The 72089-nt window shown below is 44.6% G+C and overlaps 1 protein-coding gene across 2 annotated transcripts; it reads right to left on the bottom strand.

Annotated features, from left to right (window-relative positions):
* Nucleotides 1-13860: 13860 nt before the first annotated feature.
* Nucleotides 13861-70672, bottom strand: RPP40 (ribonuclease P/MRP subunit p40). Of its 2 annotated transcripts, XR_012230673.1 has the most exons (9): nt 70360-70672; nt 64998-65142; nt 48025-48093; nt 45866-45961; nt 45653-45778; nt 33175-33367; nt 31723-31857; nt 22590-22764; nt 14097-14233 (listed from the first exon to the last, which is right to left on the bottom strand). XR_012230673.1 is itself a non-coding variant. In XM_073567416.1 (8 exons), the coding sequence occupies exons 1-8, from the start codon at nt 70474-70476 to the stop codon at nt 14035-14037; spliced, it is 1080 nt and encodes a 359-aa protein (XP_073423517.1). In that variant the 5' UTR covers nt 70477-70669; the 3' UTR covers nt 13861-14034. The 2 variants fall into 2 exon arrangements, 1 of the variants encoding a protein (XP_073423517.1); XM_073567416.1 differs by lacking the exon at nt 22590-22764 and having other exon boundaries at nt 13861-14233; nt 70360-70669.
* Nucleotides 70673-72089: the final 1417 nt, after the last annotated feature.

The following is a 72089-nucleotide window of genomic DNA, read 5'->3' as shown; positions in this document are numbered from 1 at the left end:
TTCCTTCCCACATTGTTCTAGTTTAAAGCTCTCCTGATGAGTGTAGCAAGGCGACTTCCAAATACATGTCTTCCAGTCTTCGTAAGGTGCACCCCATCTCTAGCAAGTAGTCCATCGTATAGATAATTCACTTCGTGGTCCAGAAATCCAAATCCTTGCTGACGGCACCATCGACGTAGCCAGTTGTTCACCTGCAGAATCTTTTTCCACCTCCTTGTTCCATGGCCATCCACTGGGAGGATGGAAGAGAAGACCACCTGCGCTCCCAGTTGTTTCACTTTCTTGCCTAAGTTTTCAAAGTCATTGCAGATGGTTTCCAGGTTGTTTCTTGCTGTGTCATTTGTCCCCACATGTATTAGCAGGAATGGGTAGTCGTCTGTAGGTCTGAAGAGTCCTGATATCCTGTCAGACACATCTTTAATTTTTGCACCTGGAAGACAGCACATTTCTCTTGAAGTTAGTGGTCTTCAGATAGTGGCCTCAGTTCCTCTCAACAGGGAATCCCCCATGACCACCACTCTCCGTTTCTTCTTCACAACATTTTTCTTTCTCCATCCAGGAGGATTCTGAAGGCGTACAAGGTTGCTGTTTGTGGGCAAAGTCTTATCCTGATGTATTTCTTCATCGTTCCCCTGGGTGAGAGCCCAGTACTGGTTCCTGAGCAGTATGGGTGCTAACTGCCTCCCGATCCTCCTGCTTCTCTGGGTCACATGCTTCCATTCCTGTTTCTACAGGCGCACTTCGAATTTCTTCTCTTTCTGTAACATGAGGAGATAATTCTGCTCTGTCTAAGAACTCTTCACCTTCCTTAATGATCTTCAACGTAGCTAACCTCTCCGAGATTTTGCAACTTATCCTCCAACAGGAACACAAGCTTGCATTTGTGACATGTGAAGTTTGGCTTTTCCACTGGCAAGTCTGTGAACATGTAGCGAGAAATGCAGCTCACCAAATGGCTCCTGGCCTCTTCCATATTGGTATTGTTAAACCTCTGATGGATTTGACCAAAAAGGGCGCTGATGTGGTGAATTGGTTTCCAGAGGCAGTCTCAGCTTTTCAGGAGCTTAAGAAGAGATTCACTTTTGCTCCAGTTCTACGGCAACCTGATGTTTCACTCACATTTCAGGTGGAAATAGATGCTTCTGAGATTGGTGAAGGAGCCGTTTTGTCTCAAAGAGATCCGGTAACCTCTAAGATGAATCCCTGTGCCTTCTTTTCTCGAAAATTTTCTCCATCTGAACGTAACTATGACGTGGAGAATCAGGAATTATTGGCCATGAAGTGGGCATTTGAAGAGTGTAGACATTGGTTGGAGAGAGCTAGACATCAAGTTGTGGTCCTCACCGATCACAAGAATTTGATTTATCTTGAATCAGCCAAGCGCTTGAATCCTAGACAGGTTAGGTGAGCCTTGTTTTTCATGCGTTTTAATTTTGTGGTCTCCTTTCTTCCGGGCACTAAGAATGTTAAGGCGGACGCCCTTTCTAGGAGTTTCTTTGCGGATTTTCTTGATGTGACCAAGTCTACTACCATTCTAAATGAGGGTGTATTACTTTCCACCATCTCTCCTGATTTGAGACGTGCCCTGGAGGAATTTCAGGAGGATAAACCTGAACGATGCCCTATGGGAAAATTGTATGTCCCTGACCAGTGGAGGAAAAGAGTAATGTCTGAAATTCATTGCTCCGCGTTGGCTGTGTCATGATCCAGTGTTGGATCTGGCGGTATTAAATTGCACTGGGTGAACTTTTTTTACTTTGGAAAGTTCCAAGGTGTCTTGACTGTCCCCGGTGGTGGTTAGCAGTATTGCACTTTAGGTTTTTGTGCACTTAATTAGGGATCAGGTGTTACACCCTATAAAGGTGTGCTAGAGGTGTGCAATCACTGCCTGTGATATTGTGAGTTTGTGTCCACTCTGTTTTTGGAGAGCCTGGATGAAGGATGGAGCTGGTGAGGAGTCCTGCGCAGCTTAGCCAGGGGGGACGTGTTGCAGCTATGGTGTCTGGACGAAGGGCTGGCATGGCGTGGTGGGGTCGCAGTGATGGTGTCAGCGGGAAGTGTCTGCATGGGCTGGTGGAGTGGCGACTATGGAGAGTGGCACTCACCATGTGGGACTTGGCCGCTGAGCTGGACTCAAGCATGCTCGACTTCGTGTCAGCAGCTGAACTCGTCCTTGGGACTCTGGTTCTAAGCAGCTGCAACTGGTGTTGGACTCTGCTCCAAGGTTGCACTAAGGTGAAGGATCCTGTGATGGATCCGGGTGGAGGAGAAGATGCACTCAGGTGGAGGGCTCTGTTGCTAGGAGCGCACGCAACAGAGCAAAGCTAAGTGGTGTTTCCCCTGTATTGTCTCTTTCCTCATGTGTGTTATTAGTGCAGTGGTGGGATTAGTCTCCGCACCGACCCATTCCCTAGTGAGGGTTTAGGGTCAGGGTGAGCAAGGGCGTTAAGGTACGCGTGCGGCGCCCGGTGCGAAACCGGCATAGGGAATGTTAGGAGTGCAGGGACACTGGCTCAGGGGAGCTCAGGAGGTCTCCAATTCCCTTTTCCCTATAGCAGGGCCCACCATTGTTAATGTTTCCCAGGTCCCCCTTATTTAAATTCGCCATACTGGAGGCGGGGTTTCCAGAATGTTTATTAACGTGTAATACCTAAATTCGCCAGGTGGAGGCGGCGTATCCACCTGCACGTATTATTATTTAAATGCGCCCCACTGGAGGCGGTGTATCCAGGGTCACGTGTGTCACATGGGTTCGCCTTGCGGAAACATCTGCGTCCTGACACACGTGACCATGACAGGCTGGTCATCCAGGTATCTTTGGTACCAGAGATTTGGTGAGTTGGTCTTTTTGGTGGCCTGCCTTATCTCGTGATGTCAGGAATTTTGTGCAGTCTGTGGGACTTGTTCTCGGTCTAAGCCCTGTTCCTGTGCTAGTGGTTTGTTGATGCCCCTGCCGGAGCCCAGAAGGCCATGGACCCATATCTCAATCGATTTTATCTCTGATCTCCCTGTCTCTCAGAGAATGACTGTTATTTGGGTGATCTGTGATAGATTTTCTAAGATGGTTCATCTTGTACCACTCCCAAAGTTGCCATCTTCTTCTGAGTTGGTGCCCTTGTTTTTACAACAAGTGGTTCATTTGCATGGGATTCCTGAGAACATTGTGTCGGACAGAGGAGTCCAGTTTGTTTCCAGATTTTGGAGAGCTTTTTGTTCCAAACTGGAAATTCAATTGACTTTCTCCTCTGCATTTCATCCTCAGACCAATGGGCAGACTGAGAGAAAAAAAAAAACAGACTTTGGAGTCCTATATGAGATGTTTTATATCTGCTGATCAGGATGATTGGGTCTCATTTTTGCCCTTGGCCGAATTCGCGCTAAGCAATAGGGCTAGTTCTTCCACTTTGATGTCTCCTTTCTTTTGTAACTTTGGGTTTCATCCTCGATTTTCTTTGGGGCAGGTGGAAGCTTCTGCCTGCCCAGGTGTGGATTCTGTGATACAGAGAATGCAGATATGGGACCAAGCAGTGGATAAGTTGTCCCACTCTCAGGAAAAGGCCCAATGGTTTTCCAATCGGCATAGGACCATTGTTCTCCGGTTTAAAGTGGGTGACATGGTTTGGTTGTCCTCAAAAAATATTCCCATGAAGGCTGCATCTCCAAAATTCAAGCCAAGGTTTATTGGACCTTATAAGATTTTGGAAATCCTTAACCCCGCTTCGTTCCGTTTGGCTCTTCCAGTTACGTTTAAGATTCATAACGTTTTTCATAAATCTTTGTTGAAAAGGTTTGTGGAGCCAGTAGTTCCCATGGCGGCACCCCCTGACCCTGTACTGGTTAAGGGTAATTTGAAGTATGAGGTAGAGAAGATATTAGATTCTTGTCTGGTTAGACGAAGACTTCAGTACTTGGTCAAGTGGAAGGGTTATGACCAGGAGGATAATTCTTGGGTCTCTGCTTCTGACATCCCCATGCCAAGAGATTGGTTGGTGTCTTTCACCGGGCCCATCCTGATCAGCCTGGTGGCGTGGATGAGGGTTCGGTGACCCCTCCTCAAGGGGGGGGTACTGTTGTGAATTCCCTTGCTCGGACTTCTGAGCCGAAGCTCCCTATGCTGGTTACTGGAAGTAGTGGAGCTGGACAGGTTGATGGAAGTTTCCCACTTGACGATGATAATTGGGAACCTGGGATTACTGGCTGGGAGCATATAATTGAGCTGGCTGCTCTTGGTGGTTGCTGGTGATTTCCTCCTTGTGCATTTGGAGTTCTTTTGTCTCCTGCCTGATCTGCATGGTTCAGTTAAGTGATTCTTTTGCTAATCCTTTGCATCTAATCTGGTTGTGCCTTTTTTTTGCTTTATGCTTTGTTGCTAGGGTTCAGCGTACTCCCTGATGGGGAAGCACTGGGCCCCACTCCATATGTTACAGCTTGTGTCAGTTTGTTCAGTCCTGTTATGTTAGTATCTTTTGCTTTGCTCCTAGATCATACCAGAGTGCTGATCAAGCGGGGGTGAGGTCGTTTGGCCTCAGGTTTTTTGTATATCAGGTGTTTTGGATTTATTTAGGGTGCGTGATTGCAGATAGTATCTTTTCTGTCCTGTCCTGTCTAGACAGCTTGGGCCCCATCGTTTGCTCAGTCTGTTCTTTGCCTGTGTTTGTGTCTCATCGACAATATATGTTTGGGGGCTGTCTATTCCTTTGGGGATCTGCTCTGGGGCAGTTTAGATTTCACCTTTCTGGCTTTAGGCTTAGTTAGTTCTCCGGCTGTGCCGAAGCATCTAGGGCATGGTAGGAATGCTCCACGGCTAATGATAGTTGTGTTGATAGGATCAGGGGTCTGCAATCTGCTTTGTTACCAACCTCTCTGGTTTTCTGGTGGCTTAGCTTGTTCCTGCCATCCTCCTCGGTGACCCATTCATAACACCCCACCTTTTAAAGTCCAGAAGGAATGACTTTAGAAGTGGGGCATGAATATTCTCCCTGGGCTCCCACTATATCTCTTCAGGCACAAATCCCTTCCAATCCACTAGAAAAAGTTTTATCTCTCCTTTTCTTCATGGCCAGGATGCTCTAGACTTCAAGAGAGCCACACCTTATCCTCAGGCCAAAAGCATGGTGGGTCCCAGCTTAACTTGTCAGTATGCTTCTTCATTCGTTAGAACTTTTCTTTGGTGTCCTCCCAGATCTTGGATAAATACTTAGTGAGAGCATGGAATGCCACTGTGCCCGCTATTAAAGAGCAATGAATAGTCACCGCTCTCCATGCACATAGTCCCAGCGTAGAGAGAAGCGAGTATACTGGTAGCTGTTCTCAGCTTATAAGCAGCGCATGATGTCCCTGCTTACAAGATACTTATACGGTGGAAATTACTATCGCCCATTATTGCCTCTCTTACAGGCCCTAGGCTTAGTTTTCTAATTTATCTGTACAAGAATGGATACGGTGTCTTGTGCGACTGCAGTAATAGCACAATCCCTTAGCTCGACGGATCTCATGTCTAGATTTGATAGAATGTGATTTAAGCTGCAGAGGGAATCCGGTTTCCTTTATCGCTCTGTTTGGCTCCGCAGCTGCATGTGTGGCGGCTGTGTGAGTCATGACATATGCATGGCGAGCCCAATAACAGGCTAGCCATTCATGTGGCATGACCGTCACACAGCTGCGACACATGTAGTTGCGAAGCCGAACAGCTTATCAGCCGGAGCGATCCAGGAAGCTGGGTTCTCTTTGCAGCTTATTCGGTAAGCGCTATAGCTTGCCGAATAAGCCCTGACTCGATCAAATTCGCTCAACTTTACTCGTGTTGTTGCTCAGCCAGATTAATGTGGTCAACCTGCGTGGGTTCAGGAGAGACTTACCACTGAATGCTGAGAAATGAGTGGCCTCTGGAAGGACAGTGGCAGACAAAGCAGTTTTCTCTCACACGTCATCTGTCTGGTGCGCTCTTGGATCCTGAGAGGATGCGGCTGAAGTGATACAGCCTGGTGCAAAGACCTTGCAGAATTCCCCCAAGAAGGCCTGCAGAACCGAGGCCACAGGATCCCATTTCTGTCATAAGGGATGGAGCCATGCAAGGGCCTCTTCTCCTAAGTGGGACATAAGAAAAGCCACTTTGGCCTGATCAGAAGGAAACTGGTGAGCCAGCAGTTCTAAGTGCAGTGAGCACCGATTGATGAACCCACAGCATTGCTTGGGATCTTCATCATTGTGGTAGAGTAGACAGATGGGTACCAGCTTCAGGTACCTGGATTGGTGGCAGAGTGGACACTGCTAATGTTGCTGCAATTTGGCCTGGAGAGGATGAAGCAACTGACGTCAGAGTGTCTACACGGGTGTTCACTGTCCACAAATAGGATAGGATTTTATCCTGATCTATTTGGCCTGTTATCTCCAGGAATAACAGAGAGGAGTATTGGGATCATGGGGGTTCATGACCTGAGCAAACTGTCACGCTAGTGGATGTGGACCCATTCAACCTTGAAACTGAGAGAGCCTGGTAAATGACCACTTGATTCATCAATACAGCCCCTGATGGTATGGTTAGACTTAAGCCACAGGTGGTTGCCAGGTACCACTCCAGGACAGACCCTGGAACCGTAGTGGCTGACCTCAGGGAATAGGGATGCAGGGGCGGACTCCGAGTCTAAGGCTGGACTGGATACTGATGCTAGTTCCAACAGAGCACATTTGGGGCCAAGTACTGGTATTGATAGGACAGGCAACGGGTTTAGGAACTAGTTCAGACTAGACAGGTTCAGGAATAGACAGAACTGTCACAGGTACTGAAACGCAGGACGAGTGCAATGGGCACCTGACAACAGACTTGTGGGTTGGAAAACACTAAAGACATTAATGTTGCGCAGGCAGCATCCAACAGGTGAAGGTGTCTTAAGCACTAGGTGCCTCCCAGCCATCAGGTGCATGCACGCTGTTTCTTTAACCCCTTTCTGACATTGGGCGTAATACGCCAATGTCAGACTCTCCTTGTTTGGGTCGGGCTCCGGGGCTGAGCCCGCACCTTTCCGGCACATGTCAGCTGATCTAGACAGCTAGCTGACATGTGGCTGCAACAGCTATGGGTGGAATTGTGATCCATCCGCGGCTGTTAGCTAGCTAAATGCCGCTGTCAATCTCTGACAACGGCATTTAACTTGCGCTTTCGGCAAGGGTGCTGGAAATCACGCCCATCAGTGCCCCCGTCACGTGATCGCAGGTCACTGATGGGTTGGCATGACAACCAGATGTCTCCAGCAGACCTCTATGGTTGTCACTGCTGGATTGCTCTATGCGCCATCTAGTGGTCGGCGCTCATAGCAAGTGAGCAATTCTGCTACATACAGGCGATCTGATCATCGCCTGTATAGCATAGCCGATCCGATTATGGCAGCTTCTAGTCTCCCATGGAGACTATAGAACCATGCCAAAAGTAAAAACAAAAGATTTAAAAAGTATAAAAAAATAAAAAAGGTTCAAATCACCCCCTTTTGCCCCATTCAAAATTTAAAAAAAATTAAAAAAAAAAATCAAACACCTATTTGGCACCGCTGCATTCAGAATCACCAGATCAATATAAAAAAATAATTAACCCGATAGTTAAATTGCATGAGGAAAAAAAAAGTCAAAACACCAGAATTACATTTTTTGGTTGCCGCAACACTGCATTAAAATGCAATAACAGCGATCAAAAGATTGTATCTGCACCAAAATAGTATCACTAAAAACGTCAGCTCGGCATGCAAAAAGAAGCCCACACCCAACCCGAGATCAAGAAAAATGGAGATGCTACGGGTATTGGAAAATAGTGTAATTTTTTCTTATTTTTTTAACAAACTTTGGAATTTTTTCACCACTTAAATAAAAAAGAACCTAGACATGTTTGGTGTCTATGAACGCGTAATGACCTGGAGAATCATAAAGGCTGGTCAGTTTTAGCATTTTGTGAATGAACATAGTAAAAAAAAAAAATTTTTGTCAGCGTCTCTGCCGGGGAGGGAGAAGCAGCGTGCAGGGACACCAGTGTTACACTCTACACACAGGTCTCATCACTATCCGAGGAACAAAATAGTGGAGGGTATCAAACAAAAATACGGGGGTAGGTGAAATGGCAAAAGATGGCATCCTTGGTCAGATTTGAATCTGGGACTTTATCAGAATAATGTTAAGCACCGAGTCACCATGCTGCCCCAGGTACAAATTCACCACCAGCAAAAAGTTAGAGTTCTTGATTCTCACTTCAAAGGCCTAATCACAATGGATCTTCAAATGTAGAAATATGAATGAGATTAAGATACACTTGCGCCTTCTGATAGTAATATAGCAATACTACTCCTATATTACAGTAGCTTCATGTAAATAAGAGATCCTGTGCAAAAACAACCTAGCTAGAGACAAGCAAGAAAGGCAAAACCACACTAACACATACTCTGTGTAAATAAATGAGTGATAAAATACACATAACACTGCCCAAAGCAAAACTAATTGTGTATAGAGTGGAGATCTGCTCTTACCTATGGTTAAAAGTGGCTTCTTTCCATGTGAGGGTAATAAGACGCTGATATCCAATGAATGGAGGTAGGTGATCGAGGAGTCAACGATGTGGCATAAGTAATTCATTACTAAAATGTGTAGATTCCCAACTTCAACACCGTTCAGATATTAGAAAAGATTGATTTGGACTCTGAATATGTGTTACATTGGAAAACAAGTCCCTATGTACAGTTATTGATGGTTTTAACCCCTTCACGACCAATGATGCCACATAGGCGTCATGAAAACTGGAACCAATCTGACCAGTGACGCCTATGTGGCGTCATGACTTTAAAGCCCCCCTGCGGGTCGGGTGATAGGTCACTGAAAGGTCACCCGACCCGCAGATACAGGGGGCTTTGTACTTCACCACTTGGGGCGTGGCTTCGCCCCCACGTGGCTACGATCGTTCTGATTGGCTGTTAAAAGTGAAACAGCCAATCATAGCGATAGTAATATTTCATCAATGAAAATTGATGAAATATTACAATCCAGCCATGTCCGACGCTGCTGTAGCATCGGACATGGCTGGTGACACCGATCCGACCCCCCCACCGGTTAACGGAGTTACGGTTAGGATTGGAAATAGGGTTAGGGTAGGAATTAGGGTTGGAATTAGGGTTAGAGTTGGAAATAGGGTTAGGGTTGGAATTAGTTAGAATTAGGGTTAGGGTTGGAATTAGGGTTAGGGTTGGAATTAGTGTTAGGGTGGAATAAGGGTTAGGGTGGAATAAGGGTTAGGGTGGAATAAGGGTTAGGGTGGAATAAGGGTTAGGGTGGAATAAGGGTTAGGGTGGAATAAGGGTTAGGGTTGGAAATAGGGTTAGGGTTGGAATTAGTTAGAATTAGGGTTAGGGTTGGAATTAGGGTTAGGCTTGTGGTTAGGGTTGGGATTAGGGTTAGGGGTGTGTTGGGGTTATGGTTATGGTTGGGATTAGGGTTAGGGATGTGTTGGGGTTAGGGCTGTGGTTAGGGGTGTGTTGGGGTTAGGGTTGAAGTTAGAATTGAGGGTTTTCCACTGTTTAGGCACATCAGCGGGTCTCCAAATGCGACATGGTGCAACCATTGATTCCAGCCAATTTTGCGTTCAAAAAGTCAAACGGTGCTCCCTTCCTTCCAAGCCCCGACGTGTGCCCAAACAGTGGGTTACCCCAACATATGGGGTATCAGCATACTCAGGAAAAATTGCACAACTTTGGGGGTCTAGTTTCTCCTGGTACCCTTGGGAAAATAAAAAATTGGGGGCTAAAAAATTATTTTTGTGGAAGTTTTTATTTTTTTTATTTTCACGTCTCTGCGTTATAAACTTCTGTGAAGCACTTGGGGGTTCAAAGTGCTCACCAGGCATCTAGATAAGTTCCTTGGGAGGTCTAGTTTCCAAAATGGGGTCACTTGTGGGGGGTTTCTATTGTTTAGGCACATCAGGGGCTCTGCAAACGTAACGACAACCGCTGACCATTCCATCAATGTCTGCATTTCAAAACGTCACCACTTCCATTCCGAGCCCTTTCGTGTGCCCAAACAATGGTTCCCCACATATATGGGGTACCAGCGTACTCAGGACAAATTGGACAACAACTTTTGGGGTCCAATTTATCCTGGTACCCTTGTGAAAAAAAAATTGCTGGCTAAAAATCATTTTTTTCGAGGAAAAAAAATTTTTTATTTTCATGGCTCTGCGTTATAAACTTCTGTGAAGCACTTGGGGGTTCAAGGTGCTCACCACACATCTAGATAAGTTCCTTGCAGGGTTTAGTTTCCAAAATGGGGTAACTTATGGGGGGGTTCCACAGTTTAGGTACATCAGGGGCTCTGCAAATGTAACATGATGCCCTCAGACCAGTCCATCAAAGTCAGCATTTCATAATGTCACTACTTCCCTTCCGAGCCCCGACGTGTATCCAAACAGTGGTCCCCACCCACATATGGGGTACCAGCGTACTCAGGACAAACTGGACAACAACTTTTGGGGTCCAATTTATCCTGGTACCCTTGTGAAAATAAAAAATTGCGCACTAAAAAATAATTTTTTGAGGAAAACATTTTTTTTTAATTTTCACGGCTCTGCGTTATAAACTTTTGTGAAGCACTTGGGGGTTCAAAGTGCTCACTATGCATCTAGATAAGTTCCTTAGGGGGTCTAGTTTCCAAAATGGGGTCATTTGTGGGGGAGCTTCAATGTTTAGGTACACAGGGGCTCTCCAAACACGACATGGTGTCCGCTAACGATTAGAAGTAATTTGTATTTCAAAAAGTCAAATGGCGCTCCTTCCCTTCTGAGCCCTGCCGTGCGCCCAAACAGTGGTTCCCCCCCACATATGGGGTACCAGCATACTCAGGACAAACTGGACAACAACTTTTGTGGTCCAATTTCTCCTGTTAGCCTTGTGAAAATTAAAAATAGCGTGCTAAAAAATCATTTTTGAGGAAAAACAAATATTTTTTATTTTCATTGCTCTGTGTTATAAACTTTTGTGAAGCACTTGGGGGTTCAAAGTGCTCACTACACATCTAGATAAGTTCCATAAGGGGTCTAGTTTCCAAAATGGGGTCACTTGTGGGGGAGCTCCAATGTTTAGGTGCACAGGGGCTCTCCAAACGCGACACGGTGTCCGATAACGATTGGAGCTCATTTTCCATTCAAAAAGTCAAACGGTGCTCCTTCCCTTCCGGACCCTGCCATACGCTCAAACAGTGGTTTATGACCACATATGAGATATCGGTGTACTCAGGAGTAATTGCGCAACAAATTCTAGGATCCATTTTATCCTGTTGCCCATGTGAAAATGAAAAAACTGAGGCTAAAAGAAAATTTTTGTTGGAAAAATTAAAATGTCCATTTTTTCTTTCCACGTTGCTTTAGTTCCTGTGAAACACCTGAAGGGTTAATAATCTTCTTGAATGTAGTTTTGAGTAGCTTGAGGGGTGCAGTTTTTAGAATGGTGTCACTTTTGGGTATTTTCTGCCATATAGACTCCTCAAAGTGACTTCAAATGTGAGGTGGTCCCTAAAAAAAATGGTTTTGTAAAAATGAGAAATCGCTGGTCAACTTTTAACCCTTATAACTTCCTAACAAAAAAATATTTTGTTTCCAAAATTGTGCTGATGTAAAGTAGACATGTGGAAAATGTTATTTAGTAACTATTTTGTGTCATATAACTCTGGTTTAACAGAATAAAAATTCAAAATTTGAAAATTGCGAAATTTTCGCCAAATTTCTGATTTTTTTCACAAATAAACGCAAAAATTATCGACCTAAATTTACCACTAACATGAAGCCCAATATGTCATGAAAAAACATTCTCAGAATCGCTAGGATCCATTGAAGCGTTCCTTAGTTATCATCTCATAAAGGGACACTGGTCAGAATTGCAAAAAAATGGCCTGGTCATTAAGGTCAAAATAGGCTTGGCCATGAATGGGTTAAGGGTTGTAAAGCAGCACATTGCGTTAAGAAAAAAAGATGCAAAACTGTAATGCAAATGAGATGCAAATCATTTTCAGAATTTAATGTAACTCATTCATTTTGGAATACAACTACTTTATAGATAAAACTGATGATCATATACAAATATGGATGAAAAATATACGGTACTCCAGCATGTAGTAAGAGAGGTGCTATAGTATTCCAGTCCTTAGTAACTAGTACGAGTAAAGCTCAGCACTCAGAAGGATATGTGATGAAAATGTGATTTTATTGTTACTTGGACCTTCAACAGATAGGTGCTGTGTGAACAAAGGAATAATAGTCTAAATTACAATCATAGCATATAATATACCACATCACCTCTCTATTATGTCCGTTGTATATTCGAAAATTTCCTTTATATATGAACTGTTATTTAAATTTAGTTTTATAAATCTGATTTCATTTTATCCTCATATGTTAGACTATTATTCCTTTATTCACACAGCGCTCATCTGATGAAGGTCTGAGTAGGACCGAAACGTTATAATTTAATGGACTGCTTGGGATAACAATAAAATTTCTCAAGTTTTCACATATTCTTCTGAGTGCCAAGTTTTACTTGTACTATGTACAAAGATGGGGCATGATTCTGGGGACCTGGTTTGCTCCAAGTTCCACCAATCTATGTAGGAGAAAGCCACTATCTACAGAAACAGCGGACTGTGAGATTCAGGACATTCTCTTTATATGGAAACACACTCAAGATTTCCTAACACTGTTTCTTAATAAGATTAATAATAATTATTCCTTGCTACAGTTTCCTCCAACAGTGAGTAAAGTATCAATTTTTTTAACCTTACTATTCTCATTAAAAATTATTAATTTCCGAAAACTTTTCGTAATTAGTTAGTGGCCTCAAATAGCTTTCAGTACTAGTGGCCACTTACCAACCTGGCTATAGAACATTACAAAGGTCAATTAATTTGACTCTGCCTTGATTGCGGACTATAGATCCAAAACAACATTCCTAAAAAAAAAATAATAATCATTTAATTAATCGTGGCTATAGAGAGGCTAGTATAGCTTTGATTGAAAAGATAGTCAATAAAACAAAAGAACAATTGTCACCTCTCCCCTTGCAAGAAAAAATTCACCAAGTACCAATTGTCACTCAGTTTTCAAGTCAATGTTCTTTTTAAGAAAACTCTTGGCAAGTACTGGCTGATTTTAAAACAGGACAAAATTATTGGTGATCATTTCCCACACAAACCTAAATTTGTCTTTCAAAAAGGCAAAACTATGGATCAAATGATAGCACACACCATCATGGGGAGTAACAGAAGAAAGAAGACCTGTGAATATGAAGAAAACGACAAAAATGACCAAAGGGGGCTTTTCCTTTTTTTTGGAATTGCCCAGCGTGTAGACAAATGAATCCAAACCATATACCCATCAAAATTTTTTCTAAAAGTGATGGGTCACAACCTTTCGTAATTAAAGACACTTATGTGCCGCACAAAGGTCCAGTGATGTCACATTCCGGATCCAGAAAAATTTGCGTAGTTACTAGGAAAGCCACTGGCTGGGGCTTCCCGATTTTATACCGTATTGTAGGAACAGTTTACTTACGTCACACCATTGTCTCGTCCATCACCTACCTCCATTCTTTGGATATCAGCATCCTATAACCCAGCCCTATCCACACGAAAGGAGAAAATTTTCCTTTAACCATAGGTAAACCCAGATCTCCACTCTCTACACATCAGTTTTACTTTTGGCAGTCTTATGTGTCTATTACGACTGATTCATATACACACAGTATATTTTACAGTTAGAGCAGTTATCCATTCCTTGCTCTGTAGATCTCCAAATGTACTGTAACAAGTTTGTACATTCTCACAGAAAAGAGATTAAAAACTAAAATGGAAACAGCTGAGAAAGTTTTCTTTTATTTGCAACGAAACACAAATTGTGCGAGGACAGCTTTGAAAAATGTTGCAGTATATTTACCAGATAGTAAATAATCCAAAGAAAATATAAAAATATATATATATTTTGTTAAATGTAAATCTCCTATATTGTAATAATTGCCATCTTTATTATGGAGGACAGCTATCATGTGTTCCAACAGCCATTTGCAACCAATAGTCCTCATTATTAAATATAACAAAACTGTACAAGTTTTCACCACCTTTAAAGAAACCATGTTCGCTTTCTCTCCAGGATACAGGACTGTCTGCGAAACCATGTACCACAAGGGACACCCACTGACTCAGTTTTGGTTCACTGAAATATTCACTGAAATAAAAAACAGAAAAAAGGAGGTGAGAATACAGCGTGGCCTACAACAAATACAACGCCATCTCTAATAGACAGAAATATGTATGTGTTAGCCTCTTTCCAGGTGCTACAAACAAGAAGGATCATCCCATGCCTACGGTATGTGAATGTCAACCATAATTTACTTTTGGTATCTGAATATTTCACTATGGTTTCTGCTATCATCTGGGTTGGGATATCAAATGGAGCACTGGATTTCTAAATGTGGACGCAGTTGCTTCTGCATTACGATAGTTGCCATAGAAACTAGTGATGTCTTAATAACATTGCAGGATTTCTTGAGGCAGCGATGGTCAGGACAAACGCTTGCAAGACTAGATCAGTATCTTCCAGAATTTCCCTGTATAGAGGCCTGTTAATACTAACCTAATGCAGTTGATAGAGTTATGCTGCCCTTATACATATCAAATTTACCTCAGGTCTGGTGCTTCACATTTTTCACTACCATGACCCCGGTTGTCTGAGAAATCCGCAATAAATGATACTGCTCTGTGAACAATTTATACTGTTTGAAATAGAGTGAGTGTATTTTATCATAACGTTGGCCTTTCATCAGTAATGGTAACAACTTAACAGGAGTTGGTCAGCACAAAATAAGTGTTCAAACCAAGTGCAGGTGCCAGGTGCACCCTTGGTGTGGCCAAACATTTAAGTACACCTTTCCTGCTTGTTTTCTATCAACTGCCACCCTTCTCTTGCTCTATAAAGCCAAAGCTGTCAATCTACAAAACCAACACCGTGGGTCCTTGATGGGGTGGTCCCAAGTCCAGAGTAATTTTTATCCTAAATACGTAACTATTTAATGTAATTAGAAAATGGTTTATTTTATATTGTTGAATTCAAATTTCCCCAACTGCGCTAACTGTTTTACTACTTTTTTTTCCCCACTCCTTTTTGATGATGCTTTTGAGAACACCATTGTATGCTGGGATACTTAAATGAAGCATCATCAGGGGACAAAGGCTGCCATCACTGCTACAGCTGCTGATCCATACGTGAAGCGAAGAGTCACCAGTGAGGCTTTTTCTTGACGCTTGTGCACGATGTGCATAATGACACAGTGTGCAGAGACCAGGGCCGCCCCAGAAGTGATAATATTGGTATCACTGGGCATTCTGACCACACACCGTTGCCAGCTTGGTATCGCTGATCTGAGCCGGCAACAGAGAGTGCTCTGTCACTTTGCACACTGCACATCGCACTGTATGTGTGTATATACATATCATTGCATATATCAAGAGGGTCCTGTGTTCTGGTGCTGCTGCTGCTGCTACCTGTGGGATATATTGGCCTAGCCCCAGGTGTAATTGGCTTTGAAAATTTTTTTGGGCTAGGGCGAATAGAGCTTTTTTATTGCAAAGCAATCCAGAGCCCGTTTTTTTTTCCTCCATTTGCTTTTTGACGGTGCACAACACAGCCAGATCCTTTTCCTAGCACAGCGTGAAAATCCAGCAATTTTAAAGGGGTCCCAAACATCCCTTTTGAGTGTGCAGAGAAATATTTATTTATAATGTGGCACGGTTGAGTAGTTTGTAGTGTGTGGTATATCTGTGAAACACCTCATCCATCCGTCTGCTAAAAATTTTGGTCTGTTTAGCCCTAAATCATTTTTCTTTGCTGTCTGGCACTGTACTTATATATATGGACTATTTAGCCAAAAAAAAAAAAAAAAAGAGGCCACACATTTTTCGGTGTGGTATCTACGTGTCAGCTCATATCTATATGTGCTCAAAATTTGGCCAGTTTACGGTTGTTTTCTTTTTTTGTCCGGGGTGCCACTGGCCTTATATATACACAGCAGCATTTACCCCTCACCCCCCCCCCCAAAAAAATAAATAAATTGTCATAGTGGTATCTCCGTGCGTGCTCAAAGTTTGGCCAGTTTACAGATTTCTTTTTTCGTCCTGGGTGTCACTGGAATTAGATACAGAGGTATTTAGCCCCAAAAATTTAAAAAATACAGGCCACACATTTTTCGGTGTGGTATCTGTGTGTGCTCAAAGTTTGGCCAGTTTACGGCTGTTTTATTTTTTGGTCCTTGACTTATATACAGCAGTATTTAGCACAAAAAAATTTATGAAAAATACAGGCCAGAAATTTTTGGTTGTGGTATCTCCCTAACTGGCCTCGTTTATCCTTGCCAAAAATTTGGCCTTTTTAGGCCTACATATTGTATTTTATTTGCAGTCTATTATAGTACTTATTAAATCTGATAAGGCAAAACATATTTTAAACTAAAGTACAGATAGGTAAAAGTGTGGTTTTCCAGTACACGTATCACATACAAATTGCCTCCCAAATCACCCTTTTGTATTGAACGTGTAATTTTCTAGCCCATTTACAATGGGCAAGGCGCGTGGCAAGGGACGGGGAAGTAGACGTGATGGTGCAGGCCGTTGGCAAGCTAAAATTAAGCCACCAAAAACACCCACATCTTCTCGCTGGACCTTAGTGTCTGAAGTCCTAGGGGACAGCGGCAAGACAGCACTATTGAAGCCCAAGCAGTGTGAACAGGTTGTTAGTTGGATAGCGGATAATACTTCCAGTTACTTATCCACCACCACCAGCAACCTGTCTTCAACACGGTCAAGTCACAGTTGCCGTGAATCGGGACCACATATTCCTTACTCTGATCCTCCTTCCTCCCACCATGCTGAGTGCCCTGAGACATCTGATCCCACACTCTGACACTCCGAAGAGCTGTTCAGTTTTCCATTTGGAGATTCGTGCCTTTCGCCCGGTCCACTTGAAGCGGGGCAAGATGATATTCCATGTAGCGATGCACAAATATTTGAGCAGCTACGGTCACAAGAGGTAGACGATGATGAGACACAATGGCAGGAAAGTCAGGAGGTGGCCCAGGGTGGGGAAGTGGAAGATGAGGTGGTGGATGATGTAATAACAGACCCAACCTGGCAGGACATGCACAGCAAGGACAGCAGCACCCAAGGGGAGGTAGGCGTTACACAAGCATGTGTCCCACAACATTACCTCAACAATGCAGTTACTGGGAAAGTACACCTAACCACGGACAAGTGCTTGTGGCCAGGAACGGTACATCTCGCTGATGGTACACTGGGTTAACAGTGGAAGCTAGGACCCAGTCAGACCTTGGGATGGAACAAGACCTCCCGACGCCAAGGATTGCGGGCCCTACGTCAATCAGGGATGCCCCCACTGGGTACAGCTCTTGCACCTCCTCTTAAGCCTCCATGTGCGAACGGAGCACATCAGTCACGAGCTGGAAGAACTGCAGCACTGCCAAAGCAAAGTGGCAAGAGGCTGTGCTGAAGCTAATTTCCTTAGGTAACAAACCGCACAATGCTGAAGAGTTGTTGACAGCTCTGAAAGAGCAGGCAGATGTGTCTCACACCGCTGAATCTCCAGCCAGGCATGTTTGTGTGTGACAATGGCAGGAATCTGGTGGCGGCTCTGAGGCAAGGCGAACTGACACCCGTACCATGCCTGGCCCATGTGCTGAACCTGGTTGTTCAACGTTTTCTAAAAACCTATCCGGAGCTGCCGGATCTGCTGTTTAAAGTACGCTGCCTGTGTGCACATTTTAGAAAGTCAGCTACAGCTTCAGCCGCCCTTGCCGTGCTTCAGCAGCGATGGCAGATTCTGGCTCACCGACTGGTGTGTGATGTCCCCACACGTTGGAACTCTACACTCCCAATGTTGGAAATGATTTGTGAGCAGAAGCGGGCAGTTGTTGAATACCAGCATCAACAAGGCCGTTGCGTCTCAGGTTTGACACCGCACATAAGACCTCAGGAGTGGACATGGATGTCAGACATATGTAGCATCCTCCAAAACTTTGAGGAGCCCACCAAGATGGTGAGCGGCGATGACACCACAATTAGCGTCACTATCCTGCTCATCTGCATTCTGAAAAGATCTCTGGTCACAATGAAAGAGGATGCATTGCAGTCCGAGCACGAGGACATGGATCAAGGAACCATACAGGGTGATTACACACAGCCCAGACTCATGTCATCCCAACGTGGATTGGTTGACAATGCGGAAGCGGAGGAGGAGGAAGAACAGGAGCTACTTTCATGTGCTATAGACGAGACTACAACCTCAACTGTCATACTGTCTGTCCAGCGTGGATGGCCTGAGGGTAGAGAAGAAGAGGAAGAGGACACCTTGGTCAGTCGTCCTGTTATGAGTTCATTTTCCCCTTTGCCATTGAGGTCTGATGAACTCCCTCTTCTGGTGAAGGAAGGTAGTGAGGCTGATTACCAAACACCTGAGCTGGTAGAGGATGACTTGGTGACGGGAATTGCTGACTGGATATAAGGCAGCCAACGCCCTTCTGCCTCGCTGGTGATTTCTCTGAGGGATTCTAGGAGACCAGTCTGATTCCTGCTCCTCAAAAGCTAAGTTTTCTGCCTTGCTTTTTGCATTTGTGTTTTGGTTTTATTTTGCCTTGCTTTTCTGGATTCTGCCATTCCCTGCTGGGGTGAGCTGAATTCCTTTGTGTCTTTTTGCTCTGTCTTCAGAAAATACCTGAGTACTGACATAGTCTTTTTGAAGCCTAGCATCTTCAGGGCCTTTTTCCCTGTCAGTCTGTTGGCTCTTGTTTTGATAGGGTTTTTGGCGGATTGAAGACAGCAGCTTTTCTATCCTGTCCTATCTAGTTAGCTTGGGCCCCATCATTTGCTCAGTCTATCTTTCTATCTGTGTTAGTTTTTTCTTCTTGCTTCACCGTCATTATATGTTGGGGGCTGCCTATTGCTTTGGGGTCTGCTCTGGGGCAGTTTAGATTTCCCTTTCTGTCTTTAGGCTATGTAGTTCTTCGGCTGTGATCGAGGGGTCTAGGGCATCGTAGGAACCCCCCACGGCTACTGCTAGTTGTTGTTGATAGGTTCAGGGGTCTGCAATCCGATAGCTGCCAACTTCTCTGGTTTTCTGGACTTAGCTAGCATTTCTGTTTTTGCCTCCTACGGTGACTCGTTCATAACACATCCTGTTCGTGAGGACACAGAAGGCTTGCCTGTTACCAGTCTGGCACGCATGGCTGACTTTATGTTGCGCTGCCTTTCTCGTGACCCTCGTATTGTCAAAATAATGGGTAACAGTCATTACTGGCTAGTGACACTTTTAGACCCACGCTACAAGGATCATTTACAATCTCTTGTTCCAGAGGCAGACAGGTGTACCAAAATGGTGCAGTACCATAGGGCCATTGTTGAAGAGTTATTAAAAAAAATTCCCTTCTCAAAACGCAGGCGGCAGAGATAACATTTCGTTGTACAACCAAACAGGACAGGCGACCGACACAAGTCCACTCCAGAAGAGGCAGGGGAACACTGGCAAAGTTCTGGGACAGTTTTCTAAGACCCTCCCATCGCCCATACACTGAGGAGCGGGGTAATCTCACAAGGAATACAATCTTTTCTAAGATGCTGAGGGAGTACCTTGCTGACGGTACCAACGTCCTCCGTGATTCCTCTGTGCCTTTTAATTATTGGGTATCCAAGCTGGACACGTGGCATGAGCTAGCTCTCTACGTCTTGGAGGTCCTGGCCTGCCCTGCCGCCAGAGTTTTGTCCGAGCTGGTTTTTAGTGCTGCTGGTGGCATTATCACAGATAAGCGCACTCGCCTTTCTATGGAAAATGCAGACAGGCTGACTCTTATAAAAATGATCAAGGGATGGATTGGGCCTGACTTCGCAACACCACCAAATGATGACAGAGAAGCATAAACTCCAATGTAGTGTTTTTTTGTGAGGTGTATTCACATGCACCTCTTCACAACCAAACATGGATATACGCTTCGTGTTTTTTGCTATTTGGTATCCTCCCCCTCCTTCTCATCCTCACCATCCACCACCACTTGAACACCAGGGTGAATGTATTCAGTCATGCTCCGGCCACACAAATATTTACACCCCTAAGGGAAAATGTTTGCCAGCACATACACTAAGTGTATGGGCATTCCAAGTCTAGGACACCCGCTCCGAGAAATTGGGTGTGAGTGAATCAGGCCTTCCTCCAAGTCTCATCATCCACCGCTACTAGATCAAAAGGGTTTACGTGTTCCGTGCAGCTACAGTCAGTGTCAAATTTGTAACAAGGGTGGGTGGTTAGGCTGTGTGTCAAATACTTGTTCTGCCAAAGGATGAGGTGTACCCCACAGGGGAAATGTTTGCCAGCCCATACATTAAGTGTATGGGCATTCCAAGCCTAGGAGACCTGGTTCCTAGAAATTGGGCCTATTAGTAAATCAAGCCTTCCTCCAAGTCTTACCATCCACTGCCACTAGATCAAAAGGGTTTATGTTTTCCATGCAGCTACAGCCAGTGTCGAATTTTTAACAAGGGTGGGTGGTTAGGCTGTGCGTCAAATACTTGTTCTGCCAACGGTTGAGGTGTACCCCACAGCGGAAAATGTTTGACAGCCAACACACTTAGTGTATGGACATTCCAAGTCTAGGAGACCAGCTCCTTTAAATTGGGCATAGTTTTTAATCAAGCTTTCCTCCACGTCTCATCCTCCACCGCCACTAGATCACCAGCGTTAACGTGTTCCATGCTGCTACAGCCAGGGTCGACTTCAGAAGAAGGGTGGGTGTTTTTGCTGGGCAAAAACTAGCTGTTGTGAAGATGGTTGAGGTGTACCCCACAGGGGAAAATGTTTGACAGCCAACACATTTAGTGTATGGGCATTCTAAGTCTAGGAGACCCGCTCCTTTTTAATGGGACATTTTTTTATTAAGAGACCCTCCTACATGTTTCTTCTAAGGGGGGGATTGGGGTTATTGGGGTGCATATAACTTGGTAGCAGGGCAGGCCTTGCAGTCTATGCATAAGAAAACAGAATGGGAGTACAAAATGAATAATGTGAAGTGGATTTTTCTGTGCCCATCCAGTATGTGGTTTCAAAGGCATATTGGGGTGCGGGTAACTTGGCAGCAGGGCAGGCCTTGCAGACAATGCATAAGAAAATAGTTTGGGATTACGAAATGAATAATGTGAAGTGGATTTTCTGGTGGACATCCAGTACGTGGCTTGAAAAGCTTATTGGAGTGCATGTAACTTTGGGGCAGGCCAGGCCTTGCATTCAATGCAACATTTTTTCAGGAAGCCCTCCTGTACCTCTCGTGAAAGGGGTATTGTGATGCGTCGTAATTCTTGGCAGCCCATCCGCTCACTGCATAGGCAATAACAGCTTAGGAGACCCACTGATTAATAATGGCCCTTTAAGAAGATTAATGCCGCCTGATGCCACTGTAAAAATAGGCTCTGTGACTTTAAGAGTCCATCCTTCATAAATGAAACAAGATGCGTCTGCTTATGTGCAACACACCACACAGCCAGCTAGGGTTGGTAAATGTTACAATGACATTTCCCAGTGAATGCATTTGCATTAGTTGAAAGCAATGTTAAAATTGAAAAAAGCGTCAAAAACGCTGCGTCTGAACATAGCCCTATTGGTTAGGAACATTTTGGTCTGGGGTTAATTATTTTGCCTTATACAGAAGTCATTAACCTGGAAAGGATGTACCTTAACATATTTCCCAGCAAGATCCATTTTGGTTTCGTTTTGGTATGTTTTTTGGTGCACCGGTAAAAATGGCATGAAACTCTGAAGAAATTGTTTTAAGCTGTGAACTAGGAGTCAGGAATGCTTCCAGGGGTGATCCCCATGATGTCCCCGTGTCATTTGAGCAGTGTTTCCATCATTTTCAGATGTTTTTAGACTTATAAAGGACCCCCAGGTGGGATCGCGGTAAAAATGCTCGTGTCTCCCATACTGCCAGAGAATATGGGAAGCAAGGTGTGCCACAGTCCGCGCTGCTGAGTCCACAAAATCAGCAGGGATATCCCTGAGGAAGGTGCCAGGAAGGGCGCCGAAACGCGTAGGAAGGAATAAAGAAGTACTTTGTTACAACATCTTGCATCCCAGGTGATTTTGTGGACTCAGCAGCGCGGACTGTGGCACACCTTGCTTCCCATATTCTCTGGCAGTTTTTCCACATTGGAGTGGTCGGTGGAGGTCCTGCAGCAGCTGATACTGTGTTATGTCTTCAAGCCAGTTGTGGGTCACACAACTGGAATAGGTGAGTGGAACTGCATTACACCACTCACATCGTAGTGTCACTAGTGATAGGGCACTATTGCGCCTCTTGTTCCCCCACCCTTTTTGTATCGTGTCTCCCATAGACTTATATTGGGCTCGTTGTTCTGTCTGAGTACCCGAGTATTCCAATTTGTTTGACCCGAGCAACGAGCACCCGAGCATTTTAGTGCTCGCCCATCACTAGACATTTTCATTCCAAGAATTAAACTCATTCCATCTGATTTACCTTTTGATTTTAAACGCCTCAAGTTTCCAGTTCAACTGGCATTTGCAATGTCCATTAACAATGCTCAAGGACAGACTTTGAAAGAAGTAGGGATCGATTTGCAATCTCCATGTTTTTCTCATGGTCAACTTTACGTGGCCTGTTCAAGAATTGGAACTACCAAAAATCTGTTCATCTTTGCAACGAAAGGAAAAAACAAAAATGTTGTTTATCAAAATACTCTTGAAGGAGTTGAAAATAAAATACTATCAATACTTGGGTAATCATTTAGTTAATTTGTGTTGCAAATCTGTAGTGTTGAATATATGATGTGAAATGTTTTTATGTGCAATATAACCATAATTTGTTATAACTAATTACAGTTAGTTACTATGTCCGGGAAACATTGGGCTCTTCAGCTGCTTTTTACATAATTATTGATTGTCCATATAATTTATTTTAAATTGGATTTATCACATGCCCCTGTGTTCTAATTTCTTGGTTTGCACAGTTTCATTTTGCAACTTCCTATTTGTAAGACTCCTCCTGAAAATCTGTCTAATTATTTGCCACATTTGGGTTTTTCACATCATTGAAGAATATTAGGGTATGTTTCCACAGTCAGTAATGGCAGAGCTTTCCGCAGCTCCATCCAAAGTGCTACCGGCTTTTGTACGCGCGGTGATTCCGCATGTGTTCATTGAACCATGTGGAAATACCTCATCCTATACACAGAAGGTGGTCTTTATCTTGCGGAGAATGAGCGTCTCCGCAATATAAATTGACATGCTGCGGTCTATAAAGACGCGCCGCATGTGCGTATACATAGGGAAGCCAGAGGCGTCTCTGAACGCATAGGCTGGGTTCACATAGCGTTAAAGGTGTGCGTTTAACGCATCCGTTACATAGCGACATTAACGCTATGTAACGGATGCATTAACGCACCCATACACTGCTACAGACGAGCGCATCGCTAACGCATGCCATAATCAGTGTAGAGCCCCTAAGTGAATCCAGACTGCTGAGTCTAGGGCCTCTGCAGAAAGAGGAACAGGCCATGGGGGGAGGGGGCGTCTCGGGAGAGGAGCCACCAGGTAAGACCCCAGGGCAGGAGTTCCCCGCATCCGGGATGTCAGGAAGCCAGGGAAGTCTGCCTGACCCGATGACTTGGTCAGGGGCCGAGGGGAAGCAGGCGCTACCTGTGGTCTCAGCGGTCGTGGCCGCTGTTACCAGGAATAGGAGTGCCGAAGCCCAAGGGGCCTTGCAGAGGTCCGACGGTTTCCTCCCCTCTGACCAAGTGGCAGCCGAGTCAGACAGCGGCCAGGAGACAGATCCCGGGTAGCTGACAGAGGATGTGGCAGTTTCGTCAATTCTTGCCACATCGAGTCAGGGATTTCAGGCAGCGTTGGAAGCTGACGCTAGCCTGAAAGATCTCAAGGAGCAGGCGGCACAGCCTCCCCTGGAGTCCGACCGTGAGCGAGTGGTCTGGGACCAGGGACAGCTGTACTGGGTAATGGTCCAGCAGGGTTCACCGGAGGCGTGGCCCAGGGACCGACAGTTAGTGGTACCCTATCCGTTCAGGGCAGAATTGTTGTGGATCACACACGAGATTCCCATGGCCGGACACCTAGTGATCACTAAAACCAGGGCCAAGCTAGCTCAGCATTTTTACTGGCCGGGAATGAGAACCGAGGTGATTGCGTACTGCCGTTCGTGTGACACCTGTCAGAGGGTGGGGAAGGCGGGGCAGCGCCCCAAAGCCCCACTGGTAACTCTGCTCATCATCGAAGAGCCTTTCTCGAGGGTGGCTGTGGATCTCATTGGACTTCTGTCCACTCCCAGCCGCTCCGGGAAATGCTTCATACTAACGGTAGTGGACTATGCCACCCGGTACCCGGAGGCGGTAGCTTTGTCGTCCATTCGGGCCGACAAAGTGGCCACTGCCTTACTGGAGATTTTCTCCAGAGTGGGGTTCCCCCAGGAAATGCTCACCGACCGAGGGACCCAGTTCATGTCGCAGCTGATGGAGTCTCTCTGTAATCAGATACAGGTTCAACATCTGGTAGCCAGCCCGTACCACCCACAGACCAATGGCCTGTGTGAGCGGTTCAATGGCATCTTAAAGCAGATGCTGAAGATGTTGGTCGACTCCCATGGGAGAGACTGGGAGCGGTATTTCCCACACCTGCTGTTCGCCTACCGGGAGGTCCCACAGGCCTCAACGGGGTTCTTCCCCTTTGAGCTCTTGTACGGGCGACGTGTACGGGGGCCCCTTGCTCTAGTGAATGAAGCATGGGAAGGGGATTTGGCCACCCCTCGAGTGTCGGTCATTGAGTATGTCGTGCGCTTCCGGGACAGAATGATGGCCTTGACACGGCTGGTGCATGACAGTATGGCCCAAGTCCAGGCTGACCAGAAGCGGTGGTACGACCAGAATGCTTGTGAGCGGACCTACGAGGTGAGTCAAAAGGTGTGGGTACTGGTCCCCGTACCTCAAAACAAGCTTCAGGCGGCCTGGGAGGGTCCATACCTCGTGCACCAGCGGCTCAACTCTGTCACCTATCTGGTTACCCTGGACCACGCCCGTGGAAGGAGGAAGGCCTTCCATGTGAACATGATGAAGGCCCATCATGAGCGGGAGGCTTGTGCCCACCCAGTGTGCCACCTTCCCGAGAAAGGAGAGGTAGGATCCCTCCTGGATCTGCTCACCCAAACCAAGGCGGGTGGATCCATCGAGGATGTGGGGTTTGGCCACCAGCTCTCGGAGGACCAACGTTCCCAGCTGGGGGTCACCTTACACCCCTTTCGGGAGTTGTTCAGAAGCCTGCCCGGAAGGACTGAGACAGCCGTTCATGACGTGGACACCGGCAATCACCCCCCGATCCGGCGTTCAGCTTATCGGGTCTCTCTTGAGGTGCAGCAGCACATGCGCCAAGAGATAGATGAGATGCGGAATCTGGGGGTGATCCAAGTGTCAAACAGCGCATGGGCTTCGCCTGTAGTCCTCGTCCCTAAAAAGGACCTAACTACGCGGTTCTGCGTGGACTACCGGGGGCTCAAAGCTGTGACGGTCACCGATGTGTACCCAATGCCGCGCATCGATGACCTGCTCGATCAGCTGGCCGGGGCCAAGTACCTGACCATCATGGATCTGAGCAGGGGGTATTGGCAGATTCCCCTGACCCCTGGGGCACGGGAACGCTCTGCCTTTATCACCCCATTCGGACTGTACGAGTCCACGGTGATGCCATTCGGCATGAAGAATGCCCCTGCCACTTTTCAGAGGATGGTCAACACGCTGCTCGAGGGACTGGAAGGGTATGCGACCGCGTACCTAGATGACATTGCCATCTTCAGTCCCACCTGGGAGGATCACCTAGAGCACCTGGCACAGGTGCTCGGGCGGATCCAGCGAGCAGGCTTGACCATTAAGCCGGAAAAGTGCCAGCTGGGCATGAATGAGGTCCACTACCTGGGACACCGGGTAGGTGGGGGAGCTCTGAAGCCAGAGCCCGGGAACGTGGATGCCATCGCATCCTGGCTCACCCCCAGGACCAAGAAGCAGGCGATGTCCTTCTTGGGGACTGCCGGATACTATAGGAGGTTTGTTCCACACTATAGTGCCCTGGCCAAGCCCCTGACGGACCTCACCAAGAAGCTGCCCGTCGCAGTCGACTGGACAGTCGCCTGCGAGACAGCTTTCCAGGTGCTCAAGACCGCCCTTTCTAGCTCTCCTGTACTACAGGCAGCCGACTTCACGTGGCCGTTCGTAGTGCAGACCGACACCAGCGACTTCGGCCTCGGTGCTGTGCTCAGCCAGGTCGACACTACGGGCCATGAACACCCAGTTGTGAACCTGAGCCGGAAGCTCTGAGAAACAAAGAATTGGGGGTACCACCGAAAGGATAATTAAGGGGATCCAACCTAGACCTAAATAGTGTTAAGAGTGGCGGAAGGCACTAAATAAAAAATAAATGAAGTGCCTTCGCCACTCGGGGTCCACCGTGCGGAAGGTGATATAACCGCTGCTAGAGAGGCAGAGCACTGTGGCAGTAATGTGCACGGGGTTAACTGCACCCTAAGTGCACTGAAGCGAGCTCTGTTATGCTCACAGAGCTGCAGGAAAAAGTATAAACTAATACGCTGAGTCTGTTCAAGGACACAGACTAACAGCGAAACAGTCACGGTATTGAGAGTCACAGAAGTAGCCTTAGGCAACAGGACTACTCCCTCTAGACCTACCGTTAGATAAGACAGGAGGCGTCGCAACTGCAGACGCGGGAGAACTGCAACCGCAGCGCGGTGTGAACAGAGCCACAGAGGAGACACCGCAATATTGCTGGCGCGATACAGGACGCTGTCTGCTGAGAAGGTAACGCTGGAGCTAGCGCTGCTACTGGTGGCTGCCCAATCACTCACACAATCGTATTATCAGAGGGAAGGGGATTCATAATAAGTCAGTCACCAGTCCAAGCATCCGTCACCATACATACAGCAGCAGTATGAAAATACTAGCGCATGGCATAGCGGCCATGCGCACCTTTTATAGTGACCGGGACCTTCCGGAAATCTCCAGAGCCCTGAGCTGAACCAATGGAATCAGGGGCAGGACCTGAGCACCTGAGTCCTGAACTCCAATGGGAGCTCATTCCAGGAGCATGCTCAGAAGCTGGCTGAAAGGACTTAGCCTCTGGAGACAAATGTGAGGATCTGGATCTCTGCATATGTATGGCAGGACACAGATTCCTAACAAATAGTACATATGTTTGACAAAAAGGAGAGAAAGAAATAGGCCATGAGCAGGGGATCACCCTGAATAGGACATAGCATATATAATACAAATTTTATTAAAACACAGCAAACAGCCAAAATTCTTAAAAACATTAAAAATGGTCACAAATGTGACACATACACAAATAATACAATGCTCATAATAGAGCAACCCACCTGCTGCCAACTATCACCCTCACTGAGAATGATGCCTATATCCCTAGGTCCATGTAAACAGGATTCTCAATAGGAGAATTAGTAAGCCCACACATAGGTAATATAAAGCATATGAGTCAGAAACACCAATCATATACAAATACAATGAAAAAATGATGCAATTCCAACCCAATAATTACAAAAAACAGTACACGGGATAATGTAAACCCAAGAAGATGCTGATCACTATGAGGTGTACAAAAAAGATAGAAATGCATACTAAATAGACCTCATATATGCGTAGAGGACGAGGTACCCCAGCCCAAGATCAGGCATAGGGAACATCAAGGACCAGATCAGCCAGACCATTAGGGGCTAGAGAGGGTCTAAGTGGACAGAGAAAATCTCCATAACCACCCCAAATGATAACCACACATACAAATCAGCACAATACAAAACCCATGAGAAGTGAAGTGGGGCAGGTAGAACCAGAGACCCAACGCGTGTCGCCACTCTAGCTGGCTTTGTCAGGGGTACAGATTGTCAGTCAGCTGTGTCAATATATATGGTTGCATAATTAGTAGATAGGGAGCAGCTGCGCCGCTGCTTACCATGACAGGGTTAACATCCAATATACCTGAGAGTCAGCGGTTAGTCACTGATCCATAGCTATAGCTGACAGCTCACAGCAATGCCAACTGCGCAAGCGTCGGTGTCCGGGACACAAGGCACACATCCTGAATTCAGGAAGTGAGAGAGAGCTCAATATTGCTACTGCGCAGGCGCCTGCAGTAGCCTACTGCGCAGGCGTCGGCGTGTAGTAGACAAAGCGCTCGTCACGAATAAATGAGAAAGACCAATCAAGGGGACGTTTGCGGTCATGTGACCGATTAACCCTCAAAGATATACAGCTCACTTGCTGTGATGATTATCTGCGCAAGCGTTGGCGTATAATAAACAAAGCGCGCGTCACAAATAGGTGAAGAGACACAATTAAGGGGACATTCTAAAGATATGCAGCACGTTGTAGTAATTATCTGAGTAGGCGATGACCAAAACACTCCCCCATAGGCGCTCCCGGCCAGAGCGAGACGTAGATAACCACTGTATTACTAGTCATGCAGCTGCCATAGTCACCAATAGACGCACCTCGCTGGAGAAAACAATGATAAGGCGCAATACCTGTGATCTAAAGCGCCTGTACTTATACAAAGACCGTGCTGGTTCGGGACTCAGTTGCCATGATGATCACTTAAATAAACAGGACACTTTATGCTCAGCCAACTGGGCGGAGTTAACACGGGACACTGTTTATACTCAGCTAACTGGGTGGAGCTAACACACTCTTATACAGATCTTATAAAAGAAGGACCAGAAGGTAACTATTGACCTTTTTCTCTATCCCAGTGCTATAATCTGTAGTTATAGGAACGACGACCACAATAAAAGGATGAAAGAGCTCCTCATCACTGGTGCGCAGGCGCTAAGATAATAGATATGCTAGACTAAAATTAGTCACAAGCACATTTCTAAGAGTAGTCAGTTCTAGAAATAGAGACAAGGCGCTACTGCGCAAATACCAGTATACATAGTCTCACTCATAGCTAGGTTGGTAAAATAAATAGCCAGCTAGGCAGTGGCTGGATAAACCAACCAGATAAAAAGTAAACGGCCCGTCCCCAGACACACCAATACCCGTGAACAACTGTGGACAAAAAGTTACGGTATGTAAATGATAAAGATCTTTATGCTCAGCCAAGTGGGCTGGGCTAACACACTAATACAGATCTTGTAAAAAAGAGACCAGAAGATAACTGTTGACCTTTTTGTTAGTCCCAGTGCTACAATCAGTAATTATAGGAACGGCGACCACAAATAAATCCAACTGGGCGGAGCTAACACGGGACACTGTTTAAACTCAGCCAACTGGGCGGAGCTAACACAGGACACTGTTTAAACTCAGCCAACTGGGCGGAGCTAACACACTCTTATACAGATCTTATAAAAGAAGGACCAGAAGGTAACTATTGACCTTTTTATCTATCCCAGTGCTAAACTCAATAGTTGTAGGAACGACGACCACAAATAAAGGGATGAAAGAGCTCCTCATCACTGGTGCGCAGGCACTAAGATAATAGATATGCTCGACTAAAATTAGTCACAAGCACATTTCTAACAGTAGTCAGTTCTAGAAATAGAGACAATGCGCTACTGCGCAAATAGCAGTATACATAGTCTCACGCATAGCTAGGTAGATAAAATAAATAGCCAGCTAGGCAGTGGCTGGATAAACCGACCAGATACAAAGTAAGCGGCCAGTCCCCAGACACACAAATACCCAGTGAGCAAGTGTGGACAAAAAATTATGGTATGTAAATGATAAAGATCTTTATACTCAGCCAAATGGGCGGAGCTAACACACTCTAATACAAAAGAGACCAGAAGGTAACTATTGACCTTTTTGTTAGTCCCAATGCTACAATCAGTAATTATAGTAACGGCGACCACAAATAAAGGGGTAAAAGAACTCCTTATCAATGGTGCGCAGGCGCTAAGATATTATTATATGTGCTGGACTAAAAATAGTCACAAGCACAAAAAAAACCAGTATAACTAAAGGTCCTGCCGAGGGAAGTGGCCTGTTCCACGATGGAGAAGGAATGTCTGGCAATCGTGTGGGCCCTGCAGCATCTGCAGCCATACTTGTACGGATGCCAATTCACCGTGGAAACAGACCACAACCCCCTCAGCTGGTTACACACAGTTTCTGGGACGAATGGAAGGTTGCTACACTGGAGCCTCGCTCTCCAGCAGTATCACTTCACCATTCGCCACAAAAGAGGCAGGGACCATGGTAACGCTGATGGGTTGTCCCGGCAAGGAAAGGGTGCGGAAGGGCGCATGGGTGAACACAGGAATGTGATACCCCCTAGCGCCCTCTAAAGCAGGGAGGTGTGATGAAGGAGCACCCGCCATCTTGGATATGGGGCCTAATGCTCGCCTCATTTCTGAGCTTGGCTTGTCCATTTTGTTCTGAGTTCACAAAAATTACAGGCAGCTAACTGCTCCTACCCCTCCCCCAGGGCCTGTAAGCATATTGAAGAAAACAGGATTTAGTGCTGCAATGTTGAATAGCAAGGTCTTTTAGTATGATAATGAGATAAAGCCAAAGCAGAACTTCAAAGCTTGAGTAGGAGCCACGCTAGCATGGGGCATGAAGGTGCCTGGGGGCTTCAATTAGAATAAACCTGTCAGCTGGACACAGAAATGCACATCCATTGTCTCTCCCAGCCTCTTCGACTTCATCCTAGGATCATGAGCACACCTTTTGAGTTATAGACTCATAAAAAATATCAGCGTGACCCTGATCGCGCATGTGGCAGTGCGATTCCTGAGTCGGTGAGGGCTCTGGGACCTGAGATATTGAGATTGGCCCTCCACAGCGACCCAATGGGGCCATGGTTGCTATCCACACAACAGGCAAAACAAACCGCATTCACTGGTACATCTCGTGTCCTGATCCGATCATGCTGTAGAAAGCTACCCCCTTTCTTAGATATTGGGAATACAGTAAGTTCTGCAGGGAGCTAAAGGGTGGAGATTATTAGCCCACCCTCTGACACAGGGGGAGGAACCCAGCATGCTTAAGAACTAGCAGCACATGGCAGAGACACTCACTCTCTCACAGAAGAACCAGACGATGATGATCTAAGAAGGAACTGGGGACAGATCTGCCAAGGGGAGCAGCGGCCCGCACTTTGGGGTCTGTCCGGCAACTAAGATTCTTGTACCTGTGGACTGCCGAGCTCCCGGCACCCACATGCAACCTACAATCTGGTAAATTAACCTCCAGCTTAATATCTTCAAGTCTTGTACCCTTATTGTTATATTTTACTCTGACTGCAATTCCACTGTAATTCTGTAGTATAGCTTACTGTATATTTCTGTAATTATCTAGTGCGCCCTTAAGGCAATTAAACCATAAAATTAATCTTGGGCTGATGCTTTTACTCTGATTACGAATCTTAGAATACCCAGCGGGTAACAGGACATCCTCCCCGGCGGCCATTTTCTCTAGGTGCAGTTCCCTTACTGACCTGAGAGACAAAGGGGGCGCCGGAGTGCTGTGCCTGTGTAATTACGTCACATTGGTGACGTGGGAGGAACTGGTCTTTCCTCCACAGTAACAAAAAAAGCAAGCAACGCTGAATATTTTTTTGTAACTTACCGTAGCTGTTTCACCAACTGCTGAATTTTCACTGGTGTTATAAATCCAGTAATTGTACATAGATGTGCTTGTCCAACTAAAGTGTTTGGCTCCGGACAGCAAAAACTTGATATGAAGCTAGAAGATTCATTGTTGCTGAAAGAAACACATCAGAATAGTGAGGATACATTTAGAAATATTCTAAAATATTATAGAAATACTGATAGTGTGATAAAGAAACCATTATTTTTACAGTAATACTCCGGAGCCTGGTACTAGATTTTATAATGATTTGGAAAAAGAGATTTTGCCAAACATGTAACGTACCCATGATGTAAAAGCTTTTGCAAGTTACTATGATTGAAAAAAGTAACTACAGACTTCAGTGATATAACCCAACAGCAAATGTTCATTTCTGGCACCGGCACATGGGAAATGAAGTACTACATAAAGCTCAATAGAAATCGATGGACTGGTCATCAAGTCTTCCAGTAAAGGCCGGGGTCAGACTTGCGAGTACAATGCAAGAAATTCAAGCGAGCCTCTCGCATCAATACCCGGCACTGCCACCGGCACTCGGGACCGGAGTGGGCGACTGCATGTATTTCTATGCAGCTGAGCGCTCCGGTCCGAGTGCCGGCGGCAATGTATTGAGACGCGTGACTCGTGCAAGTTTCTTGCAAGTGTGACCCCGATCTGAAGAGAAACACCATCAGGAGCTCACTCTGGTTAGGGTTACCTCAATAAAGGATAATGGTCAGTAAGATTAAATCACTTCCCTATCCAAACCGCATATATGGTTATGCAGGTCTTTGAAAGCCAAATTTATCAGCACCTTTATATTTTTACTTGGTTGCTGCTTTTCCAAGAAAGCTGCCTTTAATTTCATATACAAAGGAGGCATTAAGTTCTTTGGCTTGAGAGCACGTCTGGATCCTCTGCGTAGCGATGTTGTTTCCCCACCTAGCACCAATCACTTTCGCACAATTGATATCTCACTGTCTGTGACTTCAAGCAATGAAATCAGACAGTAAGCTATCCTGTGAAAGAGGTTGGTGCTAGGCTGGGAGACAACCCAAGAGGCAGAGGTTTGGGAAGTGCTCTGGTATTCCCAGAGCACTTAGCGTTTTAATGCGTATTCAAATGGAGTGTTGAATGCTTGGCAATGCATCAAAAGACAGAACATAAAAGGAGTACATGGATTGAGCTTTCAAAGACCTTTATGCACATATATGTAGTTTGGAAGAGGGAGGAGGGGATTCATCTTACTGGGGGAATCTGCATGCCTTGAAAGTGGAAGCCCCCAAAGATAATATTTAAAGAGGGAAAAAATAAATCAAAAACACAAAATACAATTTGGAGTTGTAAATTGAAGTGTAAGGCTGCATTTCACTTATATGCAATTACAGTACTCTACATATTTTCTGAACCAGCATGATAATCTAGATGGAAAACTACAAATATTTCACCTACCAGTCAATATTATTGCTGATGGCACCAAGCCAATCGAAAAACTCATGTGCACAACATGATTTTCCTTCTTCACCCTGCAGATCTTCACTCTTCAGCACTGGAAAGGTCTGATCTCTGGAAACACTAGAACTTATCTTGTATGGGCACTCCTTAACAACATAATTTGAAAAATAAGATATTGTAGATGGTTCTTCTATGAAATTAAAGAAAATAAAATAATACAGTATAAGCATATCACCCTCTCACAGGTTGTCATTTGGTCTATAGTAACAGAGTTCATGCATTAGCTACAAATTCTATTGCACAAGTCAATGACATTACACCAATCGTTTTCTTGAAGGATCAGCTTGTTTTTGCAAACAAAAAATAGAGATCTTGTTTTTTTTACATGATCCATGAAACATATGACAAATCTGTTTGTTCAACGACAAACAAAGGCTGTGTGCACACGCTGCGGATTCTGCTGCGGTTCCGCAGCGGATTTGGCCGCTGCGGGTCCGCAGCAGTTTTTGCTGCAGTGTACAGTACCATTATTCCCTATGGGAATAAAAAAACACAGTGTAGACGGTGCGGACTTTTCCGTGCGGTTTTTCTGCAGTTTTGAAACCGCAGAAAGAATTGACATGTCAATTCTTTCTGCGGAATCCGCAGCGGTTTGCCATCTCCTCCATTGTGGAGATGGAAAACCGCAGAGCAATCCGCAGGTAAAACCGCAGGTCTTTTGACCTGCAGATTTACCTGCAGATTTTACAAAATACGAGCGGCCAAATCCGCACCCCATTCCGCAGCGTGTGCACGTAGCCTAATAATGAACATGTCAGGTTTTTGATAATTTCTTTATTTTTATTAAATAAGCACTTCCATAAATGTTTTTATCCTCTTAAAATATTGCAGTCATCATACTATACAGCACTGTGTACTTACAATTGCTCATTTTGCCTTTCTACCCAGCTAACCCTACTCTTACATTAGGTCTATGACATCAAATGATTAACAGACTAGCTGAATCCCTCTAAGTTCTATGTAGAAACAGGAAGTCTCAATTCCCAATACGAGTCATCACTAGAGCTACAATTCTACCTCAATGCAAAGTCCATGGCAGTGGGGAGGAGAGGAGCAGCTGAATCAGGAGTTTAAGAGGATGTGGAGCTGGGATGCCAGGAATTTGAAGTGAGGTAGAATTATAGTTCTAATGCTGACTCATGTAAGAAAAAGAGACTTCATGTTTCTACATAGAGCTTAACCTCTTAATGACAGCCAATACGTCTTTTAACTGACCTGAGATGTAAGAGAATAGCATCCCCATACAGGTGACAATCCAGCAGCTGTCGGCTGCACACTATAGCTGACAACTTGCTGCATCAGTAACGATCAGTGTTTGCATCGTCCAAATCTGTTTAACCCCCTTAGATGCTGCTGTCAATAGTTACTACATTATATAAATTGTTAACAGAGAGTGGGGGCTTCCTCTTTATCCCAATTGGTGTCATCAGATCATGATTGTGTGGTCCTGATGTTTGCCATGGCAATTCATGACCAAATAGTGGCCTTAAAGTCTGACATCTGTTGTAACCTGTTCAGAAGTTAGCGTCATTTAGGTCGTAAAAATACACATTTTCATTTCTGTCATGCCAGTTTGCATTAATTCCTGAAAATCACCTAAAGGTTTAATAAACTACCTCACTGCAGTTTTCAATATGTCAGGGGGTGCTGTTTTTAAAATGGTATCACTTTTGGGGGTTTCCCAATATATAGCACCCGCAAAGGCACTTCAAACATGGATAGGTCCCTAAAAAAATAAATTTTGCAAATTTCCTTGAAAAAATGAAAAATCACAGTAACATTTTTAAACCTCCTAAAATGCTAACAAAATAAAATAACATTTTACAAATGATGCTGATGTAAAGCAGACATGAGGGAAATGTTATTTATTAATGTTTTGCTGTGGTATAACTATCTGGATTAAATGGATAATCATTCAAAGTTTGAAAATTGCAATTTTTTTAACATTTTTTTCAGGTTTCTGATTTTTTTCATAAACACAAAATATATCAACCTAAATTTACCATTATCATAAAGTATAATGTGTCACGAAAAAACAGTCTGAAAATCACTGGGATTTGTTGAAGTGTTCCAGAGTTATTACCACATAAAGTGACACTGGTCAGATTTAAAACATTTGGCTCCGTCACTAAGGGGTTAAAAGGTTTCAGCTAGTCCGGTTTAATCATTTGAAGTCATAGACCTAATAGCAATTGTACTGCTTATTGCATAACTTTTATACTTTTACCTGGGCCACATTAATTATATCATATATGGTGGCAATTTTGTCCATTTTATTTGTGTACTGTCTATTCATACATAAATACAATACAGTCAATAATAAAATAGATTAATAGAATAAATACATTATTTTTATAATGTGTTGAGTAATATGCTATTTTGATAAAAAATATCCTTGTGCTAAAACACTATGAACAGCCGCTTTCCATCCTTACATTACATCTTTGAATGACTATTTGCCAGTTATACTGTAAGTCCCCCAGTAGGTTACCCTATTGTGGAAAGTACTCTACTCTGACCTTTCTATTTCTTTTATGGTTATAGCTGTTTTTTTGGAACGGCAGAATTGATGTGATTTACTAACGACAGGCAATCAAAAGCCAGATCTGTAGAATTCCAATTCTCGGTACCCCCTGGCAATGACATATGTCCTCGCTTTAACACTAAGCCCTATGATACCTCGAGGAAGTGATTTATTGATGGCATCTACATTGGTGTGGTTATGTTAAAGGGAACAGGTCTTAGTTGTGTTGGAAAGATTCAATATAACAACTTGATGTTTGTATGTATAGGAGTCCAGTGGGTGGTCCTACTCTGTGATTCACGACCTCTGCATGCTCAGTTATACAGGAAAGAGTCAATCAGTAAATAGGACCGCCCACTGGACTCCTAGGCATACAAACAACAGAAGTCAATGAATAAAATGAAAGGTTCACTGTCGCCTTTCCCAAAAAATGTACAATCTAATCAGCTCCTCAGCATAACATCCTGCCTTCTTATCAGATACCATTTTAAACATACTAAACACACTTAGCCACAATAGCACATTAGGCATAACCCTTCAAAACTAAAGTAAAAAACACACACACACACACACACACACACACACACACACACACACACACACACACACACACACACACACACACACACACACACACACACACTACCTAGGAGACTGGATCTCAGGTTAAGAAGGCACATATGCTATATATATTCTTAAAAGCACTGGCACTTTATTTTTTTTACCATATATAGTTCTGCATTGAGTATTTTATTTTCATCATCAGTGACACCTGAGAATTGAGAATCACATTTGTGCATTTTTTCAGTCATTTAGTCTGTATATACTCCCATTTAAACTTCTGCATAATATCTGTATGCTACAATTGAGTAATCCTTGCTTGTTTTTAATTTTTCAAATTTGATATGAATTTATAATAAACAGTGAATAATGCTTAGCTACTTACCGGTAGCAGTGTTTTTCGGAGACCATGACAGCACCATGAGAGGGGATCCGCCTTTCAGGGACAGGAAACCTACAGACATAAAAGGGCGGCACCTCTCTCCCACTTCAGTTGGATTACAGAGCATGAGAGGAACTCCCAAGTTAGTAGCAAAACATTCAACATTTTAAACCAAATACAATTTCCACATGTGCTTAAGCTTCAAGCCCAGAAGAGTGCTCACCCACACGTGAAAGGGAGGGAATGTAAGGGTGCTGTGATGGGCTCCGAAAAACACCGCTACCGGTAAGTAGCTAAGCATTTATTCGGTCTCCCATGACAGCACCCCAAGAGAATTACAGAGATGTAAAGAATCTAGGGAGGGACTACTGCCTCAAGCACCCTTCTCCCAAATGTGAGATCGGAGGAACCACCCAAATCCAGTCTATAATGTTTGAAGAACTTGGGTGGAGAAGACCACATAACCGCCTTACATATGTCCTCAATCAACACCTCCGACCTCTCCACCCAGGATGTCGCCACAGCTTGGGTGGAGAGGGTATTTAGGCTTTTCAAAACTGCAGAACCACTTGCTGTGTATGCCAAAGAAATTGCCTCCCTAATCCACCTGGCTAAGGTATTTTTGGAGACTATAAGCCCCTTCCTAACCCCCTGAAAGGACACAAAGATGTTTCCTTCTTCAAAGTGTTGGTTACTGAAATATAAGCAAGAAGACACCATCTAACATCTAATGAATGGAGTTTTCTTTCTTTTTGATTGGCCGGGTTAGAGCAAAAGGAAGTAAGGACTATTTCCTGCAGTCTGTGGAATTTGGAAGCCACTTTTGGCAGCTACAGGGGATCTGGCTTCAAAGCAGCCCTATTGTCCCTAAATTGGGTATATGGAGGCTGCCTAGACAGGGCCTGCATATCACTAACCCTCAGAGCCGATATCAGCGCAACTAAAAGGGCTGTCTTCAGAGATAAGAATTCTATTGGGGCTACCTAAATAAGTTTGAATGGAGCCTCAGTCAATGCTGTCAGCACTAGGTTCAAATCCCAAGGTACCAACTTCTGCTTAATGATGGGCCTAGATCTAGCCGCTGCTCTAACAAACCTGGATACCAAGTAATTGCCTGCTAGATCACAATTATACAGGGCTCCTAATGCCGACACCTGAACTTTAAGGGTGCTCGTGGCCAGACCCATCTCCAAGCCCTTCTGTAGGAATTCCAACATCTGGTTTATCTTAACTTTTCCCCCAATCTCCACCCCCGAGACTGACAGGAACTTTCTTCAGGTTCTGGTGTATATTCTAGTTGTGAATGCCTTCCTACATTTTAGCAAAGTTTCTACTAGGCCCTGAGAAAACCCTTTCTCCCTGAGCAGTGCCCTCTCAATCTCCATGCCGTCAGATGTAGGTTGGACACTCGTGGATGGAAGATCAGTCCCTGTGAGAGGAGATCTGGGAGCTCTGGGAGAACACACTGGTTGGTGACGGACATCTTTCTTAGCCAGGTAAACCACGGTCTTCTGGGCCAGAATGGAACTAAGAATCACAGATACCCTGTCTTCCTGTATCGTCCTTAGAACTAACAGAATCAGGGCTATCGGGGGAAAGGCATATGCAAGCTTGAAGTCCCATGGGATCAGGAGAGAATCCACAGCACGTGGATCTTCTCTGGAGTTTAAAGAACAAAACCGCTGCACTTTTCTGTTCCCCCTGTTGGCGAAAATATCTATGTCCAGGGACACCCACATCTGCACAATCTGGTTTAAGACAGCCTGATTCAACACCCATTCCCCCCCTGTCTGAGCTCGTTGAAGATAAAGAAAAAAAAAATTAAAAAAAATTAAAAAAAAATCGGCTCCGACGTTCTCTTTTCCTTTTATATGTAGGGATGTTAATGACAGCAGATGAGTTTTGGCCATCTAAAAAATACGATCCGTCACCTCCATGTAAGCCACAGTTACCTGATTGTCTGAGAACACTCTGACATGCCGACCCTGCAGGGATATAAGGAGCTCTCTTAATGCCCGCTCCACAGCTAACAGCTCCTTCAGGTTAGATGACGCATCCTGCTCAGAATGTGTCCACGCCCCCTGGAACCACACCTCCCCCATATGAGCCCACCAACCCTTGGGGCTAGCATCCATAGTAACAACTTGGGAGATATGGTTTACCTAGGTAACCCCTTTACAAAGGTTTGACAAGAGTAACCACCAACGCAGTGACTGTCCTCCCAGCTGACGATCATTATGTAACACATCCCACTGAGGGCCGTAGTATGGAATTGGGCCTAGCGAACAGCCGGAAAGCAAGAGGTGAGTGAGCCCAAAAGCGACATTGCCCCCCTCAGGGACATAGATGGATTATTTACAGCCCACAGCACTTGACGCCGAATACAGTCTACCTTTGACTATGGTAGTCGACATTCCTGAACCCCAGAGTCCAGGATGAGGCCTATGAACTCCTGCATCTTCAGGGGCTCCAACCGTAACTTCTTGATATTAATAAGCCACTCCAATTTTTCTAGAACAGACATTACCCCCTCCAACTGAGTAGTGCAGTGCTGGAGTGAATGGCCCACAATCAAAAAGTCATTCAGATAGGGGACCACCAGGATGTCCTGCTCATGAAGATGCGCCAAAACCTCTGCGATTACTTTAGTAAATACCCGAAGAGCAATGGCGAGGCTAAACGGAAGGGCTCTCAACTGGAAATGATTTATCATACCTCCCAGTGCCACTCTTAGGCTACTTTCACACATCCGGTGTGTGGGGTCCGGCGGCGTGCGGCGAAAAGCCGGGCCGCCGGATCCGGCCTGCAGCCGTGACACCGGATGTGTGTGCGGCGAGATGATACGGCTCGGACATTATTAAAGGAGCCGCAGGACAGAGGCAGCCAATGAGACAGCTGCTGAAAGGGAGGTGAGGGGAGGAGAGGATAGGAGAGGGGAGGGGAGGAGAGGGGAGGGGGGTGGAGAGAGAGAGACATGGGGGGGTTAACATTAGTGTCCAGGCAAGAGAATCTCTCTCTCTCTTGCTGGGCACTTGTGGGGTTAACCCCACAGAGAGATCTCTCTCTCTCACCCAGACACTGTGAGTGTTAACCCCACAAGTGCCCGGCGAGAGAGATCTCTCACAAGTGTCCGGGTGACAGAGAGAGATCTCTCTCTCTCTCGCCGGGCACTTGTGGGGTTAACATTCACAGAGTCCGGGCATGCGCTGCGGAAAAAGCCGGTCCGGCGCTGCAAAAAAACGTTACATGGAACGTTTTTTCTAGACGCCGGACAGGCTGCTTTTGCCGGATCAGGCAAAAACCGGATACGCCGCATAGGTATCCGGCGCGATGCGGCAATAATGAAACTGAATGGGGGAAAAACCGGATCCGGTGGCAACCGGCGCCGGATCCGGTTTTTACACTTTTCGCCGCATCGCGCCTGATGCTGAAAACCGGATGTGTGAAAGAGGCCTAAGATACTGCTGGAAATCTGCATGTATCAGAATGTGATAGTAGGCATCCATGAGATCTAACACTACTTTGAAGCAATCTTTAAAGAGTAGTCTTTTTGCTGACCTCACCGACTCCATTTTAAAGGAACGGAATCTATTCAGACGGCTCAGATTAATAATGGTCCGAAAGGAACCGTCTGGTTTCTTAATCAGGAAGAGGGGAGAATAGAACCCCTTACCTCTCTCTGACGCAGGAACGTCTATCAAGACTGCCTTCTGTCGTAGGTCATGGACCTCCAACTCCAATGCCTGTTGTTCTGCTGGTGAAGAATGAGTGGGAGTTAACATAAACCTGTCGTGAGGTATTTCCTGGAACTCAAACTTAAGACCTGTGCTGATGACAGCATGTATCCACTGTCTGAGATTTCTGACATGGCCGGGTAGAAGGCCAAAAGCCTGCCTCCACCTGGGCCGATAGTCATTGGGGTGGTTTCCGGCGATCCCGGGAGGAACCAAACATATATCCTCTACCTTTCTTTTTGTTGCTGTCCCATCTACTTTTATCCATAGATGACCTCCTACGGCTAGACCACCTCCTACTGAAGTCACGCCTATATTAAGGACCCGCTAAGCTAGGGAACTTCTTCTTGCTCTCCCCTGCCTTCTTCAATAGCTCATCCAATACTGGCCCAAACAGATGTACTCCTTCACGAGGGATACTGCACAACTTAGACCTGGCCTGGATATCCCCCGGCCAACACTTCAGCCATAGGGCCCTGCGTGCAGCATTAGAAAGGGCCGCAGTTCTCATTGCTAGCCTAAGTCCGCTGATGCATCCAATAAAAAAGCTGCAGCCCCTGGATCATGAGAAGGGAAGATGGGTTCTCGAGACGGTATCCTTTTTCCTTAAGCTGTTCCTCCAACCGGTCTAACCAGACCATTAACGACCTGGCTGTGCATTTGGCCGCCACTGCTGGTATAAGGGACCCTGCTGACGTTTCCCAGGTGCCCTTTAGAAAGACCTCTGCTTTCCTGTCCAACGGGTCCTTTAAATTCCCAATATCTTCGAATGGCAGTGAGGCCTTCCTGGATGCTTTAGCAACTGCTGCATCTAGCTTCGGGGCTTTATCCCACGAGGACGAGGCTGACTTCTCGAACGGGTATCTTCTCTTGAAGGCTGGAGGCAGAGACCATTTCCTCTCAGGCAATCAGTGAATTGATCTTATTTAGCGGAAAGGATCTGCGAACTTTCCGCTCCAGACCCCTAAACATCACATCCTGCATAGACCTCTTCGGCTGGGGCTCTACAAGACCCATCGTATTATTGACCGCCTTCACTAGCTGGTCCACTTGATCAAGCGGGAAGCAGGAACAGCCTGACCGGGCCTCTGAATATGAGTCGATGAATCTGAAACAATCTCCCCAGAGTCATTCTCAGACACTGACACCGGAGACCTGGGTCTTCTTTCCTTAACTCCTTTCTGACATGAGACGTACTATCCCGTCCACGGTACCTGGGCCCGTATGACTGGGGACGGGATAGTACGTCTAAGCGATCAGCGGTGCTCCCGAGGGGGGGGGGGGGCGCTGCTGATTGCGGCCGGGTGTCAGCTGATTATCACAACTGACACCCGGCACTGTGTCAAGGGTGGTCACGGACCGCCCACAGCAAAATAACCCCTGGCACACTGCGATCAAACATGATCGCAGTGTACTGGGGGATTAGAGAAGCATCGTCAGGGAGGGGGCTCCCTCCGTGCTTCCCTGAGACCCCCAGAGCAGCGCAATGTGCTGCTCTGCTCTGAGGGTCTCCCTCCCTGCAGGCCCCCGGATCGAAGATGGCCGCGGGGTCCTTTGGGGGCCTGCAGGGAGGCGGCCTCCTCAGTGCCTGCAGAGAGCAGAGTGCTGCGCAAACTGTCAGATCAGCGATCTGACACATTACAGTAATGTCACCCCCTGGGACAATAAAATCAAGCAAAAAAAAAAAAAAGTGTAAAAATAATTTATAAAAAATCCCTAAATAAATTTAAAAAAAAAAAAAAATTCCCTAATATACTCATTTTTAGGAAATAAAAAAAAAACAAATAATAAAAGTACACATATTTAGTATCGCCGCGTCCGTAACGACCCGCACTATAAAACTGTCCTACTTGTTAACCCCTTTAGTGAACCCCTTAAAAAATAAAAAACAAAGCAAAAGACAATGCTTTATCATCATACCGCCGAACACAAAGTGCAATAACGCGCAATCAAAAAGACGGATATAACCATGGTACAGCTGAAAACGTCATCTTGTCCCGCAAAAAATGAGCCGCCACACAGAGTCATCAGCAAAAAAATAAAGTTGTAGCTTGCAGAATAAAGCGATGCAAAAATAATTATTTTTTATATAAAATTGTCTTCATTGCATAAAAGCGCCAAAACATATAAAAACGACATAATTGAGGTATCGCTGTAATCGTACTGACCCGAAGAATAAAATCGCTTTATCAATTTTATCACACACAGAATGGTGTAAACGCACCTCCAAAAGAAATTCAGGAAATGCTGGTTTTTGTTCATTTTTCGTCCCAAAAATCGGAATAAAAGCGATCAAAAAATGTCACGTGCCTGAAAATGGTACCAATAAAAACGTCAACTCGTCCCGCAAAAAATAAGACCTGTGGGTCAAAATACGGAAAAATTATAGCTCTCAATATGTGGTGATGCAAAAACTATTTTTACAATAAAAAGCTTCTTTTAGAGTGTGGCAGCCGCCAAACATAAAAACCAGCCATAAATAGTAAATCAAACCCCCCTTTATCACCCCCTTAGTTAGGGAAAAATAATAAAATTAAAAAAAATGTATTTATTTACATTTTCCCATTAGAGTTAGGGCTAGGGTTGGAGTTAGAATTGGGGGGTTTCCACTGTTTAGGCACATCAGGTGCTCTCCAAAAGCAACATGGCGTCTGATCTCAATTCCAGCCAATTCTGCGTTGAAAAAGTCAAATGGTGCTCCGTCCCTTCCAAGCTCTGCAATGCGCTCAAACAGTGGTTTACCCCCACATATGGGGTATCAGCCTACTCAGGACAAATTGCACAACAACTTTTGGGGTCCAATTTCTCCTGTTACCTTTGGGAAAATAAAAAAATTAGGGGCAAAAGATATCATTTTTATGGAAAAAAATGGTTTTTTTTATTTTTATGGCTCTACGTTATAAACTTCTGTGAAGCACTTGGGGGTTCAAAATGCTCACCACACATGTAGATAAATTCATTGAGGGGTCTAGTTTCCAAAATGGGGTCACTTGTGGGGGTTTCCATAGTTTAGGCACATCAGGGGCTCTCCAAAGGCAACATGACACCCGCAGACCATTCCATCAAAGTCTGCATTCTAAAACGTCACTACTTCCCTTCCGAGCCCTGACGTGTGCCCATACAGTAGTTTTCTCCCACATATGGGATATCAGCGTACTCAGGACAAATTGGACAACTTTTGGGGTCCAATTTCTCCTGTTACCCTTGGAAAATAAAGAAATTGGGGACTAAAAGATCATGTTTGAGGAAAAAATATGATTTTTTAATTGTACGGCTGTACGTTATAAACTTCTGTGAAGCCCTTGGAGGTTCAAAGTTCTCACCACACATCTAGATAAGTTCCTTGGGGGGGTCTAGTTTCCAAAATTGGGTCATTTGTGGGGAGTTTCCACTGTTTTGGCACATCAGGGGCTTTCCAAACGCGACATGGCGTCCGATCTCCATTCCAGCCAAAAAAGTCAAATGGCGCTACTTCCCTTCCGAGCTCTGCCATGCGCCAAAATAGTCGTTTACGCCCACATATGGGGTATCAGCGTACTCAGGACAAATTGCACAATAACTTTTGGGGTCCTGTTACCCTTGGGAAAATAAAAATTGGGGGTGAAAAGATCATTTTTGTGGAAAAGATATGATTTTTTAATTGTACGGCTGTACGTTATAAATTTCTGTGAAGCCCTTGGGGGTTCAAAGTTCTCACCACATATCTAGGTAAGTTCCTTGGGGGGGTCTATTTTCCAAAATGGGGTCACTTGTGGGAGGTTTCCACTGTTTAGGCACATCAGGGGCTCTCCAAACGTGACAAGGCGGGCGTCCGATCTGAATTCCAGCCAATTTTGCAGTGAAAAAGTCAAACGGCGCTCCTTCCCTTCTGAGCTCTGCAATGCGCCGGAACAGTGGTTCCCCCCACATATCAGGTATCAGCATACTCAGGACAAATTACACAATAACTTTTGCAGTCCAATTACTCCTGCTACCCTCTGTAAAATTTAAAAAAAAAAAAAAAATCTACTCTTTTGACTAGATCTCGTGTCACCAACACGACCAACTGCTGTCACACTACGTGATCGTTGCTGGGTGACTTTCATGTGGGGCTTCTCCATCTGCTGCTGCTTTGGTGATTGCTGCAGTATCTGCTACTCTGGTGCCTCCATATTTGGATACATGGGCCTAGAAGCACCTGGCACCCACCATGGCCTCCTTAAGTAGTTCCACTCCCCTTTGGTACCGCCCTACCGGTCAGGGGCCAGCAGGATTTCCATGTGGCCTGCCTGGTACTACTCTGCAGGTCGCTGGGCATGCTCCCCCCCCCCACGACTGCACCCCCGGCCTGCACGCGGTATCCAACATCCGGCCCAGTCCTTGCTGCACCGGTCCCATCAGCGGCTTCTGGCCTCGACGAACCGCCTCGGACCGCGCCCCCCGACTCACCGCCACGGCCCTCTTTATAGGGGCGTCACCAAGGCCCGTCCCCAACAGCCACTGCGCATGAACCCGACCGCGTCACGCCACGGCTGCGTCACCAAGGCTCCGCCCCCGGCCGCATCACCGAGGAAGTGCCCTGGTAATCGGACACGCATCACAGCCCTCCACTGCCAGAACCACCGCGCCAGCCCCCAGAGAAAGACTGCCGCGAGCCTGGCACAGCCCCAGGAGACAGACACCCCCCTTTGCAGCGCATACTTAACTGCACCTGCGGCGATCGACCATTAACAAGCTCGCTCTCCTCCCCGGAGGCTGCTTTTTCTGCTGTCGCCTACATGTGCAGTCCCCCTGCACTGTGGCACTTCCAGCACACACGACAGGCTGAGGCAGAGGACCCCCCGCTGCCTGAGTTGACCTGCCGGGCCTGGGCACATCTTCAATCTTGTCAGGCACAGGAAACCAACTGATGTGGGAGAGAGGTGCCACCCTTTTATGTCTGTAGGTTTCCTGTCCCTGAATGGCAGATCCCCTCTCTCATGGTGCTGTCATGGGAGACCGAATAATTAAGAATATATTTAGCGTATGTGGCTTCTTAACTTGAGATCCAATATTCCAGGTAGTGTTTTTTGACCAGTTTTCAACATATGTTTCTTTTCAACATGTTGCATTGAAAATGAATGAGTTGTGGTGTTTTACCTGTCTACCCAAGTCTGATTAAGGAGGGTGCCAACAAAAAGTCAAATGATGCCACATACAAATACCAGACGATATTGTTTTAGAGGGGTGAACTACCTGAATTATCCCAAGCAACCAAGAAATCAAAACTCAGAGGTTTTTTCTCAGTCAAGGCCCACCTCACACGCTGGAACTTTTTACTATCTGGTGACATGGCACTGTCTGTCAGATCAATTGTAATAACTGCAAAATGAAGGGAAAAGGTTACTAGTGAAGCAGAACGAATGCACAGGTCCAGTAACAGACAATAAGCACACTCCTGAAACTTACTATATCGCAAGGCATGTTTCCCCGAATATAGAGAGGGCTTGCCCTGCAGACCCAACTCTTCATAGGTGTCTTTATTTACAGAGATAATCAGCTTTCCTACGGGAAAAAAATATCACTGAATATGCAGATGGTGCACAATGCAGTTTGAAATTTAGAAATCTCTATAATTATTATCCAGTAATATGTGCTGTATCAGGAAAGGGCACAAGAACATTGCAATGTGCAACATTTAGAAACAGATTAAAATGAACAGTATATGCCGATCACTTATGTCTGGTTTCAATTTTCTTCACATTCAAATGCTGATGATTTGAAGAAGGTTAAATGCGTTTTCTGGTTTCAGAAAAGTAGTGTCCCTGATGCTGTTTGTAGCAAAAAACAAAATACAAAAACACTTTACTCACCCTCCCCGAGGTTAACATTTTGTTACTGTCGATGCAGACATGGCAATGTAGCCGGGGTGGGCGACTAAAGAACGTTTGCTTTTTTACATGTCAGCACAGATCACTGGGTGGCGCTCACAACAATACGTCACTGACAACCATAGAGGTCTCCGATGTTTACCCTAGACACCAGCGTGCACTGCAGGCAGGGCGGGAGGTGGAGGCAGAGCGGCGCACAGACCGGAGTAGCTCTGCTATCTGCTACTCCAGTCTGTCAGACCGAAGTAGCAGATAGCAATGCTACGACCGGCCTGTCTGCGCCGCTCTGCCTCCACCTCCCGCCCTGCCTGCAGTGCACGCTGGTATCTAGGGTAAACATCAGGTTTCTAAGGGCCCTTAGAAACCCGATGTTTACATTGGTAACCAGTGTGCTCGCTGGTCTTGATCGCTGGAGGGGCTCTCTATGTGACAGCTCACCAGCGATCAGCTAACAATGTCCCAGCGATCCCATCCATGTCGGATCGTTGGTGGGATCGCTGGGACATCGTTATGTGTAATGGTACCTTAAGTCTACAATAAAGAGAAAACTTAATGAGAGCAAATACAGAGGGTTCATCACAAGGTGCAAATCATTAATCAGCCTTAAAAATAGAAAGGCCAGATTAGACTTTACCAAAACATCTAAAGAAGCCAGGCAGTCATTGCCTGCAAAAGATTCTCTACAAGTATTAAAAATGAACATCATGAAAATTGGATTACTGTCCAAATATTTCTGGACCTAACTATGCCTTTATATGCAAAACACAATGCAAAACCCCGTGGTTGTTCCCTCCCGGGGAAAGACCTGGCTAGTCATTGCTTGCGTTGAGAAACATGTGATGGTGTCTCCGCGGCTTGTGTTTTGCATATATTTACATATTTCCCATAAGGGATGGGGGCATTGCCCTAGAATCACTGCGTTGAGAAACATGTGATGGTGTCCCCGCAGTGTTGGATGTTGATCTCCATGAGTTCATTCATCCTCATTTTCACTATGTCTTTGGCATAAATATTAACGGACAACAGTGCCAATCAGAAAATGCTGTAAAAAACGCACAAAACATATAAAGAAAAGAAAACCGATCAAATAGTCCACGAGTCACTCCAATTTAAGGAATAAACACTATTAGGGATCAAACTGGCATACAGTGGATGTACAAACAGAAAAAGGATGCAAACGCAAGTGTAGATACTGGGTAGATATAATTATAAAAACATTTTTGAAGAGGGGTATATAGTTCAATGCAGGCATATGATCAATAGTTGGTTTCCCACTTACACGTGAAATAATGACATATGGAATATGGAAAGCCGTGGGTTATATAATGGACAATGCATGTATATAACAATGAGTGTATAGATATAGGCAAAATCAATTATATAGTGTGCATGCTTCTACTGTCCAATTTTGTCCATGCATAAACCATAAGGTGAAGACAACACTGTCAAACACATCAGAAATAGATCACTATTATAAAAGACAGTACATACTGTATAGGGAGAACATCCCTAGTATGATTAGTGTCCAACCTGACGCACGTTTCGTCAAAAGCCTTCACCTGTGATGATGTATGCCCTCTGTACACATCCTCTTGATCTCTTAAAATATATATTCCTTAATTGGAGAGACTCATGGAATATTTGGTCGGTTTTCTTGGTATATAAAACAAGACTAGAATTTCGTGTTCCCTTGTGTCCACAATTCAGTTCTAAACTTGGTAGGAAATAAATAGATACCTGTTGGCAGAACTGCAGCAACATTATCTTGATCAATTCTTGTGTTATATGAAAGTGCATAAAACAAGCCTAGAAAAAAAACACATACATGTATAAAAACAATGAAAAGTTATCAAAAGCTGTTAGCACTCATTTATCCATTCTTGTGTCACAGTATGTGATTTAAAGACTGGCCGCAGGGCTCCTAACCCAAACTCAAAAGCCTCATGGGCATATATGATGCTGTGAAGTTTGGGTTAAGAGACCCGTGGCTAGTCTGTGAATCGCAATCCTTACTCAGACACTTGTGTGTGAATCCAGTACAACACATTAATTTGAACATGAGATTGCATGCTACCAACTGTAAAAAAAATACAACTACCCCATTCTCATAATCTACGGAGGTCCCAGCACACAAACTACCAGCATGTCAAATATTGTATTTACCGTATTTTGCAGATTAAAAAATGCACCGGATTGTAAGACGTGTCTACATTTTAGATGAGGAAAATAGGAAAAAAATGTGGTCATGAGCTGTCAATGATGTGAGTGGGGTGATCCGCTGCTGACACTTATGGAGGGTAATGTCTCCCATCCTGATATATATGTCCCCCAACATGCAGCACAAAGAAATATTCACTGCACGGTGAATATTCATTTTTCTTAATAGCGGACACACATGATCGCCCAGCTGCTGCAGGAAGCCAACTGCAGCAGCTAACACGAGTGCCAGCACCTGTGTGTACCCTAACGGGTGCTAAAGAGCTTGAATCAATAGAAGACGATCTACAGTATACATTTGGAGATTTTCATGATATATACTGTAACGTTGTTATAGAAGACCATCCACCAAATATAGGCAGAAAGTGTGTTCTTTCAGTCTTTGGTCGGTATGCAACTGCATACGATTTATTTAATGGAATAGGAAAACAGCAGTGAACTTTCTCACCCAGAAGGCCGCTGCCAAGATATGTATACAAGCGGTACAAGTTTCTTTTCAGTTGGTCCTTATTGTGGACATATACCTTGGCATCCATCCTGACTGATACACTGCGATGTTCATATCTTCTGAGCATACACCAGTCCTTAAGGGGGTTTTACACATAGCGATATCGCTAGCAATATCGCTAAAGCGTCACCGATTTTGTGACGCAGCAGCGATATTACTAGCGATATCGCTACATGTGATACTTACCTTCGACTGGCTCCCCCGCTGGTTATCGGTGATCGCGCGAGATCGGCCTGGTCCATTTCTCGTCGTCGGCTCCATGGACGCAGGCAGAAGACGGACACCCTCGCCGCGTCTGAAAGGTAAGACCGACCGCCGCTGCATCACTGGTGAGATCTGCCGGTGTGGCAGCTCACTAGCGACCATTTAGCAACGCACCAGCGATCCTGACCGGGTCGTATCATGGTCGGGATCGCTGGTGCATCGCTAAATGTAAAGGGGACCTTAGAACGTTAGCCGAATGGAGAGCACAGGTAGGGTGGTAGACAGAGATTAGGTAAACAATGTAAGTAGGTGCAGACATGTGGGTAGCTTTGTCAGCGAGAGTGAGAAGTGTACGAGATATTTTGTAGAGGATAGGAAACCAGTGCAAACTGAAGTCATCTCTTTAATGGCTGGACAAAAATATAAGCCTGGCTGCTGCATTCAGGATAGAATGGAGATGGAAGAATTTAAGTGGACCAGGTGAGAAGAGGTTGGATTCTGGTAAGGTTTCTGAGGTAAAGTTGACATCAGGGAGTGAATGACTTAATATATGGAGAAAAGGAAAGACTCCAAAATGAGGAAGAAAGGGAAATAACCCTAAAACAGGTTGCGAGTTGGACAGGAGTTATGGTGGAGCGACCCAGAGAAATGGAAATGTCATGCTTAGGTAGTTAACAAGAAGTTCAGCTCTAGATAGAGAGATTAATTGTAGCCGAAATGTTGCCACACCACGAGGACCAATAAAGTTCACCTGATTTTTGATAAAATGGAGTGTTGCCAGCTATTTCCACTTTTATATTATTTTGCAAACAAGGGATTTTTTGCATGGGAGGCCTTGCACCCGTTGTGCTTATATTTAACGTTCACCGTAGTTCAAATTCAGCGCAGTGAAATACTCCCGATGAACTCACCTCTGCAAAGTGAGACTTTTTCTCACTGTGCTAGCAGTGATCTCACCGGATGGAGGTCACCGCAGTTCATTGGACCGGCTGGGAACACAGCTTCAGTGACCTGCGGTAACCTCAATGAGGTCACCGCTGCTCACTGATGCTGCGTCCCAACAGCAGCTCATTCATCAGTGGTTCTCAGCCTGGACTGTCGCATCTTGGCACCGTCCAGGTTGAAAACTATTAATCCCCAGACATGGATTATGGCACGGGACAGAATGTCAAACAGAAAAATTGCTTTTTTTAGTTTTTGTTTTATTACAGAAGACTAGGGATTCAATGGAACGGGTGTTAGGTGAGTATAACTGCATTTGCTATTTTTAAATAATAAAATAAGTGTTTTTTGTTTTTATTTCAAATAAAAGCCTTTATTCTTGTTGTGAGTTTAATTACAATATAACTATAGGATTAGGAATGGATAGGTGCCTTATAGACGCCTCTCCATTACTAACCTGTGGGCTTGATGTCACTGGGCAATATAAAGGTGACATTAACCCCACAAATATGAGCCCCACTTGCCACCGCTACAGGACAAGAGGGAAGAGCCAGGCAAAGCGCCAGAATTGGTGCATTTAATAGATGCGCCTTTTCTGGGTGGCTGTGAGCTGCTATATTTAGGCTGGAGAGGGGCCAATAACTATGGCCCCTTACTAGCCTGAAAACACCAGCCCCCAGCTTTCTGCTTTAGCAAAGATGGTTGTCAAAAATAGGGTAGGGACCCCATTAAGTTTTTTTATATATAGTTTTTTTTTATTCAAATAATTACAAAAAAACAGTGCCAATCAGAAGCAGTGTTTGACGTGCTGTCAAGCACATGACAGCGTGACAAACACCCGGTGTTTGGGGGGGGGGGCCCGAACTCTAACAGTAACACAGACTTCCTGGTGAAGTACATATTTGATGTCCATGCCCGAACAGTAGGTGTTCGTTGCAGAAGCTGAATTTTACTGTTTGGGTTTGCCCATCTCTAATGGCATGTTTTAAAAGAGAAGGGCAGCGAAGCGATGATGAGCTGCTGAAGTCACCTTAACACGGCATTCAACCACCAGCCATGTTGCTGCTTGAATTGTTAGGTCTTTCTTCCAATGTAAATACAGACCACGGAGTGGCCTACACTGGATCCAGGAAAGAACTGGTATGGGAGTATTACCTTATTTAATATTTTCAACTAGATCAATCCACTTGTAACATTTTAGTTATGCCCAAAATGGCCTCTTTTTTAGTTAGGTGGGTAATAACTGCTGGGGAGAGGGACTGGAGGAGGTGAGAGAAGATAGGGTCGCTAGTGCAGGTAGTAGAGTGAGAAGAAGAAGGGCCTGGAATCTACTTTGACAGGTCCAAAAGATGGAAAGTGAATTGGATGAACTGAGTAAAGGGAAAAGGAAAAATTTATGCCATTAGGGGCTATTTTTTAGATAATTTCCTGAAGGATATTGTCACATTTTCTTTAAAGTTAATAGTCAGATCTTCAGCCCTGGAGGTTGGTGATGGGGCTTGTACTTTAGGACTAAGGAAGGAGTGAAAAGTATCAGTCATTTTAGATTGTCGAATAGTTAGGTGGTTTGAGTTATGAAGTAAGCTTGTTTGGAAAAGCGAAGGTCAAAGTTATGGATAAATCACGAGCTTATAGCAATGTCCAGCACTTTGAGAGCACTGCTGAAGATAATGTTTATGTGTCAGGGTTGCAGAAGTCTATGCCCAGTTGTTCTGTGTGTAGGAGGTGCTGCTTCTCTGAGGACACACGAGAATCTTATTATAATGTGTTGCAGCTAAACTGTACAAGAAGGGAGGATATAAGGTACAATGAAGACTGTAAATTCTTCATAAACTGATGGGTGTTAAGGGTATGAAGATTTCTATGTATGCAGTATCGGTCCTAATTGGAATGACAAATGATAACAGAAAGGGAAACAAGGTTGTAGTCGTATAGTGGGTGTTAGCAAAGTCATAAAAATGCATGTATGTAAGCCACTTTATACCACAGGTATAAATAAAAGGTCCTTATGTCTTGGTTACCATATGGAAGTAGAAGTTGTACCAGAGTTATCACCGTGGAACTCCCGCTGTAACAGACTGCCATTATCCCGCTGCAACAGCTAGAATCAAGGTTAACTTTGATTCTGGTCATTTCAACCAACTAGACGTTGAGGTCAATAGTGATCACCTATAGCCCCCAACCCCTCCTTCCTTCCGATTGTACAAATAGCAACCAATCAGCACTAGTGACCATTTAGTGGTTTGTTCTGCAGTCTACACTGTTATTCCTGTATTTTCTACAAAGAGATAACAGTGCGTTTGAACAAGCACAAGACTCTGATGGACAGTGAGAGCCATGATGCTGGGGGCTGAGGGACTGCGATTAGTGATGTGCGAATGTGCTCTGATAAGGTGCTATCAGAGAATGCCTGTGTGCTAACCGAGCAACTTCAGCATGCTCAAAAAATACATGTCTCGTGGCTATAATAACAAACAGGCAATCCCTGCAGGTGTTGTGGCTGTCTATCAGCGGCGAGTCATGCAGCCATGGGGACTTGAACATATTTTTCAAGCATGCCGAAGACACTCTGTTAGCACAGGAGCATGCTCAGATAACACCTTATCCGAGCACGTTTGCTCATCACTAATTGTGATTACACAGGACTGATAAGAGCTTTATTTATGAATTGTACCCATTAATTCCTTTTTTTAGGAAAGCAAATAAAGAACACATTATCACCACGTCTTACTAGCTAATCCCTTTCAGTGTAGACAGTAAAAAGAAAAACAAAACACAAGGCAAAAAAATATGCTTTTTTGTCATACCTCTGGGGACTTAAACATATTTTTCAAGCATGCCGAAGACATTCGGTTAACACACAGGCATGCTCGGATAACACCTTATCCGAGCATGTTCGCTCATCACAAATTGTGATTAAACAGAACTGGTAAGAGCCTTGGCAGAAGCTAAATGGGAGAGAGGCAAACAGCTAACTGCCATAGAGAAATCAATGGGCTGAAGAGAGCTGACTGGCATCTTAGGATTTAACTCCACTCCTGGAATGTAACTACTGTAAACACTCCACTCAGCCATACTCTGATGCTCGAGCTCCATGGAAACTAGCTGTAAACTACGTAAGATAAAAGCTCTCACTGCAGGAGAATGATAGAAAAAGCAAGTACATTGGAAACTTGCTTATTTTCATACTGTGAAATACTCATTTAATAAAAGTTAATATGCAAATTCTATGAATTCCAAAAGGATACAAAAAGATAACAAAAAAAACCCTCTCCTTCGACACAGTCAGATGGCCATATAAATCATACCGAGACCATTAGGACAAAGCTTGGACTGGCCGGCAGCTCTCCCAATCAGAGTGTGAAGGCGACACATGTATTCCTATGCAGGTGTCACGCTTGGGAAAAGAGACATTCTGTACACTGGGATCCGACCTTGGTCAGATTTATATGGCAGTCTGACTGTGCCCTAAAAGAAATAAATAGGAAACATTAATTTGGCCAAAACATGCTTCATCTTTAACCCCTTAACGACCTTAAACATATCCATACGTCCTGATTAGGAAAGACTTCCCCCAACATTGGATGTATGGATACGTCCTGACGATTTTGCAAGTGATCGCTGCCTGGTGTTCAACTAATCTGACAGTGGACAACTGGCCCGCTTTGCTTCCAACAGAAAGGGTATGTGCACACGTTGCGGATTACCCTGTGGATTATTCCGCGCGGATTTGGCTAAATCCGCAAGTAAAATGACCTCCGTTTTACCTGCATATTCAGTGCAGATTTTGTTCTGATTTCCCCTGCGTTTTGACACCCGCGGATTCCTATAATGGAGCAGGTGTCAAAACGCTGCGGATCCGCACAAAGAATTGACATGTTGTGGATTTAAATCCACAGAAAATCTGCTTGGAAAAATCCGCAGCATGTGCACATCGTTTTCCATTTCTCATAGACTTTAATGGTACTGTACAACGCAGCAGAATCCGCAACATGTGCACATACCCTTAAGCTCTCCAAATGCTGCGTTCGATAATGTTTGCAGTATTTAGAAGGTAGGGAGAGGGGGTTGCCTCTCCTGTCCGATCGGCGCACCCGCAACATTCAGGTCACCAGGGCTAGCAAGCTACTTAGACCATGCACAGAGCATGGTCTAGTAAGCTTGTGTCAGTGCAGCACTGAATTTATAAAGCATTGCAGTGAAATTCCCACAGAGGGACCAAGTTTAACCCCTTTAACCCTCAAGCCTGTTTGCACCTTTATGACAAGGTCAAAATTTAAATTCTGAGTTTTTTTGTGACATATTGCATATTGGTAAAATTTCTTCAATATGATTTGCATTTGTGAAAAAAAACAAAAAATTTGGCAAAAATTTAGCAATTTTCAAACTTAACTTTTATGCCCTTAAATCAGAGTTATATCACACGAAGAAAGTTAATAAATAACACTTCCCACATGTCTACTTTACATCAGCACAATTTGAAACTTTTTTTTTTTATTATTCCTTAGAAAGTTATAAGGGTTAAATGTCGACCATCGAATTCTAACTTAAAAAAATAAATAAAATGTAAGGACCACATTACATTTGAAGTGACTTTGAGGGGTCTAAATGACAGAAAATACCCAACAGTGACACATTCTAAAAACTGCACCCCTCAAGGTGCTCAAAACCACATTCAAGAAGTGTATTAACCCATCACGCTGTGGGCTTTAGGGAAATGGCCGCCGGAGGCCGAGCATACACAGATTGAGATCTGAATGGGCCGAGATCCCACAGTTTCAGGAAAATGTCCGCCAGGAAACCAATTATTCACTCGGCTCTGCCCGCCGCCGACACCAGGCCCACTGCATCGCACTGCTGGGATACACCCTCTTCCTACCCAAGTACTGCAGCATTGCCCAACAACTGCCGCCGCCAGCTTCCTGAGAAAAGGACCATGCCTCCAGTGACCCAGCTCCACCACCGATCCCCAGATAAGATACCGTAAATTTGCACTATAAGATGGACCTCCTTCTTATCAAAATCTTTTTCCTATTTTCCACCCCAAAATTTGGGGTGCGTCATAGTCCGAAAAACAAGGTAAGCAATTAACAAAAATTTTACTTTAGACCCAAATTTTTTTTACTTTCACAGGAGTAACAGGAAAAAATGAACCAAAAATGTGTTGTGCAATTTCTTCTGAGCATGTCGATACCCCATATGTGGGGGAAAACCACTGTTTGGGTGCATGGCAGGGCTCAGATGAGAAGGAGCGCCATTTGACTTGAATGCAAAATTTGCTGGAAAAATTAACGAATGCCATGTCCCGTTTGGAGAGCCCCTGATGTGCCTAAACAGTAAATAAAAACCTTTTCACAAAGGCAACACGATAAAGTGCACCATACAAATTTTGAGCAATTTCTTTGAGTACGCTGATACCCCATATGTGGGGGAAAAATACTGTCTCTGCACACAACAGGGCTCAGAAATGAAGGAGTGACGTTTTGGAACGCAGACTGATGGAATTGTGTGCAGATGTCATGACATTTTTGGAGAGCCCCTGGTGTGCCTAAACAGTGGAAAACACCCCACAAGTGACCCCATTTTCTCAGAAAACTGTATTATCCCCAAATTTTATCTTTTTCACAAGGATAGCAGGAGAAAATGGACCCCAAAATTTGTCCTGCAATTTACTCAATATGTGGTTGAAAACTACTTGAGGCACAGTGCAAAGCTCAGAAGGGAAGAAGCTCCATATTGGAGTTCAGATTTTGCTGGAATGCTTTGAGGGTGCCATGTCACATTGGCGGAGCCCATGAGGTGCCAGAACAGTAGAAACTCCCCATATATTACATCATTTTACAAACTACACTCCCAATAAATTCATCTAGGGGCGCAGTGATTAAATTGACACCACATGTGCCTCACAGATTTTTATACTATTGGGCAGTAAAGAATAATTTAAATTTTTACCACTAAAATGTTGCTTTAGCCCCAAGTTATTAATTTTTTGAAGGAAAAAATGGACCTCAGCTTGTTGTAAAATATTCTCCTGAGTGTGCCAATACCCTACATATAAACCGGAAATACTTTTCAGGCACAGTGCAAAGCTCAGCAGGGAAGGAGCACCATATTATCATGCAGTATTTTAGTGTTATGGTTTGCAGATGCAATGACCCACTAGGAGAGCCCTTGAAGTGACAGAAAAGCATAACTCCTCATAAGTGCCCACATTTTACAAAATACACATCTTGATGAATGAATTCATCTAGGGTTGTACTGATCATATTGACATCATAGGTGTGTCACAGAATTTTACACCATTGAGCAGTGAATGAAAAAAATTATTGCATTTTTGCCACAAAAAAAGTTTTAGCCCCAGATTTTAAGTTTTCACAAGGAGAAATAGGTAAAAATGGCACCAAAATTTGTCCTACAAATTCTGCCTCAAATTCTGCTTACTGTGGAAATGCTCCATATGTCGCTGAACAGTACTGCTTAGCCATATGGCGAGACACGGAAGAGACGGAGGGCTATTTGCCTTCTGGAGCGCAGATTTTCCTAGATTAGTGAGCAGACTCCATATTCAGAGCCCCTAAAAGCTAGAAAAGCTGAATCCCCCCTTAAGTGACCCCATTTTGGAAATTATATCCTTTTGGGAATTTATCTACAGATGTAGTGATAATATTGACTCCATGGGTGTTTTCCAGAAACAAGGAGAAGTGAATGTTACCGAGCAAATTGCAAACTGCCTTGCAGTACGTTGTTGTGACCAGTATGTTGTGCCCAGGTTGTGCTTCTGGAGACATGCATCCATAAATTAGGCTTGCTGTCATCACTACAGAATTGCCAAACTTGTGGACGATAAATTTGACTCCATCTGCCTTTATTATAGGGAATCTTCTGCAGGTGGTTCTGTCTGAATCATTTATTTCAGAGATTTAAACAGAAACCCTGGTGTAAGGCCTGTTTCACACATCCGTTTTTTTGGCATCCGCCATCCGTTTTTTTGTGAGAAAACGGATCCGTTTCCGTTTTACCGCAAATGGATGCAAACGGATCCGTTTTGACGGATCCGCGGTAACCGCTAATGGAAGTCTATGGGACCAAAAAACGGATCCTCCAAAAAAATGGCGGATCCGTTTAACGGAAAACGACGGATTTGGACGGATTTTAAAAAACGGAAGTGTGATCCAGGCCTAAGCGCTCAGCGTAGAGCGCAGGATAAATGTGAGCCAAGCCTTACTGTGAGGCAGAACGAAAAAAATCAACAGTATATACAATTACAGCAATTTATAACTTTTTGTGTTTGGCTACTGTCACACACTAAAGATGCTTTTTATCGCAAAAAAAATTTTTTTTTGCATCGTTATAGTTAGATAGCTATAATTTTCTCATAGACAAGAGTCACGTGAGGGCTTGTATTTTTGTGCGATGAGTTGACGTTCTCATTGGATCGTTTTCGGTCACAGATTTTTTTTTTTTTTTTAAAAACCCAGCAATTTGGAAAATGATTTTTTTTTTTTTTTTTTTGGGGGGGGGGGGGGGGGGGTTTATGCAGTTACTGCGTGTGTTAAAGTTGATAAGGCAGCTTTTCTCTTCAAGTCAGTACGATAACAGCGATGCCACATTTGTTTGTTTTTTTTACACAGTAAAAATTATTTTATAAGAAAAAAGTAAATTTTTGCATCGCTTTATTCTGTGAGCTCCGACTTTTTTTATTTTCCACTGATTGAGCTGTATGGCGGCTTGTTTTTGCAGGACAAGATGACATTTTCAGAGATACCATTTTCATTTACATTCATCTTCGATCGCATTTTATTCTACTTTTTGTTCAGTGACATGAAGAAAAAGCATGTCTTTCCCCCCCATTTTTTTTCTTAGCTACCGTGTTCACTAAAGGGGATAGGCAGTGGGACAGTTTGGGTCATTATGGACGTGGCAATACCAAAGGTGTACTCTATTTTTTATTTCTTTTACATAAAATATATATTTTCTGTGTTTTTATATTTTTACTTTTTTTTTTTATTTTGTCCTGCTATGGGACTTAGGCCGGAGTCACACTAGCGATTAAATCGGACGAATCCAATGCAGGGAAAAGAAAAAGAAAAAAAAAAAAAAAAAAAAAAAAAAAATCGCATTGCATTTGTCCCAATGTTATTCTATGGTGCTGCTCCCATCATGCGTTTTTTTTATCGGATCCGTTCCTCGGACTGAGACAATCGCAGCATGCTGCGATTGTCACTGATTTTCGGATCGGATTCGCCAATGCAAGTCTATGGATGTGATTAAAAATCGCATTGAAAACGGACCACACGTGTGACTTGCGATTAAATCACAAGACTTCTCCAGGTCAACAGGAAAGAGCATCAGGCATTGGCATTGGATGTCAATTTGATGCTTAGATGTGAATAAAATCGGTTCATCGCCGGAAAATGGGATGACAGACGGATCCCTGGACAAGGAATCTTTGTGCGATTTCCTACCGTTAAAATCTGTCCGATTTTTTAATGGTTGTGTGTGACTCCAGCCTTACACTTTTAGCAGCCTGATCGCAGATTTAATCCACTGCAATGCACGAGCGCATGGTCTCAGGGGCTTGCCGTAGCCTAGTGACCAGCATGTTGTCATGACAACATCGGGTCACCATGGAAATTATCGGGCCCCCACGATGACTGAGTGTGATCTCAGTATTTAGGTGGTTAAAAAGTGCCGGGAGCAGTGTGCGCACCGCTCCTGCACTAAGTGCCGGGAATTAGCTGTCAAAATCACGCACAAGGTAAATAGTCCTTACAGGATTGCGGGTTTGCTTGCTCAGGTTAGTGTCCAGTTCTTCAAGCCTTATCTTAGACCAGTACACAGGAGATCCACACATCACCACACCCTGATGTGGAGAAAACTGGTCTCCATTTTATCTGCCATGCAACGCCCCTGGGGTGTGAAATGTGAGGAGTCAGTCCCACCCATCTCTTTGACTACTTGTAAAACCCGGCCCCGATACGCTCTATTAACTCTCTCAGCACTATACGTGCTGGAGCCTGCTTTCCCGGGCTTACACCACTGAAGCTACCAACCTTGATGATCCATATGTTGCCCCAAAAACATGTCTGGCGGCCATCTTTCATACCCCCTCACTTCGGCAACTTCCGCTATCAAACGGTGGATCCTCTACAGTGCGTCAGCATTGCCATGCAGTTTTCCGGGTATATACTCAACATGAAAACTGAAATCCTGAACTGTTAGGAACCACCTGGTCACTTGGGCATTGTTCCCCTTTTTCTCCCTCATCCACCTCAGTGGGGCATGGTCTGACACTAGCCTAAATTTCCTGCCTAAGAAGTAGTGCCTTAGTGTCCAACGCCAACTTGATAGGCAAACATTTCTTCTCCACTATAGAGTAATTCTTCTCACAGGATGACAGCTTCTGACTTACATATATGATCGGGTGCTCTTCCCTGTTCACTTCTTTGTTAAATCAAGGTGTATCCACTAATTAGCATCACAGGTGCCTACAATCTTGGAATCAGTGAGTGGGCCTGTATAGAGGGCTACAGATACTCACTGTGCTATTTGGTGACATGGTGTGCATCACAATCAACATGGACCAGAGGAAGCAAAGGAAATATTTGTCTCAGGAGATTAGAAAGAAAATTATAGACAAACATGTTAAAGGTAAAAGTTATAAGACCATTATAAGACCATCTCCAAGCAGATGTTTCTGTGACTACAGTTGCACATATTATTCAGAAATTTACGCTCCAGACTTTAACCAACCTCCCTGGACGTGGCTGCAGAAGGAAAATTGATGACAAATCAAAGAGACGGATAATAAGGATGGTAACAAAAGAGGCCAGAAAAACTTCTAAACAGATTAAAGGTGAACTTCAAGCTCAAGGAACGTCAGTGTCAGATAGCATCATCAGCCGCTGTATGAGCCAGAGTGGACTTCATGGGAGATGACCAAAGGAGGACACCATTGTTGAAAAAAAAAAAAAAAAAAATCATAAAAAAAGCCAAACTGAAATTTGCCAAACTACGTGTTGAAAAGCCACAAAGCTTGTGGGAGAAAGTCCTATGGACAGATGAGACAGAAACGAAACTTTTTGGCAAAGCACATCCGCTCTATGTTCACAGACGGAAAAATGAAGCATATCAAGAAAAGAACTCTGTCCCTACTGTAAAACATGGAGGAGGCTCTGTTATGTTCTGGGGCTGCTATGCTGCATCTGGAACAGGGTGTCTAGAATCTGTAAGGGGGCAATGAAATCTCAAGACTATCAAGGGATTCTAGAAAGAAATGTGCTGCCCAGTGTCAGAAAGCTTGGTCTCAGTCACTGGTCATGGGTCTTGCAACAGGATAATAACCCAAAACACACAGCTAAAAACACTCAAGAATGGCTAAGAGGAAAACATTGGACTATTCTGAAGTGGCCTTCTATGAGCCCTGACCTAAATCCTATTGAGCATCTTTGGAAAGAGCTGAAAAATGCTGTCTGGAAAAGGCAACCTTCAAACACGAGACAAATGGATCAATTTGCTCTTGAGGAGTGGGCCAAAATACCTGTCGAGAGGTACAGAAGTCTCACTGACAGCTACAGGAATCTCGTTTGATTGCCGTGATTGCCTCAAAAGGTTTTGCAACAAAATATTAAGTTAAGGGTACCATCATTTCTGTCCAGGCCTATTTCATGAGTTTTATTTTTTTTTTAATTCAGTGGAAGCATCGTTGAAAAGCAATGTCTGACTATCATTTATTCATATACCAACAACTTAGTGAGAAACACTCACTTATCATATAACATATAGGGATGTTCATGAAAGATATTATTAACCTACTCAAAATATGAACAAACCAAGAGTCCAATTAGATGAAGACTTAAAAATATTTTTATTTAATTACCCAATAAAAGGGAAACCAAACAAATGGACATAATACAATACCATAATTAAATCATAGTAAGAAGATAATGACATGATTAACACATGGGCCATAAGTAACTGTGATCATAAAAAATCCATGGACATTATAAAGGGTATATAATAGACAGACTAAAAGTCTGTATACCCAAATAAAGTGCATAGGATATGTAAAAAGATCATAAATACCCGGAGACACATTGAGCCACTAATCACGGGTATTTATGATCTTTTTACATACCCTATGCACTTGTTTGGTTTCCCTTTTATTGTGTAATTATCATTTATTCAGTTTCATAGATTTTTTTATTTATTACTTTTTCAAATTCAATTTATTTCTGTGACGATTGTGGGTTTTTCTATCATTAAACGAGGGGTACCAACAATTCTGACCACGTGTGTAGCCCAAGTATTTAGATTCCTCCATTCCCATGGCACATTTCTGCCTGTTTATGGAAAACCCTACCTTCTGTAGAACATCAAGTATCGCCTGGACTTTGCTCAGATAGATGGCTTCCCCAATCCTGAAGATCACGATGTCATCCAGGTAAGCCGCTGCATACCGCTTATGGGGAGTTAGGATTCTGTCTATGGCTCTCTGGAAGGTGGCTGATGCTCCTTGTAACCCAAATGGCATCTTAGTGTCTCTAAAAACATCTGTCTGGTGTTGAGAAGGCAGTCTTCTCCTTGGCGTCTTGGGACATGGGGATTTGCCAATACTCTTTTGTGAGGTCAAGGTGGTAATGTACCAGGCCGGACCTAGTCTTTAAATTAATTCATTGACATGGGACATTGGATACCTATCGAACTTAGAGACCTCATTCATCTTCCTATAGTCACTGCAAAACCTTTATTCTCCATCTCGTTTCTTCATTAAGGCTATGGGACTGGATCAGCCACTCTTGGACTCTTCAATGACTCTCAGGTTCAGCATCCGCTTCACCTCTTTTGAGATCACCTCTCAGTAGGCTTCAGGAATCAGATACGGCTGCAAGTTCACCCTAACATGAGGCTCTGTGAGAACGTCATGCTCTATGATTTGAGTACAACCCAGTAATTATGAGAACAGGTCTCTGTTCTGATGAAGCAGCTCTCGGCACTGCGGCTATTGGGCACGTGACCTCTCTCACATCGGTTTCAGACTTCACCAAACACGGAGCTTCCAAAGGCTCCCTATCTTGCCATGGCTTAATCAGGTTGATGTGGTAAACCTGGTAGGCTTCCTTGTCCCTGGTTGGTGGACTTTATAGTTGATGTCGTCACCGTTTTCAACTACTTCATACGAGCCCTGCCACTTGGTCAGAAATTTGCTCTCCATCGTAGGTACCAGCACCTGGTACCCAGGACTGAAGTGTCTTCACCATTAATAAATACGACACAAGGCCAGTCATGAGTCTCAATACACAAGCCATGAGGCTAGACATGAGGCTCAATACACAACCCTGAGACCAGCTATGAGGCTCAATACACAAGCCATAAGACCAGTCATGAGGCGGCAGGCTGAATTCTGAAGATATGAAGCTTCAGATGAGGCTCAATACACAAGCACTATGCAAGACATTACTAAAAAACACAGGATCTGTTGACAAGACAGACTCTTTTAGCGAAATAAGCCAAAGCACCCAAGCAAGAAACGCTAGGCTGCAAGCCACCTTCACAAGCTGTGTTACCAAACCACAAAGATCTAGGACAAACAGCAAACATAGGTAGGTACTGAATCACTAAATGTAGATTCTTCCAGGCTGATGTTAGCATTTTATAGCCCAACTGGGCCCCTGTACTCACTGCCTTTCTTCCTATAGGTTGCTAAAGAACACACCATGGTGTTCCAGGATCCTTTCTTACTATAGGTTGCTAAAGAACACACCATGGTGTTCCAGGATTCACAGCTGCTCCAACCATGTGCTCAAGGCTCCTACATGCAGAGGACAGAAAACCACATTGAAGGAGTGAGTGGGACTTTTTTTGTGCTTGGGGAGGGGGATACATATCTAGATACATTCCTTGTGGGGTTAAGTTTCCAAGATGAGGTCATTGTGGGGGGATTCCACTGTTTGAGCACATCAGGGGCTCTCCAAATGCGACATTCCAGCCATTTTTGCAATCAAAAAGTCAAACAGTGCTCCTTCCCTTCTGAGGCCTGCCAAACAGTAGTTTTCCTCCACATATAAGGTATTGGCGTATTCAGGAAAAATTGCACAAGAAATGTTTGGGTCCATTTTTTCCTGTTACCTTTGTGAAAAAAAAAAATTTGTGAAAAAAAGTAAAATGTTCATTTTTTCCTTCCACATTGCATTAATTACTGTGAAGCATCTGAAGGGTTAATAAATTTCTTGAAAGTGATTTGAGAACTTTGAGGGGTGCAGATTTTAGAATGGTGTCACTTTGGGGTATTTTATGCCATATAGGCCCCCCAAAGTCAATTCAAATGTGATGTGGTCACTAAAAAAGTTTCTTTTTTTTTTTTTTTTTTTTAAATTTTGATGGGATAAATGAGAAAGTCGTTGGTCAACTTTTAACCCTTCTAACTTCCTAACCAAAAAAAAAAAAATGTTTCAATAATTGTGCTGATGTAAGGTAGTCATGTGGGAAATATTATTTATTAACTATTTTAGATGACATCTCTCTCCGATTTAAATCACCTGCTGGTTTACTACAGCACAGCACAAACAGTAGTGGAGTTGAATAAAGTAAACGTGGCCTTTGTGGCCTAATGGCGAAACAAAACAAAGATAAAGTCCAATAGAGTCCTTTTTCCTGCAGGATTCAACCGCAGGTAACACAAAAGTCCTCAGTTCCTCCTTGAGCCATGTCTGGAGACTAAAGGCCCTTTTACATTTAGCGATGCACCAGCGATCAGACCAGCGATCCGACCCGGTCAGGATCGCTGGTGCATCGCTAAATGATCGCTAGTGAGCTTTCATACAGAAAGACCTCACAGCGATGCAGCAGCGACGCAACGCACGATACTCACCTTTCACACACAGCAATCCTGATGTCCTCCCGCCCGCCTCCACACGTCGCTCGTCGTCACAGCAGGAAGTCTCAGCAGGAAGCGCCCGACGAGAAATGGAGCTGGACATTCTCGCGCAATCAGCGATGGACAGCGGGGGAGCCGGTCGCTGGTAAGTATCACACATAGCGATATCGCTAGCAATATCGCTATAACGTCACAAAACCGGTGACGTTTTAGCGATATTGCTAGCGATATCGCTTAGTGTAAAACCCCCTTAAGGCTGTGTGCACACGCTGCGGATTTTGCTGCGGTTCCGCAGCGGTTTTGGCCGCTGCGGACCTGCAGCAGTTTCTGCTGCGGTGTACAGTACCATGATTCCCTATGGGAATCAAAAACCGAAGTGCAGATGGTGCGGAATTTTCCGCGCGGATTATCTGCGGTTTTCAATCCGCAGAAAGAATTGACATGTCAATTCTTTCTGCGGATTCCCCTGCGGTTTGCCATCTCCTCCATTGAGGAGATGAAAAGCTGCAGGGCCAAACCGCAGAGCAATCCGCAGGTCTTTTGACCTGCGGTTTCACCTGCGGATTTTACAAAATCCGCGCGGATGAATCCGAACCTAATCCGCAGCGTGTGCACACAGCCTTACCTCTCCAAACACACAACAGAGGAAAAAAAAATAAGTGGCTCAAAATTTAACTCCGCAGCCACTGTCTTGAAGTGGAGATATGGTGAGTAGGCGTCCCGCCCATCTCTGACCTACTCACCTAAAAAGCCCGTCCCTTATCATGGCTGATTACCCCCTTCATCACATAGCATACTGGAGAGAAACTTATGAGTTTCTAGATCACGGAAGAAAGCAATCTTTGTGACACATGTCTCCCCTCACAGTGACAGTGACCCTGTCACACAGGTTATACTGTACATGCACATTATATACCACAACACGGTAACAACGGTAAAGAAATGTGGTTTTGGTTTTCTTACCTTTCTTTATAAATTCATCATTAAATTTTTGTTTTAGAAATTCATGTAGAGGCAAGTTTTTTATTAAATGATAGGTCCCCATTCCATCAATGATATGCTTTAATTTTTCAGGTAGATGTCTACATTCAGGTAACAAAACAGACACCTGGATCAATAAAATAACATTAATGTACAACTTCTGTCAGGATGGGTTGCTCATTCTATCTCCTTTAAATCACTGACATCAAAGTTACCCAAAACTCATAAAACAATTAATATAAAATAGTCATATAAAGCTTTAAAAATGGCAATTACCGTATATACTCGTGTATAAACCGACCCCCTAATTTTGCCACAAAAAACTGGGAAAACTTATTGACTCGCGTATAAGCCTAGGGTTAAATGGTGGTCCAAGAAGATGCTCTATAGATAAAACCCCCTCATATGCTGCTGCACAAGGGTTAATGCTGGCCCAAGAAGATGCTCCATAAATACCCCCCATATTATGCTGCAAGAAGGGTTAATGCTGCCCCATAAATACCCCCCACAATATGCTGCTGCACAAGGGTTAATGCTGCTCCATAAGATGCTCCATAAATACCCCACATATGCCGCTGCACAAGGGTTAATGCTGTCGCATAAGATTCTCCATAAATACTCCCCATATGCTGCTGCACAAGGGTTAATGCTCCCCCATAAATACTCCCTATATGCTACTGCACAAGGGTTAATGCTGCCCATTAAATACTCCCCATATGCTGCTGCACAAGGCTTAATGCTGCCCCATAAATACTCCCCATATGCTGCCCCATAAATACCCCTCATATGCTGCTGCACAAGGGTTAATGCTGCCCCATAAATACCCCCCATATGCTGCTGCACAAGGGTTAATGCTGCCCCATAAATACTCCCCATATGCTGCCCCATAAATACCCCTCATATGCTGCTGCACAAGGGTTAACGCTCCCCCATAAATACTCCCCATATGCTGCTGCACAAGGCTTAATGCTGCCCCATTAATACTCCCCATATGCTGCTGCACAAGGCTTAATGCTGCCCCATAAATACTCCCCATATGCTGCTGCACAAGGGTTAATGCTGCCCCATAAATACCCCTCATATGCTGTTGCACAAGGCTTAATGCTGCCCCATAAATACTCCACATATGCTGCTGCACAAGGCTTAATGCTGCCCCATAAATACTCCCCATGTGCTGCTGCACAAGGGTTAATGCTGCCCCATAAATACCCCTCATATGCTGCTGCACAAGGCTTAATGCTGCCCCATAAATGCTCCCCATATGCTGCTGCACAAGGGTTAATGCTGCCCCATAAATACCCCCCATATGCTGCTGCACAAGGGTTAATGCTGCCCCATAAATACTCCCCATATGCTGCCCCATAAATACCCCTCATATGCTACTGAACAAGGGTTAACGCTCCCCCATAAATACTCCCCATATGCTGCTGCACAAGGGTTAATGCTCCTCCATAAATACTCCCCATATGCTACTGCACAAGGGTTAATGCTGCCCATTAAATACTCCCCATATGCTGCTGCACAAGGCTTAATGCTGCCCCATAAATACTCCCCATATACTGCTGCACAAGGGTTAATGCTGCCCCATAAATACTCCCCATATGCTGCTGCACAAGGGTTAACGCTCCCCCATAAATACTCCCCATATGCTGCTGCACAAGGCTTAATGCTGCCCCATAAATACTCCCCATATGCTGCTGCACAAGGCTTAATGCTGCCCCATAAATACTCCCCATATGCTGCTGCACAAGGGTTAATGCTGCCCCATAAATAGCCCCCATATGCTGCTGCACAAGGGTTAATGCTGCCCCATAAATACCCCTCATATGCTGCTGCACAAGGGTTAATGCTGCCCCATAAGATGCTCGATATATACCCCTTATATGCTGCTGCTGCCGCTGCAATAAAAAAAAAATGACATACTCACCTCTCCGTCAATGGGGGCCAGGTACCGGTGTCCTGAGCCCCCGGCACCGGTGATATTTACTGGTCCCTGTTCCATCGCCGTCCACCGCTCTGTCTCCTGGCTCTCTGCAGTGACAGCAGAGGGCGCATACTGACTACGTCATCGCGCCCTCTGCCGTCACAGCAGGAGGACCCGGAGACACAGCGGTGCACGGCTTGGAACGGGGATAGGTGAATATTACTCTGCCCCTGTCATACTCACCTCTCCTTGCACTTCTCTGCAGCCCCTGCTTCTCCTCTGCCATCTGCTTCCTGCATTCAGATGGTCACGTGGTACCGCTCATTAAACTCATAAATATGCGCATATTCATGAGTTTAATGAGCGGTACCACGTGACCCCTGAATTCAGGAAGCAGACGGCAGAGGAAGAAGCAGGGGCTGCAGAGAAGTGCAAGGAGAGGTGAGTATGATCTCTGACACCCCAGCTCCCCCTCCCGGTATATGACGCGTGTATAAGCCGAGAGGGGGACTTTCAGCTCAAAAAATGGGCTGAAAATCTCGGCTTATACACGAGTATATACGGTACTTTTTTTAATATATGCTGGAATATTAACTTACAATCTGCCCACTCTAGGATCCCCTATCCAAGGTACTGACAAAAGTTTAAAAATATAAGCACAGCTGATCCATTTCTTTTTTTAGATATCTCAAAAAGGCCTACATTTAAACGAAACGAACCACGCCGGAGATTAGCAATCCAAACAAACCTACACTGCTCAAAAAAATAAAGGGAACACTTAAAGAACATAATATATTCCAAGTAAATCAAACTTCTGTGAAATCAAACTGTCCACTTAGGAAGCAACACTGATTGACAATCAATTTCACATGCTGTTGTGCAAATGGAATAGACAACAGATGGAAATTATTGGCAATTATCAAGACACCTCAATAAAGGAGTGGTTCTGCAGGTGGAGACCACAGACCACATCTCAGTACCAATGCTTTCTGGCTGATGTTTTGGTCACTTTTGAATGTTGGTTGTGCTGTCACACTCGTCGTAGCATGAGACAGACTCTACAACCTACACAAGTGGCTCAGGTAGTGCAGCTCATCCAAGATGGCACATCAATGTGAGATGTGGCAAGAAGGTTTGCTGTGTCTGTCAGCGTAGTGTCCAGAGGCGCTACCAGGAGACAGGCCAGTACACCAGGAGACGTGGAGGGGACCATAGGAGGGAAACAACCCAGCAGCAGGACCGCTACATCCACCTTTGTGCAAGGAGGAACAGGAGGAGCACTGCCAGAGCCCTGCAAAATGACCTCCAGCAGGCCACAAATGTGCATGTGTCTGCTCAGACGGTTAGAAACCGACTCCATGAGGATGGTCTGAGAGCCCGACATCCACAGATGGAGGTTGTGCTCACAGCCCAATACCATGCAGGATGCTTGGCATTTGCCACAGAACACCAGGATTGGCAAATTCGCCACTGGTGCCCTGTACTCTTCACAAATGAAAGCAGGTTCACACTGAGCACATGTGACATAGTCTGGAGACGCTGTGGAGAGCGATCCTTCACCAACATCCTTCAGCATGACCAGTTTGGCAGTGGGTCAGTAATGGTGTGGGGTGGCATTTCCTTGAAGGGCCGCACAGCCCTCCATGTGCTCACCAGAGGTAGCCTGACTGCCATTAGGTACCGAGATGAGATCCTCAGACCCCTTGTGAGACCATATGCTGGTGCGATTGGCCCTGGATTCCTTCTAATGCAGGACAATGCCAGACCTCATGTGGCTGGAGTGTGTCAGCAGTTCCTGCAAGATGAAGGCATTGAAGCTATGGACTGGCAGGCCCGTTCCCCAGACCTGAATCTGATTGAGCACATCTGGGACATCATGTCTCGCTTCATCCACCAATCTCACTTTGCACCACAGATTGTCCAGGAGTTGGCGGATGCTTTAGTCCAGGTCTGGGAGGAGATCCCTCAGAAGACCATCCCCACCTCATCAGGAGAATGCTCAGGTGTTGTAGGGAGGTCATAAAGGCACGTCGAGGCCACAAACAATACTGAGCATCATTATGACTTGTTTTAAGAACATTACATTCCACTTTGACTCTGAATCCAGGCCTCCATTGGTTAATAAATTTGATTTCCATTGATGATTTTTGTGTGATTTTGTTGTCAGCACATTCAACTTTGTACAGAACAAAGTATTCAATGAGAATATTTCATTCATTCAGATCTAGGAAGTTATTTGAGTGTTTCCTTTTATTTTTTGAGCAGTGTAGATGCATGTTTTCTGGGGTAGCTGAGAGTTAAAGTTTTAGTCTAGGAAGGGGCCAATATCTGTGGTCCTTTCCTTGGCAACTAATATTAGCCTGCAGCTGTCTGCCTAGCATTTGCTATTAATTATAGAGGGACCCCGAAGTCATTTTTGGATGGGTCCCTATTTTAATAACAAGCAAAGGCTAAGTATACAGCTGTGAGCTGATATTAATAGCCTAGGAAGCTCCATGTGTATTATCCACTTCCCAGGCTATAAAACATTAGCCCCCAGCTGTCAGCTTTCCCTCTGCTGGTTAATAAAACTTTGGGGGATCTTACGTCTCTTTTCCTAAATGTATTTATTACTAAAATACCGTACATGTACAGTAAGCTACACCCGCAAAGCACATACGATATATAACATTTCCTTTCAAAACCATCTTGAAATGACAGATTTACTCGGTGTAAAAGCTAATGTTAAAGATCGGCATTGCAAACGTATTTCATCCAAATGACACATGGATGCTAAGGGAGAAAAATTGCATTGAACTCGCATGACACTCGTATGATTTTTCAGGGACATTGAGACAATTTTTTTTAACGGTGATGGGTGCGAGCGCTGTTGTAGGTGTGTCGGCACCGGCTCGCCCCTAACGATGTCACACAACACCTGTGGCCAATCAGCAATGGCTTCACTCTTCCACCTTTAGCGAAATCAGACACACCCGAGGAAGCGCTGCTGTCCTCTCACTTCCTCCACACGAGATTTGTCCAAAGGTGGGAAGAGTGACGCCATTGCTGATTGGCCGCACGTGTTGGGTGACATCATTAGGGGCGAGACGTTGCCCACACTGCTGGAATGGTGCTGGCACCGGAGGGGAGTGTAACTTATTACTGGGGGGGATTTAAAAGGTGTTGTAGGAGTAGTGGACAACCTCTTTAAACAGCAGCAATGAATGCACAGCTCAGACCATGGGCGCAACAATGAAGATGATGCTGCATCCAATCAGACGTCGGCTTTCAGTTTCCACGCTTCATTCAACACTATAAAACACAGGCTCCAATTGGCTGCAGCTAGCACTGATATGTAGGCGCATGATGGGTCACATAGTCCCTGTGGGCTCCACGTGCTGTACAGTGACGTCAGCAGACATGGCCGCGCCGCGTACTCACACTGTAGTTGTAGTGATGAGTCTCCACGTGGGCGCTGTGCCGGGACTTCTCCTGCAGGAAGCTGGCCTTCTCACATACCAGCAGATGCCGAGGACACGCCTGCAGTGCGCGGAGCATCGTGACTGCCTCGTCCACACAGATTATTAGGACACTAGTGGATAAATTATAAAAAGCTCATAGACTGCCGAGGAAGGGGCGGCAATCACACGCCATTTCCTGCCTGCTGGCTGTAACACTCTGCCACCTGCTGGCCGATAGTCATGGTGCAGCGCTCATAGGTTTATGGTGAGCGCTCAAACTAGAATAATAGGACGGAAGTTTGGTGTACCACACTGCCACCTGCTGGCGGACGGTCCATAGATCAGAGTTTTATAATGAGCGCTCATGCAGCCAATAGTGAAGACAGATGTTGGGTGTATCACACTGCCACCTGCTGGCGCACAATCCAGAATGCAGTTGTCATAATTTTATACATTTATCATTTAAGTGGTGGAAGAAATACTCTTGATTATTTTTTTTTTCTGTGGATAGAGATGTTTAAAGGCTTTTTAATATTTTAAAAAATTATATTTTTCACTGTTTCCATGGGCAATTTGAACCTGCAATCATTTAATAGCTTGTTTTATATACTGCAATACTTTCATATTTAAGTATATAGTGAAAACTTTGTCTCATGAATCCCAGCCTGTGGTTGGGCTTCACCGGAATACAATGATAGCACCAATGGAGGCTTTCAGCAGGCTCTATATGACTGTTATGGCAACTCATCAGTTTACTGCAATTGCCTGGAAGGGTGTGATGAGCATCAGAATAATCTCCCCATCTTGCTTGTGCCATTTAAATTCAACTGTGACAGATTAATAGTGACATTTAAGTGGTTAACAGTAGCAATTGGAGCTGGTTTTGTTTGCTCCTGTTAGAGGCAGGTGTTGGCTGTGCACCACGGCCAGCACCTGCCCTGTCTAGAACCGGCTCAGCTCCTGAGCTTGCTCCATCAACCACACCCACTCCATGACATACAGTGTCGGCAAAAAAAATCTTTACACTTGCGCAGCAAAAAAAAACTTTACATATAAAATCCACATCATAATTTCACTTTTTAAAAGTGTACACAATGGGGGAGATAATAAAAAACTGTCTAATATTAAAGCTGGCTTTGTTGCAAATATCAACCAATCAACGCTCAGTTTTCACTTCTCTGGTAAAGCGAAAGCTGCACTCTGATTGGTTATGTGCAGCTCAGCCAGTTTTGCTATTAGGCAGTCTTTCATTATCTCCCTCAGTTTTTTATTATCTCCAACAATGGGTTGAAAGAAGCTTAAAATGGAAGAGAAATCTCGTGCCTTGACTCTGCTCGAGAAGGGGGATTCGGTGATTGCTGTAGCTAGAGATCTGGGAGTGTCAAGAGAAGCAATTTATCAACTGAAGCGGTCGGCGGCATCATTGCCTCCTGGGATGGTACCGCAGAGGAAGTCAGGCTCTGGCGCACCTAAGAAGACTTCACCAAGGACTGATAAGCTTCTGAGGCGTGAAGTGATGTCACATCCTTCTATAACTGCTGTTGAACTAAAAAACAAGTACCCTATGCTCCTCCAGAACATCGCAACTAGGACAATTCGTCACCGCCTGCAGAAGGACCTGGGTCTACCAAGTTGCCGTGCCGCAAAGAAGCCCCTGCTCACAGCAGCAATGAAGAAGAAAAGGCTTGCCTTTTGTAAGAAATATCAAGA

This window comes from Dendrobates tinctorius, unplaced genomic scaffold, assembly GCF_039654945.1.
Source record: "Dendrobates tinctorius isolate UK_male_01 unplaced genomic scaffold, ASM3965494v1 ptg000004l, whole genome shotgun sequence".
NCBI lineage: Eukaryota > Metazoa > Chordata > Amphibia > Anura > Dendrobatidae > Dendrobates > Dendrobates tinctorius.
Note: the sequence above shows the minus strand (reverse complement) of the source record. Positions and strands in the feature narration are given on the sequence as shown.

What these genes read in the sequence shown, in the direction of transcription:
- RPP40 (XM_073567416.1), bottom strand. Translation starts at nt 70,476, where the DNA reads ATGCTCCGCGCACTGCAGGCGTGTCCTCGGCATCTGCTGGTATGTGAG. An exon ending in CTCATCACTACAACTACAGT is followed by an intron (nt 65,143 to 70,359) that starts GTGAGTACGCGG and finishes TTATTGATCCAG; the next exon opens with GTGTCTGTTTTGTTACCTGA. An exon ending in TGCTGCAGTTCTGCCAACAG is followed by an intron (nt 45,962 to 48,024) that starts GTATCTATTTAT and finishes TTTTTCCCGTAG; the next exon opens with GAAAGCTGATTATCTCTGTA.